The following is a 70,865-nucleotide window of genomic DNA, read 5'->3' on the forward strand; positions in this document are numbered from 1 at the left end:
TTTACAGGCTGTCAGCAACAAGTCCCTTTTTTCTCGTTCTCCAGTTTCTCTACTTTCTCTCTCTACTGCGTGTGTTTCGCTCTCTAAAATAGGCGGAAGGAGGAAGACGGAGCAAGGTTTGGTGGATCCGAGTTTGAGTGGATGAAACTCAGGTATTTTTGGATGTTCGTATTGTTCGATCTGTTTTTTGTTTTATTTCTGGAAAATTTTTCTGTGCAATGTCTGATGTTAGGATTTTTGTTATGATTAATTTTGGTGTTGTAATTTGTGTGTTGTTGGTGATGTTTCATGTTTGTTTATGTTTTGTGGAATTGATGGAATTTTATTTTGATTGATTGAGTGAATGAGAGGTGGATTGAAAAATGAGATCAGTTTGGATTTTATTTTGAAATTTGAAGTGTTTTTAGTGGATTGGCAAGTGAATTAGTGAGAGTTGTGAGTGGATATATTACACATTGATGAAGAATTTTGTTGTTCAAGTGAGGCATCTTTGAGTGTTGCGTTTGAGTTTATATGGTAATGGATTACAGTCGCGAAGAAGACGATTGCGCGTGTTGAGTTGTGAAGGAATTTTAAGTAGGATAGAAGTCGAGAATGAAACTTTTGACTTAAAAGGAACGAAAGTAAGTTTATTTGATGATTAGTTTGTTTAATTGTTTCGAGAATGAAGAACAATTAAAATTGAGGAAATTATACAAGCAGTGGAAGATGTTGGATTTAGCATTGTAGTCATGTAGTGTGTGACTTTAAGGTTACTAAGAAGATAAGAGGATTCTCGGGGACTGAAGATAGAGTAAATTATCCGACGCCTACAGTATGTCATAGGAATCTGTTGTGATTTTGTATGAGGGTTATGTTATCTATTCTCAATTAGCAGTGTGTTTGGGTTGAAGTTACTTGTATTATGAACATGTTTGTGTGACACTGTGACGCCGTGTGTGAAGTAAAAAGTATTATTTAGATGATGGTCAAAAAGGTATTTCGTAATCATTGTAGGTAGTACTCGTAATGGCTTTGACTGAGACTTCATTGTAAGTGATGGAAGTGGCATATTTATGCCCTGCAAGCATAGTTGGCTACTTGGCTACATGCCGATTTGTGGGACTCTGGATAAGATGTGAGTTAGAAGTTTGTTAACTGTATTGTTGTTTTCCTTTGTTAGTGAAACTAGTTTAGGTTATCAGGATGCACCATGATATATGAGTATATGGAATTGCCATTGTTGGTGCTCTTCTATCTAATATCTGTTTGAACTTTACTTTATTATCCATTTAAGTGTTGTGAAAGGATTTGCATTGTAGTAAGATTTAGAAAGGATTTGCATTGTAGCCATTAATGTGGACTGGTGGATTCATTGGTCGTTCTAGAGCTATATAGCCTCATATTCATGTTTTTTTTTCTTCTTAAGTTTGATAAGTGAAACTGTATGTGAACAGCTGTGAAGTTTGGACGTGTATACGGTGTGGAAATGGAAAGTGGAGATGGTAGTAAGATTTCTAAGAGAACAGTTTTGTCACAGTTGGAACTACTCTATTTGATGCTCTTGTCAAAGCAGTGGACACTCCTGAAGTCAAGCAAGAATTATATGCAAAAGGGTATACACACCTCCTGATTCAAATTGGTCGTGGGTCTTACATCCCTGCCAGGGTATTTTGAATGTTGGCCTTGTTGCCACCTGAACTTGTGTGTGATGTTTTAGAGCATGGCATTATTCTTTATGGCGTTAAATTTGGTGATAACGAAAGAAAAAAATACTGCTTTAGTTGGTTTCTCATTGGAGCTTGCATTAATAAACTGCCTGTTGAGCACTTGAGCATCAAACATGATTTCCATCAATAGCAAGTGAGGTGTGAAAGTGCTAACATCTAATTTTTGTAACTTTTAAAATAAAGTAATTGCCTGTTGCACATCATATTTGATTCCATACTGGGGTTTTGCCATTGTATGCTAGGCTTTTTATTGTAGATAAGGATACACTAGTAAATGTAGCCTTAAGATATCTGAGAATTCATGTTGACAAAAATAAGGATAGAATCTTGTTTTGGGTCTAGGTCTGGTCTGCATTAGTGCATTTCAAAATTGTCACTAAATTAATTATAAAAGTTTCAATGGCATCAGTCATACTACTGCTTGAACTCTTTACTTGATGTAGGGTCTGACTTTTGTTTTTCTCTGATTCACATGTAGTCAACTGGTGACGATGGGTCCCTAGCCGTTGAATACTTCACGTTTTCGTCTAGCATTGCAGAAAGCCTTTCATCAGCTTCTCTTGTCATAAGTCATGCAGGTATCTGTATATTTTTGTAAGAAAATTGGATGCTAAATTGTTTTCTTTGATAGTCATTAAATTCTAGGCCAGAAGTAGAGTATGAAATTCCTGCGCATAATTACTATCAAAACTTGAAAGGTTTATGGTTCTCTGCAAGTATATTTTAGGAGACTCTCTACCAGTGACTTGTCCGATGAGTTGGTTAGATTAGTTTCAGCTTGGGTAATTTCAGGTTCCGGTTGAGTGAATCTCAGCTCACCATTTCGTTTAAGTCTTTAGCGGATAATTTCGGGTTTCTGGTGAAACAAATGTTGTCAAAAGCCTAATATTTAGGATTGTGTTTTTGGGCCATCTCATTTTTGACAAGTATAGCTTTAAGCCTTCAAAGATCCTAAAGGTCTCATGGTTCCCTCGGCAATTATTGTATCCCTTTTGATGACCTTTAGGTATCTGGTGTTGGTCATAATTTTGTAAATCTTGCTATTATACAATATCTGATCAATGATTTTTACTATTCCCTGCCTTATGATTGGCCAATTATGTAATTGAATTAGAGTTTAAATGGTTGGGTGTGTAATTCTCCTAATGACTATTTGATAAGTTGTGTTGGGGGAGAAAGTTAAGGTTTGGCTTCGATTTCTATTTATCTTATGATGACTGAATTATGCTTAAGGTGCCTGCTAAATCATGTTTTACTGCATTATTCACCCTGCTCACTTTGAACCTTTCTGTGGCCGCAGTATCTTCACTTGAAAATTAGTTGCTTGGTCTGCTGATTGCTCTTGTTACTAGAGTAATTGTATCAATCGATAAACACCCACACTATGTATTTCTGTCGTAGGCCTCAGCATGCTGTGGGAACTTAGATGTATGTCACATTGCTCCTAGCTGGTCTAAACTTGTAAAGAGATTGATTGTTGAATTTCTTTGAGAAAATATGTGCAATGTGCTGGAACAAAGTAGTGAGTTGTAATGAGATTAATTTCCGTAGGTGAAAGACACCTTAGCTATTATCACTGTCAAGTTAACAAAAGCCACTGAGAGTTGATGTATGTTTTGTTTACCATAGCATGATCTACTAGGACACAATTTTTCCAAGCTAATGCAAATATTACTGGTTGTCTTACAGGATCAGGCAGCATTTTTGAGACATTACGGCAGCATAAGCCTTTAATTGTCGTGGTGAATGAGGATTTGATGGATAATCATCAAGAAGAACTGGCAGAAGAATTAGCAGAGAGGAAACACTTGTTCTGTGCACACCCTCAAACCCTTTATCAGACTATTACTAGTATGGATTTAGAATCTCTTCTTCCATATCCTGCTGGTGATGCTAAACCGGTTGCAAAGCTTATAAACAAGTTTTTAGGTTTCCCAGAAGATTAACAAAAACACATTACTTGATCCTCCAACAATTTAAAATTCGTCAGTGCTTAATCAGATTGAAATCTCTTGATTCTTTTAATAGCACATGTATCGCTTACTTCTGATGCTGATTTTTGTCAAGTAATCCAATCAAAGATGATTGATGATACACCATTTAGTCGTGACTGTCATAAGTGAAGTGAAGAATATATCTTTGGGAATGGAAAAATGCAGCATGAAGTTGATTGACTTCATCTCTGAAACACTCATGCAGAACTTCAAACAGAACTAGAGTCGGCACCATATGGAATCCCACCATAGATGTTTTCATTAGAGGAAAGGTAAGTAAGCTGGAAGCTGCCCTACCCTAACTAGCTGAACTTAGTCCAGATTTAAACATAGAAAAGCAAACAATCATGAGTGGTAAGTTAGAGCTTATGATGGTACATTTCTTTTCTTCTTTCTTTTGTTTCTTTATGGTCACTTTGGGATCAGCTGATGCCACACTTGGACTATGGGACTTGTGTGGAGGAGACGCAGATGATCTCCTACTTCTTCCCCTCCTATAATGATGTGCCATCGGAGAACAGCTCTTACGACGCCTTACAGGAGAATGGCCTCTGCGGCGACGTGGGGAGCTTGACCGGCTTCTTTGCCTGCATAAAGCTTTTAAGGATGTACTCAATGTATTCAAGGTTTCAAGCTAGCCTCATAATTGTATCAGAACTAACTTTGGGACGAAAGTAAAAAGAGATTGATTTCCATCAGCACAATTTTGTTTTTGGGTGGCACCTTCCACTAGATTTCGACCACATTTTTTTTTAATATGATCCAATTCAGCTAGTGTTCTTCATCCTCTAGCCCCAATTCTTTTTTAACTTTTAATCCCTCTCAAACTTTATTTTTTGGGTGTGATTCAATAAATCTTACGTATTCACCAAGTCCAGATAATTCTCATCACCATCACCATCACCATATACCTTTTTACAAGATAGTTGTATGATAAATAGTCCATATAATTCTCATAATTAGTGTATTTCCAAGCTAGTTTTACAAGGTAATCAACATGATAAACAAATAAAAAATGATACTTGTATTTTTGTATAGAAGTGAGATTTGCTTCTATTTTTACCCTTTTCCGTTCTCCTTCTTAACCTATATGACCCTCTTTCTTTTACCTCCTATTCAATAGGTAATAAATCGTAAGTGAGTGTTTTGAGTGATCTTCTCAGAAAAAGATTTTTAAATAGTTAATAAAGATGTTTGTATGAAAAATATGAAGCATAATTTAGAATATTATATTCAATTTTTTGTAAGCAATGTCGATAGACCAATATAACCATTTAAGCATTTTTGCGTATGCAAGGTCTTCTTTAATTCGATTTATTTTCACTTATTTCATTGAATAAAAATTTAAATAAGCTAAAAATTTAAACAAGCTCAACTAAGGTTCAATATGTTTTTACTTCATATAATTTAAGGTAAAGATAGTAAGTTTAAATAAAGGTTAACAAGGGTCGCCCAAAATCAATTTATTACAAATTTTAATGAGTAAAAATTCATGATAATAGATTTAATGGATTGTCGTAAAATTAATTCGTTGGTGGAAAATTATGCGAGATCACAAACGTTATCAATTTTTTGAATACAATTTAATGAATCGGAAGGAAGACACCCTCACGGTTATAAAGGATCGTTAGATTGTTTCTTTAACAAGAGTGTAATTTCCAGCGATGATATAAGCGGGAGATGTTCCGTGGTGCAAGATTTACTTGACAATCGTAGTTTTTATGAAGGAATATCTAATATATTTGTTAAAGTCGAATTTTCTTTGTAGATGATGATTTCTTATTAATGAATTATTTTTACTAGTAAAAAAAAAAAAAAAAAAAAAGTAAATGTCAAAATTTATTTAAAAAAAAACTAAATGTCAACAAAAGAAGGAAAATAAAAAAAGATAAAATATTGCCAGCCAATGAGAGGATTTGTGAAGGAAGCAAGGGAAACAGGAAGGCCCAACAAAATGACATGTCAACTCATAATTGGACATAATACACCGTAACACAAGCTGTTAAAACCACTCCAAATTACGAAACCACCCCTCACCAAACCAAAACAATTAGCTTCAGCAGAATCAGCACCCAGAAATCCCTCCTGAAATGACGAAAATACCCTCACCAAACCGAATCAGCCAGATTAGGACCCAATAAAACCCGAGCCAAATAGGTTCGGATCCTATTCGATTACAGCTAGTTACAGGCTGTCAGCAACAAGTCCGTGCTCCCTCTACCCTTTTTTCTCGTCCTCCAGTTTTGGGTTTTCTCACTCGCTTTCTCTCTCTTCAACCAACTTCTCTGTTTTCTCTCTCTACTCTCTCTCTCTACTTTCTCTCTCTAAAAGAGGCGGAAGGAGGAAGACGGAGCGTGGTTTGGTGGATCCAAGTTTGAGGAGAAGAAACTCAGGTATTTTTGGATGTTCGATCTGATTATGTTTTTGTGTTTTAATTTCTGGAAAATTAGGTTTTCTTTTTGTGCAATGTCTGATGTTAGGGTTTCTGTAATGTTTATTTCTGATCTGTGTTGTTGTATTTGTGTGTTGTTGTTGATGTTTGTTTGTGTTTTGTGGAATTGATGGAATTTTAATTTGATTGTGTGAGTTAATAAGAGGTGGAATTGAAAGACGAGATTAGTTTGAAATTAGGCGAATTTTGTGGAATTTGAAGTGTTTTTAGTGGATTGGTGAGTGCATTTGTGAGAGTTTTGAGCAGTTATTTTATACATTGATGAAGAATTTTGCTGTATAAGTGAGCGAATTCTTGAGTGTTGCATTTGAGTTTACTGTGAGGAATTACAGTCGGTGCGAAGAAGATAATAGCGCGGTACCGCAGTAACAGTTATAGTGAGAGTGATTTGTGGTTGAGTTGTGAAGGAATTTCAAGTAGGATAGAAGTTCAGAATTAAACTTTGGACTTTTAAGGAACGAAAGTAAGTTTATTTGATAATTAGTTTGCTTAATTGTTTCGAGAATGAAGAACAATCAAGACCGAGTAAATTATACAAGCAGGGGAAGATATTGGATTTAGCATTGCAGTGTATGACTTTTAGGCAACTGAGACGAGAGGAGGATTCTCGGGGACTGAAGTCAGAGTAAATTGTTCGAGGTTGATAGTATATCATAGGAATCTGTTGTGACTAAAGACTGAGTAAATTATTAGTTGTGATAGTTATCAATTCTCAATTTACAGAGTGTGTTTTTTATGAACATGTTTGTGTGTTGCCACGTGTGAAGTATGAAGTATTACTTAGATAATGTTCACAAAGGTATTTCGTAATTATTGTAGGTAGTAATGGCTATGACTGAGCCTTCATTGTAAGTGATGGAAGTGGCATATTGATGCCCTGCAAGCTTAGTTGGCTACATGTCGATTTGTGCGACTCTGAATACGATGTGAATTAGAAGTTTGTTAACTGCATTGATGTTTTCCTTTGTTAGTGAAACTTGTTTGGGTTATTAGGATGCACCATGATATATCATATCTGTGTATATGCAATTGCCACTGTTGGTGCTCTTCTACCTGATATTTGTGTGAACTTTACTTTTTTTTTTTCGTTGGAGTGTTGTGAAAGGATTTGCATTGTAGCCATTTATGTGGACTGTTGGATTCATTGGTCATTCTTATTTTCATTCTGTTATTTTCTTTTAAACTACTAGCTTATTTACTTATTCAAAATCTCTATCTGACTTTTGTTTTCAGGTGTATTGATTTGGTTAATCGAAGGGGCCTGATTGATATACCGACAAGTCAATAGAGATTGGGTGCAACATTTTGTCATAAGGCTATTCTGCACCTCATGGTGTAACAGACACTTGAAGCCCCGCTGCTGAAGGGATATTGATCAAATTCTTTGTGGTTACTGTTGCTGAAGGGTTTATGTCACTTGATGCTGCTAGGGTTGCTCAATCTCATATTGAGAAGGGAACTTCGGCTTTATTATAGGCCCACTTATTGTCTCCATGCTGGCGGAGAGCATGCGTGGAATTTGTGCTTCGGGTAATGCCCCTGACCAGTCGAGCCGTCGATGCACTCGGTGTGGTGACAATTTCTCTAGTGGTTCTTTTGGTACTTTTTGGCGTGTTGTGCATAATCTACACATTGTACTTCCGTGCTCGTATTCAGAGATCAGAGCTACGTCGACTCGATTACTTTAACGGACCTTGGATAGTTCGGATCGTTTTTATTTTGTTTGGAATATGCTGGGGGGTTGGTGAAGTTGTCCGATTAAGTTTCTTTAGGCAGGAGGGTAAAGTCTTTCATTCGCTAAGTCTAAGATGGCAGGAAGACATATGCAAACTATACATCCTATCAAATCTAGGGTTCACAGAACCTTGCCTCTTCCTCACTATGAGTTTTCTCCTACGCGCATCCCTAGATTGGAGGGGGTCTGGTATACTAAACCGGAAATGGAACTTCAAGACCATTGGTTATGTTTTGCTTTATTGCCTCCCAGTATTCGTCTTGGATCTCTTTGTTGTCACGGTTGCCCCCAAGTTCCGACATGGAAAGATTAAAGTGCTGAGTAAATTGCCAGAACAATTCATAACAGTATATTGGAAGTTGAATGTACCAGGCCACCCTGCCGTTGCTTGCACTTACCCCTTGTTGTGTACAATAGTCCATGGACTGTTTGCCACCGTCCTAACTACTTATCTGCTATTGCTTGGGAGGCGGATGGTTGTGTCGGTCATCAACAAAGGGTTGCAGAAGAGAGTTTACATACTTATATTTCTTGTTTCAAGTTTCCTCCCTTTGAGGGTTATTTTGCTTGGTTTTTCAGTTTTGGCGAGGCGTGAGCATTTTCTCTTTGAAGCTCTTGCCTTCTCTAGTTTTCTTGTGCTTTTTTCTTTTGTTGTAGTGGGTATATTTATGCTTGTTTACTTACCTGTTGCGGATTCTTTAGCCCTTAATAGGGATCTGGGGTTGCCTGGCACAGAGGGAGGACGGTGCTACACCTCCGAGGACTATGCTGATTCTCTCTCTCTTGTTGCTGCCAACCAGAGCCAAATTGAGACCAGTACGGCCACAAGCCTGGGAAGAAACTCCGATGTCTCAACTAAACGGGGTTCCATTTCATTCCGGACTATGATCAAAGATGAAGCTTCTTCTACAAGTGGCGTATATGAGGAAGAAATGAGCACATTTTCTCCAGGTTTTCGGCCGTTAATTTCATCTCCTGGTTCCCCAGCTTCCCTACAGATGAAACTTCCAGTTTGAGGCAAACTTCATCGGGGGAAACGAAAGGCAGAAGAGAAGCTTTTTTTTCTTAGTTCTCTTGTCTTGATGATGATGTTTAAAAGAGGGGTGCATCTGTAAGGGCAATTTCTGACAATTAATAAGACTGTATCTGTTCATAGAACCAAGGAAAATCTACCCACTTCAGCGTGATAGTCCTGAGTAAAGTTTTGGCATTGTTTTCAGCATTCTTTAATTTTGTCATCATCAATAAGCAAGTGATAATTTTATTTTGTTAATAGTTATGAGAGTGAAGGGGTATTTGCTCCCCTAAAATTAAAGTTAAGTGTACAGGTTGGACGTTCATGGCAGTTTAGTTATCATTATTGCGATTTAATTGTTAATAAAAATACGAAATAAAATGCAAGTCAGATAATCAGAAGCCTTTAGAATCATAAATCCTTTGTTGCACCTTGCACTCAGTTAACCAGTATACAAATTTGTTTATTTCTGACATAGATAAAGAGTAAATAACTCAAAACTCAGAAATCACCAAAAATTACATGTACTGTAAATTTTTTTCTGACGCAACAGCTATGAACAGCTTTTCAAATTAAATACCCTCTACTAATGAAGATTTTCTTTTCATTAGTCATTTTCTTTTCACTTATCACTCGGCACTCTCACAGCACAGCACAACACATTGGATTGACGCTGAACAAGTACTAGCCTTTCAGACGAGTAGACATGGGAATTTGGGGAAGATACAATCAAAGTTCAAACTAACAACGTTCACGATTTATGAAACGTGATACTCTCTCAATTTCCTTCATGATCATCTCCTTTTCCTCTTCAAATTGTTCGTCCTCAGAACCTAAACAAAAGACAAGTGCATTAAAAGTTGGTACTTCAGAAAGAGCCCATAAATTATGTCAATAAAGTTTTTGGCCTGTGAGGAGTACTTCTAACCTTTTCCAACAGAAAGACTGCGTAAAAGATCCAACAACTTTTCACAATTTTTCGCCAATATAATTTTGATATCATGCGTCTTGTTAGGGTTTGCGACAAATACCTGAAGATAGATAAATGAGCTGATCAAGGGCTAAATCTTCACATATAGACAAATAGATCTATGAATTATAACTCCCTAAATGCTCAAAAACAGAGCTCTAAATTCTCAAGACAGAAAACAAATAGAATTTTTCAAAGAAAGTTCGCACCTTGAAAATGTGAAAAGCAGAAAGCTGGATATTTTTGCTCGAATCCTGTTCAAAACCAATATAAAAAGGAAATCAAAATCAGAAAAGAGATTTTGAGCTATATTCAGCAACTTAACAGAAGTACTATGCATTGAGAAGATGATTACATTCTACAGCTCCACTATAAGCATTAATTTACCAAAAAATAGATTTCTGACAAAGATAGGTTCTATTCAAAGATACTTCTAGAATTTATTTATATTTTTTTAATTATTATCGCAAGATTCATTAAAAAAATTGTCCAAATATGTAAAAAAAAAAAAAAAAAAAAAAAGAAGAAGAAGATGAAATCAAACAAGGCACCGTAAGTAAATTGATACCTTCAATAATGTCATGATAACTTTCAGGTAACGTATTTCAAGGATATATTGCTTCATTATGTGCGAATTCGGCGGCTCTAAAAGAAAATCTGAAAGGAGCTACTACACATCAACAGCAAGCTATTAGTGGTGTATCAAACACATAAAATGAACATGTTTTGTAAATTACGTCAACAAACCTTTAGTGATTGTCTTCTAGTCACATAGTTTGAGGATGTCAAAAGCTTTTCATACATTTCAAAGAACTGGAAACAATAGACATTGATTAGAACCAATATAATGCAGGCAATAATCCTTTGTACACGTATGCGCGAGGGGGTCGATGAAAGGTTTTTTGTTTTAAAAGCTCTACTATTGTTTAAAAAAAAAAAAGAAGTTAATACGGAGTTGAATACATTGAGAAAAGATTACAAACTAAAGCTTTAACAAATCTAATTTGCCCCAAATTAATGTTAAGAAACGAAAATGCCTGACACAACACACATAAAAAACCAAAAAGAATAATATGATAGTTTACTAATCTTTTACATAAAAATGCAACAACAAAACTTGTTTGAAACATGCAAGCTTTTGCATTTTGCTAGACGGACTCTTACTAGGGAATTGGATTCTAGCACTTGTAATAAAATGTCATAGTATGTCATCTAGGCCTGGGAGTAATAGGAACATGATTGTACCTCATTATAATGAGATGTCAGATATTCAGCAACTTCTTTACTGTGTTTCGTAAGCAGATCCTGTAAAAAAATTTGCAGGTTTACAAAAAGATATAGATTCTAACAACATATGCAAACAGATGCCATTGAAACACTGACCTTGAATGTGGCAAATGCATCTGAAGCAACATCAAAGTTGGGAAGTTCTATATACTTGAAGAACAACTCAAAGCTGGTAGACTCCAATATATATCTGAAAGAATACTATAAAAAAGATATTTTAGAAAAAAAATACCTTTGAAACATACAGTGCGTGTAATAAATTTCCAGTGAAATAATTTTCTAGAAAAATAAAAATAAAAATTCAAGGCTCTCTAAATCTATGCCCAAATCCCAACAACCCCACCCTCCACCCCCCCTACCCCCTTAAAAAAAAAAGACAAGGAATGAGAATAGGAAGAAAATAAACACTGAGAGAAAAGGCAGTACAGAATATGAAATTATGTAATGCGAAAAAACTAGAATAACAAGAGTAGTAGCATCTGTAAAAAAAATTGCATATTATCCTCACAGAAACACACATCACATTTGAAGTCTCCTATCTATCAAGGTTCTCTATTATGATCAATAACTTGGTGGGTTTGCCAAAATTTAACTCCATTTCCAAGAACTAATGGTACCCTCACTTGATTAAAGCACCTGAATAAGAGCAATATGATTCACAGACATATGATAGAGATGAGAAGAAGAGATAGAAAAGAATAATTTATAGCACAAGAATCTTCCCAAGGTTTGACTCTTACTCATCTTGACATTATTATCTAACCAAGAAGAAACCTAGAATACAAATATTCATGGTCCAAAAAAGAAGCGCAAGTCCTAAAAAACACATCTCATCCGGTCATCCATTGTGCTAAATCACTTAAGAGCCAAACAATCCTTTTTATTAGGTCTGCAGACTAACTCCCAACCTCCCACCCTAGTAATAGACCCTCTTTTCTTACCCCACCCGACCAAGGAAATTACACATAAGTCTTCACAAGCTCAAAGCAGCACCATGGGGAATTTAAAAGAGACAAAGAAAATTACAAGGGGAAACACACATAAATAGATATAGATAATGTCACAACATTATCTCCCAAAGACAACGTTACATCACTTTTCAGAATACCCCAATGTTATGTCAAATGCTCAACACTTCAAGATACATATGAGCATGTAAAAATTAACCATATGAATTCCCCAAACTCTTAGCGACTCGACACACCCAAGGTCCTAAGCCTTCCCCGAGAAAGAAATTGCTTATATCTCAAAGGACCAAGAAATGGATTAAAAAGTAAAGGTGAAAGGGTATCGCCATATCTCAAACACCTCCGAAAACCCCAAACCAGTGAACCACCTCCAAGAAAATACATTCATTAACCAACCAATGAAATGCATCCCCTAATCCACTTCCTTCACCTAGATTCAAAGCCTTTTAATTCCACGATCCCATCATACGCTTTCTAAAGTCCAAATTCAAAATGTTGTTCTAAGACCCTTATTCTATTGTCATTAACCACATTACTCATGAATATGTGATGCTCCACAAATGTTCTCTAGGCCTCCAATATCATTGAAGAAAGAACTACCCTTAATTATAGAAAGAGCCTTTCTTGGGAATTGAGAGGCATATACATGTTGCCTATTCCAGAAACAGTGATGCTAATAAGTCTACTGTTGCCTATTCCGGCAGTCACTCATGACCATTGGCCACTATTGCTTAAGGCATCAGCAAAAGCTGACAGTGCTTCCTCTTAATTGTCGCCCGCTTAGCTACTCTATAAATACTACATGCAAGCCTCTTGAGTCATGCCCTTCTCAATTTTATTTTATTTAAGGCCAACGTGACTTATTATTAATGTTAGCCCATACATGTACAGCAGCCAACATGATATAGTCTCATATAATCAATCAATAACCTAAACCGGTTAGCTTAATTCAACTAGAGTTTATGTATAATTCCTTATTTCCTTCACTCTCTGGAATTCTATTGCATGCTGCTACTCTTTCTTCACAAGGGCCTTTTACCTTGATTGCCTCCAAAATCAATGAAGAAAGAACATCCCCTAACCTAATAGAAGAAATATTTCTTGAGAATTGAAATTGAAACATGATACTGTCTTATAGATTCAGAATAATAGTGGTAAATGAGCACAAAATGCTAACCACCTCTTCACATAACCTCCCAGGACCTAATGTGTTGATCACTCCCTATCTTAAACCTGACCAACAGGGAAAAGACACATGATGCCAAAGATATAAACTTTCACAGACACGCATGCATTAGCCCCAAGAAACCTGACCATATCAACACAACCCATATTTGCTCTCAACAAAATGTTAAACAGGAAAGCACCATAACCTCTTAAAACCCAATTCCTATTTCCTATCATTGCATTCCAACAACACACCATTCCCAAATCCTTCGCCTTATAAGCACTAGCTACTGAGGTCTTAAGTGGGAAAAAGTAGAGACATTGCTTTGACCAGAATTAGCTCCATCAATTCAGAAGACTACGTGTAAAAGACCAAAAATAAAATAAAATAAAATGGTGCACTCAACAAAAACTCTGGAAAAGCTTTAAAAAAGGTATGCAAACTAATCAATGAGCTGTTTAAAAGCCAAACAACATGAACGTCTTACTTTGCAAGAGTTTGAAATTTGATACATTCCCTCAACATAGTCCCACAAGTCAAGGCAGCATCTTTGTTATCATAGCTGCTCAAGAAAGGAAACACAAATTCATCCATATAAGACAAAGAACGTTAAAAAAATAAAAATCACTTTAGATAATAACCACAAAGGTGTTAAAATAATGAATGTAGCACAAACAATCCACATCAAACCCATGGCAGATAAGCACTAGTCAAAAAATACATAGATTTTTAATGGGTTTGCCAAATTGATCCTTCACTTTCAAGTAAGCCAAACCATAAGGAAGATTTCCACTTGCATCAAACCTAATTATTCATCAACTTGAGACAGGAAAAGGATAGTAGCAAGACATCCCAGCAGTCTCAAATTAAAAAAAAAATACGGAGTAATAAAATAAAAACAAAAAAAAGAAAGGAAAAATGGAAAGAAGCAAACAAAAAAAAAAAATGCACAATATCGATACACTTCAAAAAATATACTCCGTATATATAAACTCAAAAAAAAAAAAAAAAAAATGATCGTATTTTTGGCCAAAAAAAAGTTAAAAGAAAGCACATACAAAAGCATCTTATATTAAAGGGCTTGACTTTAAATTGTACCCCGTAAAAACTATGATCATACAGAGAAACAGAACAAAGAGGATACCGCCAAGTAACAATCTATGGATAAATCATAACAATCTATGGATAAATCTAGTAGAACTACTGAAAAATGATTCTGTTTTTTCTCAGAAATGAATAAGGTAAAGAGTGCAAACGTGTGCAATAGTCAAAAAAGAAGCCTAGGCGCCTAACTAATCAAGTCATATACAGAGGGAGAATGGGGGATTTAGACAGTTTCCCTTTCAAAAATACCCACACGGCCTCACCAGCCCAAACAAGAAACTTTTTTTTTAAAGTAAGAGAAAAATGGGAGCAGAAAAACCCAATTAAGCACACAAGGGGATATAAGTAAAATAAATAAAGCCCCAACTAAGCTTACCAGACAACAAGGAAGTCAAGCAGCTCCAAATGATTTTCAATGTATTCGATACAGCAATATGTGTCGTCCACTTGTTGCTTCAACAGTACAGACCAACATGAGACTAAATCTTTTCTCGCCTGCCCACATTTAAAATGGTAAATGAGAAACCGAGTGAGGATGTACTTTGATAAAAATTAAGTATATCTATGACTTACTTGCCAACCAAACACATGTAGCTTGTGAACTAGAAGAGGGATAACATCTTCGTTACATATTTCAACAGTGAGCTGCAGAATCTGATCTGTGTTTGGCTCAGATTCGCTATCTCCACAAAGCATCAGCCTCATTGTTGACAAGTTTCTTCCTACTTCTTCTAATGCCTGCATTATAATAAATATAAACTTTGGTAAGAGTGGTGAAAGACAGCTTGAAAAAAAATTATTAAAAAAAAAAAAGAAAGAAAAAAGAAGTGGAGGGATATGCATTGTCACAAAAAAAAATTATCTTTATCAAAATTCCATATGATGATTGTAGAGAACACAAGTATGATCTTGAGAAAAGTAAGTATGAGCAAAGGAAATCATAAGTAAGATCAAGGCATGTGAATCACAAAATTATAAAGTAAAAACTAAAAGATAAGTGTGATATTTAGTAGTCTACTAGTTGCACCATCCTATATAGTGATCTCATCTATACAGTGTACACCAGACTCTAACATTGATGATGAAGGCTCACATGTCAATACTATTCTAAGATTATGTATATAATGTAATCCATCTCCAAGCATGTGCTTCAACCCTCTAAACAACATTCACTCTGCTTAGAGGGTCTGATTCACTTTTAAACATTGCTGAACCAAAAAATGTGAGGCTCACACTATTGAAAAGCAAGACGAATGGGGCCAAAGAATATTTTGGATGATCTAGACAACTAGGGTTCCACAACCCACCTCCGCACCCCCCCCCCCTTCCAAAAAGAAATTAAGTATCATGTCCTACTACATTAAACATGCTCCTAAAAAAGATGATGGCAATTGTCGACCAACAATTAAAAAACTCTACTTGGATTTCTTAGTCCTTTTCTAGATATTCTACAGTCTCTTAAATGACAAGCATCTAGAGTTTCCTCACATTCCAAAGTCTTCTTCAAATGAATGAAAGGTTGCTCAGAATGCTCAATTATAGTCCCAACACGACAACATTGGTGAGGAAAAATACAGGCAAGAGGAACAAACATATAAGTCTCACATTGTCTTGTAATAAGATGAAATAACAACCGAAGTCCAGTCAAGCTACAAGCTTGCAATAAGACCATCACTAGCCCCAGATACAATTGCCTACAACATTTACACAAATCATGATATAATAGACAAAGGCAAGCAGAAAGTTGCTTTCCCCACCTGCAGTAGGCTACATAAAGTTGTCAAATCAGGTGTTCAGTAAAGGCTGTGTTCGAGTGATTTTGAGTCATGTCGAATCAATTAGCTAATTTTTCATGTCGTGAGACTCGTGTAATCTCAGGTCGGGTCACTTATTGACAGCTCTAGCTAAACGAATACCAAGTTTACTGACAAACCCGTAAACAATGTCAGCTGCTACTAAGAATTGACTTAAAACAGAAGCCACTACATTGAGCATTCAACCAGAGATCTAAAAATAAAAAATCCCACCTTGCAGATAATCATGAATTAAGATAAATACCCAACATCAACTATCTTACCCACATTACATTCCATACACTAATAACAAATTGACATTGATTCAACCTACAAAATTATAACACAATGAAATCAATTCAATCTAAAAATCCAACAAATGTTCCAACAATGCATCAAAATCAACAAACCCACATGTAAATACATCACAATAAACAACCAAAACTAACATCAAACTAAAATTAATACCAAAATTGGAGCAACAAAATCATATGTTTTGAAAAATTAAGATTAACCCATAAGAAATAAGGGATCAAAATAGTAAAAAATAACCTTTTCAAGAGCTTTAACTTCGACAACGGTGGGAGTGTCAAGGGCCAAGAGGCTGTCCTTGGTAGACCTGAGAACCTCTTGCGGTGTTTTAGAGCGAGGTTTGAAGAAAAATGACATTTTTGGTTGTTGTTGAAATGTGATTGTTTTCTCTCTCCTCTGTGTGAATCGCCGGCGGTGAGAGTTTAACAGTTAGTTTTTTTTTCCAGGAGAAATGTCAAATTTTGGACTAGGGAGAGGTGACAAATGAAATTATCTTTTGTTGCGTTTCAATGGGATTTGCTAAGTAATAATGATTACAATCTTTTTCTTTTCTTTTTTATTATTATTTTTTTTTTTTAAAGTAAGATTAATAATCATTAGGAAATCGAAATTTGTAATATAACATGGATGTTATTTTATGGGAATTGGAAGGATTGATAGTTTAACCGCTTGAAGCTTTATGGGTTATACTCTAGTCATATTGATTAGAAACGAGCCACTCTTGAATGGATGGATTTGAATAAAGATATTTTGTTAGGTTAAACATTAAAATTTGATCCAAATAGGCACATATTGTTATTCAAATATGAGTAATCTAACAATATGTAAAGAAAATGGTGTTTAAGGGTAGTTAAGTAAATTTCTAATTTATTCCCCATATAATTCCCAATTCATACCAAACAAAGGACGGAAAAAACTTGCGTGGACCTAGTCCACAATAAAATTATTGTAGACCTGAAGTTTATACGTACGAAATCGGCGTTATATTGAACATAGTGACCCTTATGTCAAACATAGCGACCCTAATTTTAACATAGTGACCTTTATTATTCATATTGATCAATATATAAAAAAAATCATTTGGAAAAAAAAAAAAAAAAAAAAAAAAAAAAAAAAAAAAAAAACTCTTATAGCCTTTATAATACCATGATTTTTATTTCAGCATAATAACCTTTGTTTTAACATAGGACTTTTTTTATATTAATAAAACAACCATAGTGTGTACAGTGTTAGTATTCCACGTACAATAAATTAGTGTGAATTCATTTACGAATTTGTAATGAAGGACAACAAATTTTTTTTATCTTTATCCTGCCTACTAATCCTCTATCTTTATCCAGCCTTTTTATCCTCCTTATTCCTGCCCTTCATACCAAACGTTCGTATACAATGTAGTATAGAACTGTAAATGCAAGAAGACTCAAATAATACCAAGCTAAGTTTGGCTAGAAGAAATGACAATTTGTGGCATAGGATTCCCTTAACTCTCACTCCCAAATTTGTCTAACCCGCTAATTCGGGGCCGGATTGACCCCTAAATCGTTCCAGCCCAGTAGGGCTCATCATCATACCTTAAAAAAACCCAAGGATTTTAGTTTCTTTTAGGTATTTAAAACTATTAATAGTGCTATCATTTAATATTATTAGTTTAAGTCATGTGCAATGCACGGTTGTTAATCTTGTTATTAAATTTTCTAAAGAGTTGTTTTGAATTTTATAAAAAATTATACTATACCCGTAATACTAATTCAAAAATAAATATAAATTAAATTTTATACTTTTACCAATGTCAAGATTTTTGACACTTAAACTTGATTTAAAAAAAAAGGTCTTTGAGGTTTTATTTTAGAAAAATTAAATTTATGACTTTTAAGAGTAGAAAATAAAGTGTATATATGTGTGTCTTAACAAAATGATTTCATTTTTAATTGAATTAAACACTATTGCAAATGTAACAAAATTGGAAGAAAAAAAAGTTGATAGTATTATCGAAAACTAAGATAATACATATTTAATACGGAGTAATGTTTACCTAATATATGCACAATTTTTTACAAAAAAAAAAAAAAATACTTAATATAAAATACTACATATATGTAATAATATATTAGTTGAGTTTATATGCAGAATTATTATTGTTAAGAATTGAAAGATATTTTGGATTCATAAGGAGCCAACAGTTTCTCCAGTTCTTGTAGCGCTACTGCCATCTTACCAGTCTCGGAATGTATATTGGATATGCATGGAGCCATGACACCGAGACAATCCTGGAAAATGTTTAGCTCGCGTGAATCATTAATTACACACCAAAAACATTTTCTATTACATGAAACAAATTATACAAAATCATTTACGTAAGATAAATTAACAAATTACGTGAAATTATAATATTATAATCTCACGTAATTTGTTAATTTATCTTACGTAAATGAGTTTGTATAATTTGTTTCATGTAATATAAAATGTTTTTGGTGTATAATGATCCATGCGAGCGGAACATTTTTCAGGATGTAAAATTGCGTTTTGGGTGAAAATTATGAAAAGGACAAAAATGTCAAAAAACTAAAATTTTTAATAAAGTCTTTTTTGGGCCATGGTTTGACCCACCAGGCACAAGGCCAAGTCCGCCCTATTACAGACTATACAATAGAATTCGATTTGAGTGTATTGAGCTAAAAGTTGTACAATTGATACTATATACACAGAAACATGAATCATAATGAGTGTAACGTTCGAAAGACATATATATTTTCTATTTAGACCTCTGTTGAGAAGTCATAAGGAGCCAACAGTTTCTCCAGTTCTTGTAGCGCTACTGCCATCTTACCAGTCTCGGAATGTATATTGGATATGCATGGAGCCATGACACCGAGACAATCCTGGAAAATGTTCAGCTCGCGTGAATCATTAATTACACACCAAAAACATTTTCTATTACATGAAACAAATTATACAAAATATTATAAAATAATTTCCTTAAAGAATCTGCGAAAAATAAGAAAGTGAAATGGGCGGGAAAATTTTAATCAAAAGATGACATGTGTCATTTCTGGTTTCGCCTTTTAGTATAAAGTTAGTTATTGATTTTTTTTTTTTTTTTTTTTTTTTTTTTTATTTTTAGTAGTATTTGGAAACAAAAGGAATTGTATGGGAATACTATTTTGCCATGACACATATGGTATGACCAGTGGCGGACTTGGGCTTAGACCTGGTGGGTCAAGTGACTCACCAGGCCCAAAAATTTTTTTAAGTTATTTTAAAATAAAAAAAAAAATAAAATTAAAATCGGTTTTCCCCAAAAAACCAAACACGAATTCAGTTCAAGACTTCAAGCCCTAGCCTTCTTCTCTTCGCGACTTCGCCTCATCTCCATTCTTCAGTTCGCCTCTTCGCTTCGTCCCAGCCAGGCAGCCACCGTTCTCTTCGCCTAATCGCCTGGTGGTCGGACGTCGGTGGTCGTGGACTCCGTCCTCTTCGTGGCTTCTCGCATAGTCGCATAATCCAACATTCGAATCTCTACTACTTCTTCCCTCTCACTTTCTCTCTCCTTACATTTCAGCAGCTATGGTGCAAGGCTGGAAATGGAGCAGGAGAAGGTCTCACTTACCTCTTATTTCTCTTATCTTTATGCTTTTAATTACTGTTACTGTTCTTTTCAACGAGTTCAGAATTCACGAGTATCAACCCCAAGATCATAACCCTCATCTTCAAAATACCCAGAATTCATCTCCAGGTTTGTTGTGTATAATCACTAATTTTCTTCAATTTCTTGCTTTTTTAGTGGTGAATTTTTGTGGGTTTGTTGAAATTCTGTGTTTTGAGTGATGGGTTTGTTGAATTTGTTAAAATGGTGGCTGAATTTTGGTGGGTTTCTTGTGTTTTGTAGTGTTGGATAACTTGTGTTTGTGTTTATGTTTTGCCCTAAAGGTGAATTTTTCTGAATTGGGTGTTGCAGTTGCGTTGGATGGATTCACTACATGTAGCTCTACTGTAGAGTACAATGGAGGAGAAGTGGGGTGGTTGTATTTTGTACTGTTTGAATATTTGGATGTATTTTTTAGTACTATTATTTGGTTGTTTGGTAAAATTTTTTTTTTTACATATTTGATTATCGATTGTGACTCACCAGTCGGAAAATCCTGGGTCCGCCACTGGGTATGACCACATTTGTTTATACTCGTAAGAGTTACTCTATATTAAGTTAGTCCATATGCCACGCACAATAAAAAATAAAAAATAAATTGTTTGAGAATACTAAAGACAAAATTCTACATATATGATAAAATAAAATATGAAATATCACACCAACTTGATAGTCTTCATTTTAAATGTTAGTCTTCATTACAGACTTTGCAGTGTATAAGTTGATATTTCATATAACATAAAAATATGAAATATTAGCTTATACTCTGTAATTGGAAAGGGTAATATTAGAATTTATCATAAGAAGATAGACAGAATATGTTATTAAAAAATTAATTTATACACTAGATTGATTCATTATCGATGACATATTATGTTAGATATTTACTCCCTGCGTTTTTAAATACTTGTTCTATTTTTTATTTTCTACCATTTTTAAATACCTGTTCCATTTCCTTATTTGGAAAGTTTTTACAATATTTAATTCATTTTTTTCAACTAGTGAACCCAACATAAATCATACTTTATTAATTTCATATTTTCTCTCCTCTAATTCTCTCAACTACTTTTGCTTTTTTATAAATTTTTATTCTTCTACCTACGCCACTACCTCTATATTTTATTACTTTCTTCAATTTCTCCTAAAATTCCGCGCATGGAGAAATGGAACAAATATTTAAAAACAGATGGAGTATTTATTTATTTTTTAAATAAGAAGAGTAATAGCATATCAATAATTTCCTAAATTAATATTCCCAAAAAGATTTATTAAAGAAAATAATAATAATTATTAGGCAAAAGATAACGAGCGCCCCCAGGGCGTTAGATAAAAGAACTATTTTGGAAATATCATAGTGAAATTAACATTAAATTACACCGATGGAATCGTGAGTTCGTCATGCATTCCGAATTTAATACTATTGTAAGTAATATGTTAATCCCTTATCTAACGCCCTGGGGCGCTTGTTACCAAGATCCAATTTATTAAATAGCTAATGTGTATTTTAATATTTATTCACTCATTTTATTAAATTAATCAAACTCCTAACGAATGAACGCGTGTACTGGTAATATACTCGTACAAATTACAACAAATTCAAAGTTACGAGCTTGTACTCCCTTCGTTCTATAATTAATGACACACTTTGATTTTCAGTTGTTCATATATCAACAAGTTCTGTCAAAAAAAAAAAAAAAAATACAAGTTAGACTAAATTTTTTACTAATGCATTAAAATAAATGTTATTATGATTATGTAAAATATTTTTTGTTTCTTTGATAGACATGTAAAATATTATTAGATAGGTATTAAAATAGTTTTTTTATTAAATCAATTCTATTTATACAGAGTAACTTTAATTAACATATAATTTTATACTGTATCAGTAATCAAATCAACACATTAACAAATATGCCAAACTTGACCAAATTAATTAATTTTTTTTTCCGGAACAAATCAATTCATTAATAAAAAACAATTAGATACATGCATTATGTATGCCGAGGAATGATTCATTGAGTCAGAAAACCGATGAATAGGACAAGTATTGCATTTATTTAGGAACGGAGAAATACATAAACATAATTATAAGAATAATCAGAAAACCTCCTCCCTCTCTCTCTTTTTCTCTCTCACTCTCTCAGTCTACCATTGAAGCGCGCACTCCACGTTCTCCATTGAAGCGACTTCTGGCATTTCTCCATTGAAGCATTTTCGGAGGTAATTTGTTGTTTCTCTTTGTAATCATCGAATATCAATTTCACAATCTAGGGTTTACCGTTGACATTATTCTCAGTATAGTGGTTATTCTAAAGTCGATTATTGAACTTTTGGTTATAATTATCAAGGTTATGAAAGATCATTTTGTTGGTAGAGAAGAATATCATGTGATTTTTTGAGTCTAATTTGATACTTGAATCAAATTTGCATTTAATGTTAGGTTGGAACTGTGAAATTGGAGCATTTTTCCCTGAAATTATGTGATTTTTCGAATCAAATTTGGTTGATAATGTGTTGCAGAAGCCTTTTAATGTTGCGGTGGAACTATGAATTGGACCTTTTCTCCGTTGGCTCAGGGTCGGGCCTGACCGAACCCATGCAAGGAGCTTCAATGAGTTCAGTCTATCTAATTCTTTGAATGGTCGGGTCGGAAAATCTTAATTTTAATTTTCATTTCTTCGTTGCTCATTCCCGCTAGGCCGGAGTGTTTGGCCTTTTCTTCTCCGCGCACTCTCACACTTGGCTGTTTTTTTAACCTGTGATATTGGTGTTATGTAATTGTTAAATTTTGATTTACTTATACTAATTTTTTTTTTAAATCTTTTCTACTGTTTGTATTCAATTCTTGGCACATTGAAATAACTGTAAAATTCATCTGGGGTTATATGTGGTTGGAATATTAATGGGAGAACTTTTGGGGTGTTTGGTTAGCTGTATGAAAAGTTAAATTCCCTGTAATTGTTTTCAAATTACTGTTTTTTCGTATAAGTAAGCTTTCTGACGGACCACTTTGTTAAATTGTAAAGACGCTAGGGAGAAATGGACGCCTACTATGAACCATCACCATTTTTCTGGGTTGAAGAAAGTAAGGGGCAAGCTTCTACTCCAAGACCAAGAAAGAAGGTGAAAAGGAAGAAGGAATACGTGGGTTGGGGTTCAAGTGAGTTGATTGCATTTCTTGAATCAATGGGCAAGGATTGCACCAAAACGCTTTCCCAATATGATGTCACCAATATAATTAATCTTTATATTAATGATAACAAGCTTGTTCACCCAGACAATAAAAGGAGAGTTTTGTGTGATGAAAAGCTGTTTTCTCTCTTTGAAAAGAAGACCATCTTCCGAAATAAGATACATGATTTATTGGAATCACACTTCGCCGAGAATCAAGAAGATTCAGATGACGATAATCTTGGCAGCTCTGATGAAATTGATGAAAATGGTTATTCTGTCCCTAAAAAGCTGAAAATTTTGAGCTCAGATAAGACAACTCGGTCTAAGAAAAAGGCTCCAGAAGTCTCGAAAAGCTGCTTAGCAGCTATCAATTCTGATAATATCAAGCTCTTGTATCTGAGAAGGAGTTTGGTTCAAGAGCTGCTCAACAACCCAGAAACATTTGAAACTAAAGTAGTTGGGAGTTTTGTTCGGGTAAAATCTGACCCACATGACATTTTCCAAAAAAACTCTCATCAGCTTCAACTTGTCACAGGTATCAGTCTTTGTACATGCATTTAGAATTAAGATTCATTCAATTCACACCTCTGTTTTGCTGATTAATTTAACTCCTGCCTGAATTTTCCTACTTATATTAGAAAGATTCACTTATTAACTTACAGGTGTCAAGGAAGGTACTCCAGCTGGTGAAACAAAGCCCTCTATGCTTCTGCAAATTTTAGGCATGACAGATGTCATTAGCATATCTGAACTTTCAGATGACATTTTTCCAGAGGTAAATTTGGTCTTCAGTATATAAACTGATTAGGACTTTAACCAATTATATATATATTTTTTGCAAGTTGATAATTTACACTGTATTGTAAGTTTATGCACTTGAAATACTTTTCCACTTTTACTTGTCCTGTCCGGTGCAAATCACTAGTCTGGTGTTAAGGATTAATTCATTTTAATTGATTCTGCACATGGTAGGTGAGTATCAGGTGACGAGCAACTCTAAGTATCAATAATCGTCACTGCAAAAGAATTCTCTAAAGTATTGAGTGTAATGTTGGAAAATTGTCTCAACCTATCTTCTTACTGTTTGCATGTTTCCTTTTGTGTAATTATCTCATGTCTTAGATTAATTCTTATACAGGTAGCTTTAAATGTTCGCTACCTGGAACAAAGCTGATACAAAAACCCTTTATTGTCTACTCAGCTGATACTTTCTGTACTGTAGGAAGAAATTGAGGAATTGCGTAGTAGAGTTAAAGATGGTTTACTGAAGCAGCCTACCATTGTAAGTTGTTGAGATTTTGTTTGTTCTTGATTGTATTTCATTTCCCATTGTCTTCTTATAAGTTTCCTATTTTTCATGGCTTTGCTGTAGTAGGATTTTCATTCATCTTTACTTTCACGATTTTTTGAACATGAACAGGGTGAACTTGAACAAAAAGTAGTTGTTCTGCACGAGGACATAACTAAACATGTATGTATACTTTTCTCTCATTGCATTTGATATTATTATCTATAACTTTGCTGCTTGACTGTTAGCTGTGATATATTGTCTATGTTGACTATGTAGGCTTGTACTCTTGTAATTTTAAATTTTGTTTGCAAGCTGTCTAGCTCTCTGTTGGTCCGTTTGCAATTTTTTTTTCAAGAAGCAATTGTGCATCTATTCACAAGCTACTTTATGTCTTCTCAATCTTAGTTATTTTACTTGTCTGATGCCATTTTTAATTTTTCATATCTCCTTAACTTCTTTTGATCTCATCCCAAGATGGGGCATAATTATGCAAGGAGTCTATCACTTATCTGGTGGTGCTTTTGAATTTGAAAACTTTCCTTGATTATGAGAGACATATGGTCACATATCCCAAAAACGGAAGAGAGAGAAATGCATCAAAGGCACAGACTACCTGTCGCTGGTTAAAGTTTACTGGAGTTTTTTTTAGCTCGTACTTGTTAAAACTTTCAGCTTTAACCTTTTGATAAAATTTTATTTTAACATGTTAAACTGCAGATATTCAAGACTAATATGAATGATTGGTGACCTTCCTGTTTTCTAAAAAACACCAGAACAATAATTATTTGTTAGTTATTCACGACTAATATGAACGATAATTACTAATTATACAGTAATATATTTGTAAAGAAACTGGTGTGGGATATGATAATGAGACCTAATGTCAAACACCATGTTACGTAGACTGAATGGTATGAAAGTATGAATCCAATTTGGGTATGTACTGAATATTCAGAATCTTGCCTTTTTCCCAAATGCCCAAGTTGACCTGAAGAGTGGATACAAGGTATAACTAAGTTACTGGACTTCCAACTCTGCCCTACCCCCACCCCCTTCTCTCTTTTATCCCCCTTATCTGCTCTCAATGTTCCTTTTTTATTTTTATTTTTTATTTTTTTTTATTTCTTTCTTTTTACTTTTTATTTTTTAATTTGTTTTAACCTGTTAGTCCTAATCTGATATTATACCATTCAAAGCTTGCATGTATTTAAGTCAATCGTTTGATGAAACAGCTGCTTGATAGTTTCATAACTTGCTGACACATTTGAGAGGTCTAGTTAAACTAAATGATGCAGACTCTGTTTGGTTTGACAGAAAACATTTTTAATAGGAAAGGTTTTTATGGAAACCGTTTTTTCAAAGGAATATACAATTGTAAAATTAGCTCTTCATTGTTTGGTTCCTTACAAGAAAAGTTAGAGAAAAATGGAAATGGAAGGGAGAGAGATGGGTGGAGATAAAAAGGGAGGTAAGGAGTAGAGAGTGAAGTGAGGCTTCCCTTCCTCAACAAAGGTAAATGTTTTCTACACTTGGCAGAGTTTTTCTTCACCTTTGGGATTTTTTTTTTTCTATTCCATTAGAAACCAATTTAAGGAAAAATGGGAAAATAACTTTCCTGGATAATGATTCCTCCCATCCAATCTCTCTTATATTAGATATTTCTCAAAATGTGTACTCCCATCAAGATGGCTACAAATTTCATGATATATGTTCCTGTAAATTATTTTGTGAGAGCCCAAAATGCATAGTTTCAGCAGGATATTCTAGAAGAATGTGTAAGGCTTTATGCCTTGAAGAGAACCCAGTTTTCCAATAATCTTTCTTGCCAAGGTTCATATTTGAGGATCCTTTATGTTCCGTTGCTTCAAACAATTTGTCTTTGGAGTTTAAGAAGATTCACCAAAATGCCCTCTTTTTTTTTCTCTTTTTTTGAAATATAATTATAATTTGAATGGATTGGAAATGAGTTTAGGGCATGAGAGAAATTTAAGTGTATTCTCACAGTCTCACTTGTTAGATTTATGACATTTTCCAAGTAGGAGATAGGGACATTATTTTCTAGATACGTGTATTCTTACTAGTCTGATTTATGACATTCTTGCAACTTAAAAGTGATGCCATTCTTTTGACGTAAAGAGATAAGTGAATTTGGTAAATGTAGTTATATTAATTTTTGCTCCTTCATGTAATATAGTCATTACTCGGTTGCTGCTATCTACTCTCTTGAAGTGCTTTTCCTAGTTATTATGCTGTTAACTTGATTGAAGCACACACACCTTGATCTGAGTTTTTTACTAACTCATTATAATTTGAGCTATGGAAAAATTTGGATCTGCCATGATATTGCAAAGCTTAATTTAGAGTATTTATTGTTTGCTGATTTCTTCATATGTGATAAGTCACGCACTGTAAATCCCTCTCTAGCTATTCTACATATTGTTTATAACTTTAAATTGCTCCCTAAAATCATAGTTTCAGCATCCATATCCTTAGTTGAGTATGTAGTGACTTGTCATATGAGTTTGATACTTCACATGCTGAACGAATACTATAGTAGTCAAATGGAGAGTAAGAACTTGAAGTTTTTGAATCATTGTCTCAGAAGGTTCTGTAGTATTTGTGAGGTGCCTTTTTCTTATCATGTCGAGTGTGAACCTGTTAGGAATGCATAAAGCTTCTGCTTCTTTTTTTTCTTTTCATTTTTTCATTTTTTTTTTTAAGATTTAGACAGTAGGGACAATGTGGTTGGTTAATCTTATTGTGATATGTATATATTTGGCAATAAAATATTTAACATGATATATTTGAGTCTTTTCTTGATCACAGTGGCTTGCAAGAGAACTTGTACTTCTCAAGAATCTTATAGATCGTGCAAATGAGAAGGGATGGCGTCACAGATATCCTTTACTACTGTTTTGCTAACTTTCACTACTGGTTATAATGTAAAAGTAACATGGATGCTAGTCCTGATGTATTGGTTTTGAATCTTTGTCTTGGGATACCATTTCTATTGGTTTTCCACAAGCAGGATTAAATTCGGTACATGGCGGAACAAATCTGTGCTCCTCTGTTGTCTTATGTGCTCACACTTGAATAATTATGATGCTCCTGCTTATCCTTTACTAGTTTTACAGTGAGAGAGTACTTGGACAGAAGGAAGCTACTTCAGTCACCTGATGAACAATCACGCCTGCTCAGTGAGATTCCAAAGGTGATGGCAGAAGAAGTTAAAACAGAATTAGTTTCTGAACCTGCTCCTGATGATTCGCCTAAAGCTGCTGACTGGGACTGGGAACCTTTTAATTTCTCATCAACTAAAAAAGATGTGACGAAGTCAGAAGTCTTAATTAATCAGAATGGTCAAGGTATGCACTTTTACTTTAACTTTTGTGTCTGTTCAGAATAGGGTATGTCTCAGGTTCTCTCATTTGGAGCACCACTTACCTGCACTTGCAGTGCATTTGGGATCATTAATAACTCATTAACTTGGTATGGCTTCTGCAATGATCATTCTGAAACTTTAGAAGCTTTAGTAATTAATAGTCAATATAATTTTGAATTTTGGTTACATGGGTTTTAAATTTTCTACCCTGCTTATAGCTAGCCCCAAGAATTCGTAATTTGGTTTTTGGGGCTGTTAATATAAGGATATCTGAAATTAAATTGTTAGTAGAATCTCTTATTAACGTTTTTTGGGTAGTGGTGAAAAATTGATAGCTTGATATCATCTTGAGTGTAGAAATTGAAGTTTTAAAACCTTCTTACATGTATATCTTAAAAAAAAGTTCTTACTGTTGGGGTTTGTTACTGTACATTATTTGCACCTGGCAAGTGTTGTTTAAGGGTTTTGGTCATGTCTTACTATACATGGTATATATTGGTACCTAGTGGCCATTGATTATTGTAATTAAATTATTGTTATATATATTTCTTACATCAAATTCTGTCAGACTGCCCTTACAGTTTTGAAGTTGATTCAATGTACTCAAGATTATAAGACTAAAGACTGACAGGAGAAAATTGGAATAGTCACAAAGTAACACATAAAGTAGCATCCTGGTACTGTAATTTGAGATGTGTCCTACTCTAGGTGGGATAGAGCCTAGAGGGTGTTCTGTTCTTAATTTAGCAGACACTCAATTCTTGTCTTGGGTAAAATTTTCAATTTAATCAGCATGTCTAATACAAAGTACTCTGTATATTTTTGGTGTATGATCGAGGAAAATAATTATTAAGGTGATTAATATGTTCACTACTTGGTAATTTATATGGTGATGTCTTGCATCATATTATAAGCACTAGTATTAGAGTAAAATAATGGAATTGGGCATGCTTTTATGAGGGAGCGTGATAAATTAATTGACTCTATGCTATAGTTTAGTCCCTGGATTAGGTGTTGAAGTTAGTCTGTAGATATATGTCAAGGTGGGGCAATTACTTGGTGATTCCTTGGTTTTGAAGCTTGCCATTTCAACTGTTCAAATACTTAGTGTTAACTCTACACCGGAACAGGTTCCCTCTTCCATATCGTTTTTATAATTTTTAATAGATACAGAGTACTACAGTGCTACATTTATCTCGCTATTTCCTCCTCCCTTTTTAGTAACAACTAAACTGATTTATGACAGCATTTCCCATTGAGCTTCAAATTATATTATTTCTAGTTTCTGAGATGTTCAATTTGATTGCTAAAAGTTAAAAAATTGACTAGGTTAGCTTGTGTTATTTACTTCTCTTCATTATAGTCTTTCTCTCTCTCTCAAGGTCAATGGCTGAACTTCACGCACACCATGATGACCAAGATAATTTATAATATTCAGTGCAGCCATCATTGGCTAGCAATGCAAGGAAGATTGACCCTTTATTATAGCCAATCTCCTTTATTGGGAGGGCCAAGTTTCTTTCAATATACGAATTGCCAATTTATTTTTTTTTCATTTGTTTTGATTTTTGAATATTTCAAAATATATTTGTCAATTACACTTAACTATATCAAGACATGTTCTTGATGAAATTATCCAGTATACCAATCAACTCTTATCATGTATCTCTTGTCTCATACTCTCATTAACTGAGTACTTGTATTGTTCTGAAATAGGTCCAAGTGTATGTAATTAACACTTTGCTTTCTATTATTTTTTGTTTTCCATCTATGGGATATGCTTGTAAATTCTAATGTTGAAGCATTTGCTAAATCTACCAGGTCCCTGCTTTATTTTTTGAATCCTGTATGACATGTTATGTAGTGATGAAATCTTTCCTTGTCAATCCTGGTTCATGAGCAGTATTTTACTTAATTACTCTTGAAGCAATCATCAGTGCAGGTAGCATGTTTGCCGGTTATTTCTTTACCGCTGTTAACGAAGTTCCATCACTTTTTGCAGCAGCAGCTGTGGCAGCTGAAATCAGCACAAGAAGCAATGGTGATGCACATACTTATAGCCTTGAAGAAAGAAGCCAGCTTGGAACTGGCTCTTTGGCATCAGTAAATAACTTATCTGCGCAATCCTTAGAACCGAAGGAAAGAGAAGCTCCTAAAGTAGAAGCAGTTAATGTCAAAGGCAATGGTTACACAGAGTTCTTAAACTTAAATCACCTAGGCATCCCTAACAATGGGACAAAGCAAGAAAGCAATGGCCATGTACAGCTCCCGAGCTCAAAAGAATTGAAAACGATTCAACCAGTGGTAATTGATTTGAGTGATAGTGATGAAGAGCAAGAAAATCCTAGTGTTGGGACCCAAATTCCAAGACCACGAGAAAATCCTGGTGTTGGTGCCCGAATTCCAAGACCACAAGAAAATTCTGGTGTTGGTGCTCGAATACCAAGACCACAAGAAAATCCTGGTGTTGGTACCCAAATTCCAAGACTTCAAGAAAATCCTGGTGTTGGGACTGACATTCCAAAACCTCATGCGGAGCAGTCATTGTGGCATTACTTGGATCCTCTGGGAAGAGTCCAGGGACCATTCTCCTTGATATCCTTAAAGCGGTGGAGTGATGCTAACTATTTCCGACCTGATTTTAGAGTTTGGGCAAGTGGTCAGGGCCCTCAGCAAGCGGTTCTGTTGACCCTTGTTCTTCGGCATATTTTCCCAAATTGATTCAGGATTGTGTACATAAAATGCTGTCACAGAGCAATTTTTTTCAACTGTAACTTTATGTAAAGATTGCACTAGTTTTTAGGTCTAGCCTTTCTGTATGAACCTCAGTTTTAATAGTGTTTTTGAGATGAACATTTTTTAGGCTGATGGGTCTTCTTCAGTTCATGTTACATCTCATAGTACTAGACTATCAACTCTTGATATGAAATAAATGGTTGGTTCTTTTTTCTCTCACAGGTCACAGCTAACCTTGTTCCAGTGTTACATAATTTGCGAATCCTCCTACAAACTGATGAATCGAAAAAGGGTGATACTTAAAAGAGGTACTTTGTAGCCAAAATAAGTTGGTGAATTGTGGTTTTATAGTAGCAAGTTTAACAATGCCTTGTACTATCAGATATTTTTGGCTCATATAGTCATATTATGTGTTAAATATCAGATTCTTTTTAATAAAACCTCAGCCCAAGGCTGAGATATCAGCTTACAAACCTAAAACAAAGGTTATTTATACTTGCTCTTTGGTTGTGCTGTATTATTTTGTTGTAAAACATCAAATGTCTACTATGCTTAATGGTGATTGTTATCCATTTAGAGCACTAATATCGTTTTTTTAACATTGTTTCGTGTAGTAGGACACTAGGATTATGAATCATATTAGCTAGAATGCTTGGAAATGATATTCTGAACTTTGTGTAAAAAGAAAAGTTAAGGATGAATGTCTCATTGTAGTATGAACCTGCTCAATTAATATATAGAAAATTGCACTCTTTACATAATTGATCAATTTCTATTGCCAATGTCTAATTACAAAAGAGTTCAACCAAAATTTTATTGGTTGTGCGATGTTTTGGAGTTGGTAAACAAAATTAATTGGGTGCAACCTGTGTTCGATTAATTCTTTCAAGCTTTACGCATTGTGAAATAGTTTTTTGAATTACAACGTACACATCAGAAAAATCAACATCTTTACAACGTATATTTACAAATATGTTGATTTTTCAGATAAATACTCATGGTTTCCTCCAAAAAAAAAATCTCATTATATTAAATTGGACAAAATGAAAAAAATAAAAATTAAAGAAAAAAAAAAATCATATTATAAAATTAAAACATCATAACACTTGAGAAAAGCAGAGGGAGTATTAATTACGAGTAGTGTAATATAGAAACGGAATGTTGTAGAAGGGCTGACGGGATAAAACTCCCCCAATAATCCATGCTCTTTTTGCTTTTCAAATTCAAGAATTTGAATCACAATCCCTCTTATAGCCAAACAAGCAGCAGTCCTGTTGGCCGCGTAAATCAAAAGCTACAAAGTTAACTAATCATGTCTTGTTACCCCTTTTGAATAAGACCCTTCAATTCAAAACATTTGAATTTAACAAGTCTTAAGGGATGACATCTTCATTAGGACTTTAACGACACAGTTGGAATATCACAAGAGGTTTCCCTCACGAAAAGGAGATTTGACAAGAAAATTCTACATAACACGGCTAAACATATTATTGTACCAAAAAACCTAATGGAGAACTAAACTGGCCAAAATAATTCGGCCTCAAGCAAAGAATATCGCCAACACCATAGGTAAATTCAACTTCAAAAAACATAATTAGAATGATTATGTGACAGATTGTTCATAACAATAATACCAAATTGACATTATGTAATTAAAAAGATAATGCAACAGATTGTTCATAACAATAATACCATAACGACATTACAATTGACATAGTTTTGACACACGAAAAACAAAAACAACACACAGAGACAACCACCACGATCCAGCTGGTTGCTGACTCGCTTCCAGCCAATCACTTATTCCAGAATATAGAAATTAACTGAAATAAACCTTACATCCTAATACGATTATACGAGTACTTAGTAATTAGTATGACATTGAATGAAACTGGATATTAGATATCACTCTTCTTCCGACTCGGACTCAGCACTCTGGAGCCACTCCACAAAAGGCTTGACAAACTTCCAAATAGATGAGCTCTTGTTGTTGCCAGTTGATCCCTTCTCGTACCACTCGACAATGGCTTCTTCCTCCAGCAAGTCAGCATCATAAAGAAACTTCAGAGCCACTGCTACCTCCTTGACAGCATCGGGACTAGCTTTTCCACAGAAAGACTCGATGGCATGCAACAGGATTGGCTGTGAACTTTCAGCATAAGCTAGAGCAGCACCGATGTAGTTCTTTTTCTTATTGACCTCCTTTGCAAATCCCTTCTGCAAACCGTCAAAGAGAGCCTCAAATACAGCATCCACTACCTCTTGAGGGGTGCCTGAGCACGAGGTTAAGTGGGTTTTCAACTGATTTGCAGTTGGACCTTGCTTCAGGTATTCCTTCAAATCCTTAATAAGAGTCTCTTGTGGGTCAGCAGAGAGACTGCCATTTTGTGCTTTGACCTCAGGCTCTGGTTTGCGAGGTGGGGACTTCTTCCGAGGAGGAGATTTCTCTTCAGTTGAGAGCATCACCATGTCAGCTGTCACAGCACTAAGCTGCTCTGTTATCCTCTTCTGAGCTGCCTCCATAGATGTGTCAGTCAGCCATTGAACATTGTCGCCATCGTCATCATCCTCATCATCAACATCTACCAAAGGTTCATTATCACCAGCCTGGCTCCCAGTAGGAGAATGGTCTTCATCAGAACCCTGGGTCTTCTTCTTGGTTGACTTAGATGCACCTTCTTTTGAGGACTTCTTCTGCTTCGCTGCCTTATCGGCAGCTTCACCATTCTTGAGGCGTTCCTTCTCAGCCCTCCTCAAGGCCTTCTTGTCCTTTGATTTCTTCACTTCAGGTGGGTTTTTAAGAATAAAGGTCGTGAGCTTGTCTCTCATATCCACATCAGACACAAATCCACAAGCAGCACATTTAAGCTGCAACATCTGAGTCTTGGTTATCAGAATCTCAGTCTCAGGGTTGCCACACCCATAGCACTGAACATATTTCTTGATAAAATTCTCGAGAAGTCCAGCAAGTTTTGCTGTGTCATGAGCTCCATTAACAAGGGAAACCCCTGTCTTTTCGTCAAATTTGGATTGAGCTCCGAGCTCACAACCAAAGTACTTTGTTGTGTAGGCAGCAGGCCGAGCCAAGGCTTTCGCTATGTCAACCATGTTGACAATGTTGGTTTTAATGCCATTACCACGACCTTCAATCTTTGTGACCATCCTAGGCATCTTATACCTGTAGAAGGCATCATCACGGTTTCCAGCACCAATGTTCTGAAGTGCCATCTTGCCTTATGAAGTGATTAGAGTTTGTTAGGAGGCAATGAGAGGAAGCGCTGATATCTGAAGGAAAGAAGGCTGCATATAAGTGCAACCCCAACAATTAAGAGAATAACCCTCAATATTCCCAATATGCATACAACTCAATTTTCCGGAGGTATGACTATCCTTTTTTCTAGACGTAGGGCAATATTCTCCAAGCAAGCCGATTGATGACAAAAAGAGAGAGGCTCGTTCAGACATAAAAAAAGCTTCAAACTCCACTTTTACGAACTGCGGCTACAGCACGGCTATTGCCAATCCTACAAACAAGAACACTAAAATAAATAAGTCATAAACAAAAAAGAACTCAATCATTCAGCAACCAATATCACCCCCATCCATCAAACTGAAATAGAAAAAACAACATGTAGACAGGTAGACATGAAACCTTACAGCTCAAATACGATACGGTAAGAGTTAAGGCTTCTTACAAGAATAAACCATCCACAAAGAAAGCATATTGACAGCAGAATCAGTATTGGCCGTAGAAAAATAACAACCTTAAACAATAAAGGTTCATATAACTATCAATTAAGGTTGTTCATAAACCCTCATCAAACGCAGTAGGTTCGGCAACTCGTATACACGAAACCAATGAATCATTCACCAAGGAACATTCAAAATAGCAGTAAAATAATTTGTTTCCATTTTTATAATGTTATCGAACACATTAGGGTAAAAAGTAAAGCTAAGAAAACTATTGACAACCACCAATTATGGAAAAACATCAACTTGGCCAAAAAGAATCTTAAAAAAGACAAATAAACATTCAGCCGCAACCTAATTTCATTACAGATCTTAAAATTAATCAATAGATGCTCAAAACACCAAAATAACTTAACATCAATTTCATTAATGCTCAAAAAATCTGACGTTATAAATTAATTAACACAACAACAAAAAAAAAATAATCCTCCGTAAAAATAACAAATAGGTCAACCCTAATTCATACTCCTATCAACAAATCCAAACACGACGAACACATATATCAAAAAAAATCATCAATTAATCCAACAAAAACATCAAAAATCAATGCGTGAACAATTCAGGTCAAAGAATCTCGCATCGGAATCAATTTTAATCGAAAATCGAACAACAAAACCAATAATACAGCACGAAATCGACGAAAATCAAACATATCAACAGATCTAAAATCAAACTCATTACATCAGAAGAAAAATAACAATAAAAAATGAAGAAATTACTGTATGATTGAGAGACAGAGGAAGACGAATACCTGGGAATCGAGGAAAAGGTGAAGAGAGAGAGAGGTGCAGGAAAGAGAGAAGAGAGAGAAAAAAGAGGAGAGAGATTGAGTCGGCAGTAATGTTGCGGCGGTACATTAGAAGGGCAACATGTTTGGTCATATTTATATCCACAAATCACACATTTTAATCCTACTAATATTGTGATTATTATTGTTTAATTTTAGGAAGTGGACAAAGGAAAAATATTGTGATTTTGAGAATTCTAACCCTAGTTGGTTTTGTCTAGAGCTTTGTAGAGTTTTGTAAAGTTCATCCCATCCACTTTTTTTTTTTTTTTTTTTTTGTTTTTTTATTTTTTTTCAAAAAAAAATCTATTATAATTTACAAAAATTGTTAAAAATAATTTGAAAATTGGTGATGGGTTTATAATGGCCTTATATTATATAACTTCACTTTCGAGATGGGTAGGTTGTAACTCAACATTTGCCTAAAGTTAAGACAAATTTGCCATAACTAAGGAACTGCCTTAAACTTGCTTTTGGAAATTTCAAGATCAAACCCTACTGAAAGGGGACTTTTTCGTCCAAAAGTGAATAGAAGCGAACCTTGAATTAAACATTTAAAATTAATGTCCAATGCCTTTTTTTTTTCCAAAAATCGCGCCACTCCGAATTTTGAGCCCAATAGTGTTGCTGCAACCCACCATGATTTTAAGCTAAGTTATGTTCGATCATCTCTCACACGATCAAATACAAAACCTAACAATCCTATCAACACTTTTAGTTTTAGAAAATCTTGTCATCACTTGTTTCTTGCAACCCACTATACAACTTGATCTGTTCTTTCGGTCATCCTATCTAGGCGTAACTTGACTATCACTCAAATCAATCCAACTTGAGTTGACTCGAACGTCATTTCTTCCCCTAACTAATCAATGTTTTGTTACAAAATAACTCTTTACCAACTAATTCGTGGTTGGTATATTTTTTTATTCATTTATATGTCACTTAACTCGATTTATATTTTTTTCCCATCTCTTTAAAATTTTTGTATGGATTATTGGTGGTAGTGACTATTGTACTAGTACATGAGTTTTTAGGTGGTGGCAATGAAGTTTAGATTTGTTGTGGATACTTTTGTGATAATCAACCGACATGCATTGGTAAACAAGGAAATTTTGTGTCGTTGTATACAACATGACACTAATTAGTTTATCGTGAAACCTAGTGAAGAAGGAGAATATTTCAAGAATAGAAGTATAAAACACAAGGGCAAATTATATTTTTATAAAGCTTATCAAGTAAAGACAACTTTAATAAGGATTAAACATATTTTTAAAGACCGCATATTTTTTTTTTTACAAACTTATGTCTATGTTAATCAATTTCCATCCACATGTAGCACACACATATTGGAGAATGTATGAGGTATAGAGAGCTACTATTATCCTAGAAACCTAGGTGCTTTCACTCACCTAGATGTAATATAAGTTTATTCCTTTCCTGTTTAAAAGAAAAAAAATCAAACAAATTGAATTTTAAAGTGCATTCAAAGAAATAAGACTCCACCAACAAATTAAATTTCATTCATATGTTTCTCATTGAAATGAGTAAAAGCATACAAAGTGACAAAGGAAAATCAATCTTAACATTTGGTTGGTTTAGATTTGTCCTACATTTTATGATTCATCAAAGAAGTCGAAAACATGTAGTGATTTGATTGTGTGTAACCCATAGTGATTTGATTCAAACTATATACTCCGTATGTATTATTATTATTTGAATTAAACCCTCAAATGTATAGATTAAACCTTATAACACTTGATTATAACTTAGTAAAGTAATTTTGATACCAAGGACATGTGAACATATTTAGCAACTGGAAACAAATAATACCACCATCCGGAAATAATAATCATGAATTTTAGAAATAGTAAAATCCTTGAATTTTTAAAGGTTGAGGCAATGTGAATACTGAGTATTACAATTCTAAATGGAGAAACTATTTTGTATGTTTTTAAAACTCACACTTCTTCAGTCTTTCAGGCTCACACTAAAAGTTCCTTCAGTCTTTCAGGCTCACTCTAACACAGTTCCTTCAGTCTTACTTGCACGTTCAGAACTGCCAGTGACTTTAGATCCCTAAACATCTGACACAACAGAAGTTACCAGCCAAAAGAAGAAATTATCATACCGAAGTTAACACATCGGACACCGCGTCTAAAGCGTGGTTAAGATCACATCCTTAAGACATTTTCTCAGCTCAGATGATTATGGACTAGTAACAGATACATATGTCATGTTACAACAATCTAAATTATGCTCTTTTGTAATATCGAGCATCAATACTAACATCTTGCATCTACAAATCAAATTTCACAACTAATAAATCAGATAAAAGTTCAACCTTGACCACCTGTAAGATTGAATTTGAAGCCAACTGCAATACACTATGTAAAATGGCACACCCTTGCTTGGACATCTGTACCCCAGAAAAAGTATAATCTTGTCACAAATGCAAAATATAATAGGTTCAAAACTTCTATTTATCTATCAACCACCAAAGCTACATGAAGTACTTAAAAAGCAAAGGAAAGAGATGACCAATATATGTTTCAGGTTACCAGAAACATAATGCACAACTAATACTCCCACCAATGACCATACATGAAGTACCGAGTATTAACTCGTTCTATAGTTTTTCAATGTCTCGTGAAGCTCCAATACAGCAGCAGAGATATGATCAAACACATACAAGGACAGCCAGTTATGATTGTAAGACATGACCACAATACACAAAAAATTAGAAGAGAAACAATATACCCCAACTCCACAATAAAAGCTGAAAACTTAAAAAGATGTTTCTCCACTAACTGAGGCATGAAGAAAATTGTTTCCAGTATAGCAGCAATTCCTTGCTAAAATAAGTGCACTTAACAATAAAAATGAGCAAAATGACTTAAGAAAACAATCACCCTTTAAAATGACAATCTTCATGATACTCCATAATCAGTCACAAGATCACACCATAATGTACATGGAAATAATGATATAGATACAAAAGTTTCTCCAAATCACAAGCCAGTGAAAAAAAGAAGGACAAAAATATGATCAAATAAGGAATTGTTACTTCACACCTTTGGTTATTAATTCAGCAATGCAACTCAACTTTACTTCCTGAATTGCTTCACAAAAGTCATATAACCCTATATGGAGGAAAAATATTATATGCAAACTCAAAAATTAATCACATACATCAACAGGTTGCACAAAATGTAACAGCAAATTAGATCAGATAAGAGTACTTCTGCAGTCCCTTAGATGAAGCTCTGCCCGATATCATCTGATTACTACTTGTGTAGAAGCCTACAATACTGGTGGGAAAGTAGGCATGAACTCCTTGGAATTAAGAAGAGGAACTTCCTGGAACCAGCAATGATTAAGGGCCTCTTTCGCTGTTATCCTCTTCTCAGGGTCATATGTTAATATCCTGCTCAACAAGTCAAGCCCTGAGTTAGACAGTGTTGGAGAGCCAATAAAAGATGCACGGGGAAACTTTTTATGCAATAGATTATATGGTTGGTGAACAAAGTTGACCTTAACCCCAGGCAACTTTGAGTAGCCTTCCCAAATATTGTCATTAGGTGTGCCCAACAAATTGAATATCTTAGCAATCTGCTCAAACTCAGTTTTTCCCTCAAATAATGGTTGGCCAGTCAGTAGTTCAGCCATTATGCAACCCACTGCCCACATATCCACAGCTGTTGAGTATTCTTTGGCTCCCAACAGAAGCTCGGGAGCCCTGTACCAAAGCGTTACCACCAGAGAAGTATAAGGTTTCAATGCCCTACCATAATGGCACGACATTCCAAAATCACAAATTTTTACCTCTCCCATATTATTAAACAAAATATTTGCTGTCTTCAAATCTCTATGAAACACCCAGTTATCATGAAGATATTTAACACCCTCCAAAAGTTGAAGCATCAAGCACTTCACTTCACTCTGAATAAATGGCCGCCTCCTTGCCTTCATTAATGCCCTAAGATCATGTTCCACATAGTCCATCACCATATAAACATTGTCAAACCCATCAACACTATCATCCACCACTACTTTTTGAACATTCACAATCAAAGGATGGTTCAATGACATAAGAATTTTAATCTCCCTCAAATAACAAAAAGGAAATCCCTCACTTCCACTCCCCAACTTCATCTTCTTTAAGGCAACTATCTCTCCACTCTTCTTATCCCTTGCTTTATACACAACCCCATAACTACCCTCATTAATCTTACCAAAAAATCAAAGAAATTTTGTCAACAACTATCAATTTAAGCCTTTATTTTAAAAACAACTACCTTTTAATTTTTTTTTTTAAAACAACTACCACAAACTTGTAAAAAGTTATAGTAGCACTACCACTCTTAAATTTTTGACAAGAATCTCCGGTGAGTGGGTCCCACTTTCTACCTTTCCTCCAATTTTTGCTTCTCTCTCCTCTCGACATATCTGCTAATGTTCGTTTTCCAATTGAACAAAATTTCCTAATTTTTTTCCTCCAAATTTCTTCCTTTTTTCACCAATTGAGCAAGAGGAACAATTTCTGGAACATTACATCAGGTAATTTGAGAATTTTATATGCTAATTAGGGTTCTTAATAACTCGAAATTGGGGAAATTAGGGTTTCACAATTTTTTGCTTTTTGGGTAAATTGAATGGATTTATCGACATTAGGGTTTATTAATTGGTTGTTATCCATGTATTTGCAGGATTATTGCGAATTGAATCATGTCCAATTCATCCTATGAATCAGCTCGTCCTTTTCCTGGCAAGTGCTATTGTGGAATCCCCCCCCAAAGTGGAGACTTCTTGGACCAGTACCAATCCTGGAAGAAGGTTTGTTGCCTGTAAGTTTTACGATGCCTATATTGGTAGGCGTGGATGCAAGTTTTTTGAGTGGATTGATGTAGAGATTGTGGAATGGCAAAGGGTCATTACCAACCAGCTTGTGTTGGAAAAGAAGTTGATGAAGGCAGAAGTTGCTAATATGAAGCAAGAGGTTTGTTTGCTGCAAGATCAAAAACCAAGATTGGTCGAGCAAAATGAAAAATTCAGCAAGAAATTGAAGGGTTCATCCTTGGAATTGAAGAGAAGGGAAGGTAGTTGGGTCTTGAATAAAAAAGGGGTAATTAGGTAATTTCGTATGGTCAAATTGGAGGGAAAGGTAGAAAGTGGGACCCACTCGGCGGAGATTCTTGCCGAAAATTTAAGAGTGGTAGTGCTACACTAACTTTTTACAAGTTTGTGGTAGTTGTTTTAAAAATAAATTTAAAAGGTAGTTGTTTTCAAAACAGAGGCTTAGATTGGTAGTTGTTGATAAAATTTCCAAAAATCAACAATCAATTTTCTTCCCTATAAAAAAAAAATCAACCATCCGTAGAAATTATTCTCCTCTTATGATAAAGTTCCCGTCTAAAAAAAAACTATGATAAAGTTATAGCCGCCCCTCTCTTTTCTCTTCTCTCTCCCCTCTCCTCTTTCCTCTCTCTTTTAGGGTTTTAGTTTTCTAGACTATTTCCAAGCTTTTCTCTTTGATTTAATATTTTAATTCAGTTATTTGTTATTTGTATTGTTTTGATTCGTTTTGTTCTCTTCATTTGTGAGAGTCTCTTCCAATTTTTTGGGTTTTATCCAAATTTTTGGGATTTTGATTCTCATCTATGCGTGATAATTTTATTTGTAGGGTCTAATAATAATTGAAAAGGTGACTTGAATCCATATGGGTTTAAGGTTTGTCATCAATTCTACGATCAAAACATCAGTGCGGATTGCGAAGGTCTCTATTTGAAAAGATGCGAAGACATCGAAAATCACTGCTCACGTCAAGTTTGATGCGGTGGAGTGTAAGCTATGCTAGATTTACAAAATAGTTAGGATATTGATGGTAAAAGTTATGTTATTTTCTCTAAATTTGTGATTTACAAATCTATTATTATTAATGTAGATTTTTTATGACTATTTATTAATGATAATAATATTCTTCTTCCTGTAAAAAAAAATGATAAAGTTTCATATTTTTAAAAACTTTCTAAATAGTAAATTTTACTCGTATGGTCGTATGATATACAATATAAATATCTTTTTAATGATATATCTGCTTATTTTTCTATAAGTAGTTGTTAAGAGACTTATTGATCTGGGAGAAAAACATTGCATTACATTGAAGTTCTTTAGATTTGGAATAATAAGAGAAAATTATAGTGAATTAAAAATTTCCTTAGATGCTTTTGAAAAAAAAAATTACATAAATATATGGAGGAAAATTTTTTAACCAGATTTTGACACGTGTCACTTTTTATTAACCTTTAGTATTTTTATTTTTTTTATTTGAGGGAAACGCAACAAACAGATTTATTAATCAAGGGACGAAGCGTCTGATAATACATATAGGAAGAAATTTCACTAGGACAATGATTAACTCAATTTGTTCCACCCCATATGGTACTACTCTAGCGAGATGATGGGCAACATTGTTTCCGTCTCTTTTAACACGGCACCAAGAGAAGGTTTTAAAAGCACTACTCAATAACAAGATATCTTCGATCACACCATCAAGATTAGAGAAAGACCGCTGCCTTCTAGAGTCGATTGATGAGAATTTGGCAATCCGATTCTAGAATGACCTCCTCGAAATCATACCGCCTAGCTAGCTTCACAACCATCCCTATCAGCTATCGCCTTGGCCTCAACAATCTCAACTGGCCACCTCGCTTGGACTCTACGCACAGCTAAAAATAAGACCTCGCCCCTGCAGTTGCGCGCTACTACACCCAAGCCAATCCAGCCTTCCTCCCCCAAAAACGCATCTGCATTGAGATTCACAAGATGAGCTGAGGGAGGCAGCCATCTAGAGGGGCTGCTCTTACTTTTCCTCTAGGCAACTCCATATATTTTCTTGTTGTAAGCCCCGTACTCATTAGCTAGTCTTAGCATCCTCTCAAGCAGCACAACATTCGGTGTGACCTTAGCTTGCCCCCAATAAATACCTTGTTATTCAGATTATCCATGCAAGATAAGCCAAGTGTGCATCCTTCCCTTTCCATCTTTTAAGTAACTCACAAAAACTCCCGCTTGCATCTTGCAAAAGTACAATACAACCACTCTCCTCCCATAGCTCATGGACTCGGATGCAATCGAAAATGGCATGAGCACTCTTCTTATCTTCCAATCCACACCACGGGCAGACAACCTCTTTTAGCATATGTCGCTGCTTCAGCAGGTCTTTTTTTTTTTTCTTCTTTTTTTTTAAAAAAAAAAAATTAAAAAACCATGGATCGGTGAAATAATAATAATAATAATAATAATAATAATTATTATTATTATTATTTTTGTCTTGTTGATTACAATAGGTCAAGTTGTTTTTAGCTTAGGCGCGGTTCACTTGACCTTATTTTTGCTGAACTGAAATTATTTTTGCTAAACTAAAATTAATTTTATTAAACTAAAATTATTTTTACTGATTCTTTATTACATAACTCCCTAAGTTACTGAATTTTAATGATTTTTTTTTTTGTAATGAATTGAACTTATTTTTTTAAGGTCAATACTTGCCTTTCACTTGTATGACTTATTGTAGGGGGTGTTTTATTCATTTAATTTCAACTTAAAAATAAAGCGTATTAGTTTTAAATTAAACTTGAGTGACCTTACTAATTCTTAACAAAATTTATGTAATTTATTTTTCCCATACTTGAGCAATTTTGTAAGGGTAAGATTATCGTGAGTCTAAGTGTGAGTTTGGAGTGAGTCTCGAGGGATGTTTTTTATGTCAAACTTTAAATAGTTTAAAGGTGAGTTATTGATTGTTAAACTCCTTATCAAACTCTTGTCTGAGGATATATGCATGTGAATTAAAAGTGATCAACATTGGCCCGGTTTGGTAGCTCGGCCTGAAAATAAGGCGGGTTTAGGCAAGCCTAAAAATGCAGTTTTAGTTAAGAACCCGAGCCCAGCCCAAAAAAATCCGAAAAGCCTAATTTGGCCTGACAAGGGTGCTATTTTTTATTTTGCGGGTTTGGACACGAGATATGATTTTAAGGCTCGACTCGGCCCGATTTTTTGATCACCTCTAACGTGAATAACTGAAAACGGTAAAAGGACACATGCTGTTCTTCAATGAGCCCAACTACATGGTAACATATCATCAATTTCATGAATTATACACTTCAACAATGACAACTTTCATTTTTTTTAGGAAGGTAAGGATGAAGTATATAGGTATTGATATAGATTATCACAAACTTTCATATGTGGCTGCCCACAATAATCACTTCCACAACCTCCAAATCCTAATCCTCAAGACTCCCTCATCCTCTTCAGCAACCCTTCCTCCTTTCAACCCTAAACTCCACCACCTCCGTCGTCGTCTTTGCCTTCTTTGTCGCAGAAATCGCCGACCTCCGTTGTCGTCTTCGTCTTCTTTCTCGCGGAAATTGCCAGCTAAACCAACCCAGAAATCGCTGACCTCTGTCGTCGTCTTCGTCTTCTTTTTTGCATAAATCGCCGGCCAAACCAACCCAAAAATAAAATGGCTAAATGATTTTACCTTTAAACTCTTTCTTTCAATTAGTTTTGTTACTTCTTCTAACAAGCTGATCCCACCGGTATCGTTGCTATCGACGACTGCAAAGAGATGTCTAGTTGTTATACATGTGTTTTACTTTGTAAACTATATGAGAGTAATTTGTATGGATTTGGATGAATTTGATTTCGATTACAAACAAAATCATTTAGCCATTCGAAAATTAAACAAACCAAAAAATCGCCGGCGAATTGAAATTCACTTTCGTATTTTAGTTAGCGTTTCTTCTTCATCTTCTTTGTCATTTTGTTGGGATCCTGGGTTGGTTTGGTGGGATTGGAGTTAGGGTTTCTTCTTCGCTGTCTTCTTCGGCGTCATTGGAGTAGCTTAGAAGGAGATTCATTGAAGAAAAAAGAAGATGAAGAAAAGGGGTTACTTGGTCGGGAGTTACTCGGTCGGTCAGGAGTTACTTGGTCAAGGGTTACTAGGTTTAAGGGTGCTTATGAGACGAGACAACTCACGGGCCACTCAAGCTCGACTCGGTCAAAACTCGACTCGAGCTTGAGGTTGACTCGAAATGTTAATGAGTCGAGTCGAGTAGCTCAATACTCGACTTGAAAACTCGTGAGAAACACGAATTCCTTTATTTATTATTATATTTAATGAAAATAAAAATATTTTGGTTCAAAAACTTTATTTTACAATAATTATTAATATGTATATAACATTTATATACTTATATCATCACAAGTATATTATTTATAATACAAAAATAAAGAGAAGGAACAAATGTTACACTAAATAAGGGGTCTACTAAAACCGAATCAATTAGTAAGCTACTCGAGATCGACTCGGTCAAAGCTCGGTCAAAACTCGACTCGATTAAGCTTGACTCGTATCATAAGCACCCCTAATAACTAGGTCGATCAGGGGTTACTAGGTCGGGCAGGGGTTACTCGGTCAGTCAGGGGTTACTTGTGTGTTAGCTGACCACACGGTATGACTAACTATACACAAAAGTTGCTGATAGATTAAACTTATGTAAAATTTAGGTCACGGGCGTATTAAACATTGAATTTTAGTACTTAATAATATTTCCAAAAATAAACAAATGATAAACATAATAAACCCTAAGTTGAACGAAAGATGGCAAGTACTCCGTATTAAAGAAGCAAATAGTACAGTGTACATTTACTGTTTTACCCTAGATGTATGAAGTGGCCAAAACTCAAAAGTTTGGACCGTGAAGGGATCCAACATGACCTAATAACAAGTAAAAAGTTTAAACCAAAAACTTCGAGGGTTTTCCATTACATAATTGATATAGAGAGAGAGGGAAGGCAACACAACATATAGAACACAATTCAGCACTCTTCACACTCTCTATAAACCAAGCCCTCTGTTTCTCCTCTCAATTTTCTGCATCTCTCTCTAATCAGCAATCATGCACGCACCAGTTGTCGTTCTCAGTAAGCATTCTCTCTCCTCCTTAGATTTTCTCTCTCTTCCGGTTGATTTCTTCGTTGTTCACTTTACAATGTCCGTTAAACCTAAATTTACTACCAGGTTTTTATTAATTTATGTATATATTTTTAATTTGTATGTTTAAATTAGTTCGATGTTGCTGAAAAATGTGTGATTTGAATTTGTTTTGAATTAGGGTTTTGTTTAGGGTTTTTGTAAAAGAAGCGGTTTTGTTAGATTATTAGAAGATCTGATCTCATTTGTTTAATTCTGTGGATGTATTACGATTGTTACTATGAATGTTATTTTGTAGCACTGTAGTTTATTTTGGTTAATTATATAGTTTATGGGAAGGGAAGCGGTTTATATGCATTTACAGTAACGCTATGCAACTTTGTTGTTAATTAATTAATTAATGATTATATGAGCTTAATTGGTGCGATACTGCTTGAGGTAGTTACTGAAAGATGGGAACTTTTCGTATTGGGTTTTAAAATTGGTTTCAAGATCTTGTAGATGGTTTATTATATATGGTGTAATGTGGATTTGGGTTTTGTTTTTAGTTATGTGGGTATCGGGTGTATTGAATTCGGCTATTGATTTTTATTTCAGTTGCATGATATGGTGGATTGGTGGGTTCTTCAACTGAACTTTTGTAATTGGAATTTGTGAAATTGCTTTTGATTTCACTGGTTGGAAGTGTAGCTAAGTAGGATTTGCAAACATTAATCATACACAATTATAGTTGTTCTTCCAAGGTTAAGCTTAGTTTTTAAGATTGCTTTGGACCGATGATATTGGATGGAAATACTAAAGCCTGTGTGCTTAGACGTTTGCTTGCTATATTATGGGATGGTGCTGTTAGCTTTGACAATGCTAGAGCTTGAAAGCTGTAGTAATTCGTACAGGCGTATCCCTCTGAAAAAGGAAAAAATACAAGTCATATAATATTTATAAGGCTATAACCATTGCCCAATAGATATAAATAAAAAACAGTGATAAAGAGACTTGATTGTTAGGTTTGAGCGTTAGTGAATTATGGTTTTTTACTTGGTTGTTAATGTTTGGGTCTTTATCTTCCTTTTGTTGATTTATTTTCATTCGACCATAAATTGCAGAGGATTCCACAAAACGTGAAAGTGGTACCAAGGTCCATCATGCTAACATTCGAGCAGCAAAGGTAACAATCAGACTCTGTTTTCTGGTTATTGTTTTGTCTCCTTGATCCTCCACCACAAGAATTTTCGTTTTGTATTATTATGTTAGTCCTTGTCCCTAGCCTTCTGAATATTCTCAGTTGTCTGAATTTGTATCGTAAATCATTAATCTTAATGGTATGTGTGTCAAAGTGAAACACATACTTACTGCCCTATTAAGTCATGCGAGCTTTGCACTTATAATAAGAAACACTGTGATATATGTGACTAATATCTGTAGTAATAACAACGTAGTTCCTCTTAGTCTTGTGTCGGGTATAAAAGTAATTTCTTTTGACTGTTCTAACTTCGTGTTATAAGTTTTTGTAGGATCTGTCAGCAATGCAGCCCTTTTTTTTTTTTTTTTTTTTTTCGCTTCTTAAGTTTCTTGATTGTTTTGTTTGAAGGGTTTGAGTCGTTATACCTCTGATGTCTTGTTTAAAAAAAAATGATTCATGGCTTCTCAAGATATGTGTTATGTGTATTGTGACAGGCTGTTGCTGAAGTAATTCGAACGACACTGGGTCCACGTTCGATGTTAAAAATGCTCCTTGATGCTGCTGGAGGTGATATATCTTTCCCGCTTTAGTATGGGTGGAAAAGTGGATTTTTTTATCAATTAGATTACTGTCATAGTTGTTTGATTCAAATGTTGTTTCTTTATATTACCATTGCTAGCTTTGAATCTTAAGATGTATGCATAATCTTGACAGATTGAAGATGTTGAGATGTTATTGACTGCAAATATTAAGAATTTGTCTCAGTAAATGCCTTTTATTTTCATTAACCCAAAAATAATCATCTTTATTACTCTTGGGGAGGAGCGGATGAGGAAGGAGAAGAATTGCTTGGTGTCTGGATCTGCATGAGTGCATTCTTTATGTAATTAGTTCATATTTATTTCTTGTATCTTAATAGATAAATCATCAACTAGGTCATCTGTGACCCTTTATTATGTTGAAAGAAAGGTTGGAAAGTTGAATCATTTGTTGGTGTGTTTGTGTTGTTGCACCTTTGTTGTTGTTGGTGGTGGTGGTGAAGGGAGAGCATTGATATTAGAAAATTTGGTAGTGTATAGATCCTGGCATGATTCAGTAACATCCTTTTTTCTTCTGTAGTTGATTGACTCACCTTTTTGCCTTTGTATTAAGTTGCTCTTCATGCTATGTTGGTGATTGCAGGCATAGTTGTGACAAACGATGGGAACGCCATTTTACGAGAATTAGATCTTGCACACCCAGCTGCCAAGGCATGTACTCTATCTTTCATCTTTTCACCCAATTAAATAAAGGTAGAAAGTTAATGTAATGTACATTCCAGAGGACACACTTGATTCTCATTGTGTGCTGGTTGAGTCTAGGGATTAGCCATATAATGAATTGCACTAGTTTACCATTTCTTCCCCTTGTGAATTTGGTTTATTCTTATCTGGCATCTTGTGAAATTTATAATTTTCTCATGACGCTTTATTAATTTCTATCCACTAATGTATTTTCCATTGCAATAATAGTCAATGATCGAACTTAGCCGAACACAAGATGAAGAGGTAGGAGACGGAACAACTTCTGTTATTGTTCTTGGTAAGAAAAGATTCCTCCTCTCACTTTATCACTGGATTTGATTTTGGGGTATTATGGGCATACCAATGAAAGTAGTGGTTCTTATGTTCTGCTTGTGGGTTAAAGAAGTATAAGCAGAGAAGAATATTTAGTAGTCCTTCAATTGTACTTGTTGTAAAGCAAGTAGAAGTTTGAAAGATCTGAGTTTGCATATGATGTATCTACTCAGTAGATTCTACCCTGTGCTTCCCTATAAACTTTGTAATGTCTTTACCAGATTCACTTGTATTCATCAATGTTTAATTAACAATTTGGTCACAATTCTGCCTCTGCCCCTTTCCTGGTATTCCATGCATTCCTTATAGTTATGAAAAATTGATCAATTCTTGGTTGAAATTTGTGTTACAGCTGGAGAGATGCTTCATGTAGCTGAAGATTTTATTGATAAGAATTTTCATCCTACTGTTATTTGCCGAGGTATTAATTTTGCTGGTACTCTCATATATGCATTTTCTGATACAAGATTTTGTTTTGGAGCATTGAACTTAACTCTGAATATGGATGTTTCTTAGCCTATACCAAAGCTCTGGAAGATGCAATTACAGTTATTGACAAGGTCGCAATGACAATTGATGTGAAGGATCGTATGTTCCTATAACTCGTGATTTTGTGTCATTTTACATATTCTTTTGTTCTTTAACCTTTTCAATTGGTTATGATGCTTTATGCTATCTAAACGCTTGCATTGATGCAGGTGCTACTATGTTGGGACTAGTCAAAAGCTGTATCGGCACAAAGTTCACCAGCCAGTTTGGTGATCTGATTGCGGTGAGTTCTCTCCTCTCCTCTTTACCATGTTTGTTTTTTTTTTTGTTTCCTGGATTGTGGCAAAACAGCTGGTTTGTCTTAGCTGTTGCAAACAACATTCAAAGTTTCCTGATAACTCATGTCTCAACGATTATTATGGTGCGTGTGCCTGTGCGTGGACATTAGACACCTAGGTTCTTGTACTTGTGTGTAGAGTGTTAGTGGGGCCAATTTTGCTTTTCAATCATACTACCTCAGTTCAAAGATTTTTATGCTTTCCATTTTAGTTTGTGCCTGAAAGTTTCTTACACTTTACGTATTCTCTTAATACTTTTTTCAATATTTTCTTGCACTCACTCACCTTTTTATACTTTCTCTCCTACTATATCCACCTTTTTCTTACACTAACCAACCACATCAATACTTTCTCACCAATTACATTAATTTGTGTGCAAATAGTAACCATAAATAACTTTTGGGATCAGAGGTAATATTATATTGTCTCCGAGTGCCAATAGTCCATAATTTTCTTCCTACTATGAGATACATTGTTGGATAGCCAATTCTGCCTTTTTTCGGAGGGGTATGTTTGTAGCTTTCATAGCTGTTACTGGCAAGGTTATCAGGATTGGGATCCCACTTTGGATCGGTGAGAGGAGTAGGATCGAATCAAAAATCGGATCGTAGAATCATAAGATTCTACAAAATTGATAATAATAGTAATAAAAGGGTTGTTACATAATTAGATAACATTTTTTAAGCCATAAAAATGGTAAAATTTATAGTTTTAGTTGTTGGATAGTAATTTTATTAGCTTAGAGAAAAGTTTGATTACATTAGGCTCATTTTAATAAGTAAAAAGTAAGATCGTACGATCTTGACCGATCCTGCACGATTCTGTCCGATCCTGATCGATTCTGTACAAACTAATAATAGTTTAAATGAAAAACAGGATCGTCCGATCCCACCCGATCCTGTACGATCCTGTGCGATCATGAGCGATCCTACAACGATTCTGCTTACTCTGCGATTCTGCATCCGATCCGAATCGTTTGGCTAAAATGGGATTGTAGGATCGCACGATCCTACGATCCGGATCGCGATTTTGACAACGATGGTTACTGGCAAATGTGCTTATCTGATCTATATAGGAGTCTTTCTGTTTTTCTTGTTACTGTAAGTTATTGTCATCCAATCATCCATGAATTGAATATTAGTACACTGTATATTCTCATAACTTCATAGTATACCTGTTTGACTTGGAATGGAGTTAGCCTCCTATAATGGATGACCTCCTCGGTTCAAGGATGGTGTGTGGACAATGTGTTGGGAAGGTTTGTGTATGTGGAGTAGCTGTTTATTCAGCTGCAAAATCAGTATAATAGCAGGGATTCTGACTTGGTGTAGGAGTTTGTGAATTCATTGTTTTCTGTATGTGGTTCTTTTTTTTGGGTGTTTTGAGATCAATCTCCTGCAGCATGATGTCATTGTGTGGTTTCTGCTCTTGGTGAGCATTAAATACTTAATTAGGTATTAATTAGGTATTAGCATGTGTCTGCCTTGTGGTAGATGAAGCAATGAATAGAATAAATAATTGTTTTTATAGAGTTTTCCATTATTATGTCTTTAGAGGGGCGTACTTGCTCTTAAACATATATTCTGTTCTATATTCTTCTATTGTCAATTTGACATTTGTACAAACTTAGACCATTAGTTATCTCTTCATTTCTTATGGTTTTACACAATGGGGTTTGACACAAATATCAACTCTAATGTAGTCGATGGTGTGATTGTGGCTTTTTTAGGAAAAAAAGAAAAGAAATCATCCTTTTGAGTTTTGTGCTGCTTAGGGTGTCTTGGGCAATGGTTATTTTATAATCCACCTAAAAAAGGAGTGGGTAAAGAAATTTTGGATAACCATAAATCTTCATAAACGTATACTTCCTCTGCTCCATAAATCTTGCTAACATGTAGTGTTTCAAGCTCTCTTAAGACACAAATTAATTTATATATATATATATATATATAAGTGCATTTTCGAAAAAGTTATTTTTTTTAAAGTATATACTGAGACAAATCTAACAAGATCCCACACAACTAAATTGGAGTGTGTGATTAGTGTATAAGTTCAAATGTTGCAATGTTTATGGAATGTAGAAAGTAGTTTGTAGTGATTTGTAAGAAGGTTTGAGGATTGGTTGATCTGGTGAAGAAGTTGACACTGGAACTATAAAAGTAGTTTTTGTTTATTTGGTTTGGATTCTTTAAAATAAGAAGGGTCTCACGTCCATGTGGCATTCATACCTCATAGGGATCTCATTCAATCATCCTTTTACAAGTTTTTTCTTTATTGATGTTGATGAACAAAATTCATGGTTTACGAAGTGCACGTGTCATTGTTTATTTCACAATTGTTTAGTTTCTATAGTTGAACGAATAAAGGACAAACCTCTAGATACTCTAGGTATTGTTTTATTTTTATTTTTATTTTTTAATTTTTAAACTGTGCCTTACATGTCTTGTAGGATTTAGCAATTGAGGCCACAACAATAGTTGGTGTGGACCTTGGCCAAGGTCTGCGAGAGGTGGACATTAAGAAGTATATTAAAGTTGAGAAAGTGCCTGGAGGCCAATTGGAAGATTCCCAGGTGCTTAAAGGAGTGATGTTCAATAAGGATGTGGTTGCTCCTGGAAAAATGAGGCGGAAGATCCTTAACCCACGCGTCATTCTTCTTGATAGTCCTCTTGAATACAAGAAAGGTGAAAATCAAACAAATGCTGAGATAATGAAAGATGAAGACTGGGAAGTCTTGCTAAAAATGGAAGAAGAGTACATTCAGAATTTGTGTGGACAGATACTATTGCATAAACCAGATGTAGTGATCACTGAAAAAGGGCTAAGTGACTTGGCATGCCATTACTTAAGCAAGGCTGGTGTTACCGCAATTAGGAGAGTGAGAAAGACAGATAATAACAGAATTGCCAAGGCATGTGGGGCTGTCATTGTTAACAGGCCAGATGAATTGCAGGAGTCGGATGTAGGTACTGGTGCTGGGCTTTTTGAGGTCAAGAAAATTGGTGATGAGTTCTTCACATTTATTGTCGACTGCAAAGATCCAAAAGCTTGTACTGTGTTATTAAGAGGTGCTAGCAAAGATCTGTTAAACGAGGTGGAAAGAAATCTCCAGGTAACGCTATAGACTAAACTACTAAAGGCTTAATTTTGAACTAATTAAGGTATAATAGTAATTGAAATATTCCCTTGTTACAGGACGCAATGTGTGTGGCAAGAAATATCATAAAGAACCCAAAACTTGTTCCTGGAGGTGGTGCTACAGAGCTGACTGTATCAGCAGCCCTGAAGCAAAAGAGCGCATCCATCGAAGGCATAGAAAAGGTGACCCTCTCTTCCTGACTCTACTCCCTCTTTCACTTGAACACATATAAGTCTTAAATTTTATTCTACAGCCTTTTTACTGTGCGCTAAAGAAATTTTTGACATCAAACCTGGTGGCATAGCTGTGCTAATCTGGCAGTAGTTGTAATCTTTCTTACTCCTTATTGTGCAACAGTGGCCATATGAAGCAGCTGCTTTAGCCTTTGAGGCTATACCCCGAACATTGGCCCAGAATTGTGGTGTAAATGTTATAAGGACTATGACTGCCTTGCGGGGAAAGGTCAGAATTCAATAATTTTATAAAAACGTGTCCGGATTATTAGAGATATTTGTGAATGTTGATTTGATCTTTAATTGGGCAGCATGCAAATGGTGAAAATGCTTGGATTGGCATAGATGGAAACACTGGTGAAATTGCAGATATGAAAGAAAAGAAGGTATTTTTGTGTATATGTTGTATCCTCTACCCCCCCCCCCCCCCCCCCTTTTTTTTTCAATGATTGCATGTGCATCACTGCTTTGTTGTCCATCTTAGGAATTTTCTCCCATCTTTGTGTTTATTGTTGGGGTCTTGCATGCAGCATGCTACACCATTGATTTTTTTGAAACCATGTAAATGGTTCTTTTTACCATTTATCACTTTACAGGGAAATATGATTGTCAACATTGATAGAGTTGGGGTTGAGATATCCCCCCCCCCCCCTGTCAGATTAATTGAAGCTTGCGTTAGGATCAGACATTTCTCAACCTACTGCTGAATAAGAGATTTTTTTACAGTTATTTATTCATGCTATTTCATGTATTTATTTTGTCAGATATGGGATTCATACTCAGTAAAGGCTCAGACTTTCAAGACGGCCATAGAAGCAGCCTGCATGCTTCTAAGGATAGATGATATCGTTAGTGGCATCAAGAAGCAGCAGGCTCCTGGAGCACAAGCTCCCTCTAAACCAACTGTTGAGCAGGCTGATGATGCAGACAATGAACAAATGATTCCAGAGTGATTAAGTTAGGATGAAGTGCTGAACTTTATTATCACTTTTGCCCCTGGGATCATGTCACCTGAGTATGGACTTTCTAACCAGAGTGAAATTATTTGATATGATGCTCGGTGGAAGGTTCATCGAACCTCGTGGGTGTAAACTGATCCCTCTTTGTATGTCTTTTGTTTCTTTTCATTTATTTTTGTTGAGTTTTTCGTGTAACTTAGCCATGGAAAGGTAGCCCATTTACTTTTAACTGCTGTATTTTTTGTAGCGGAATTGTTTTCAGAATCAGTCTCTCAGCAAATCTTTTCATTGAATTTGCAAGAGCTTTCTCATACGGATGCCCAATATTGCTTATATGCAGCTTATGAGGCAAAGGTTTTGAATTAGTCAGATGTTTTTAAGAGATGATTTCTGTTTGTAGTCTATAACCAATGTCCTCACTTCTTATTTATCCGGGTTGGAAATTCTATTTACCGTAGTACAGTTTCTTTAATCCAGGCGTCTCCATTGTTGCAAACTTGCAATTGACTAGCAACTTTTCTAAAAGGAATACGTCCTGATTAGAACTGATTAGAACAATGAACGAAGGACATGTGTTGAAAGTTATCTGTCATTGCATGATATCCCCACCTCTTTGAATTCCATTCAAAAAGGCATCAAGCAATAAATCTCAACCTCCTTAATGTTTAAACATGAGTACAAGACCCGTATCTGTTTTTATGGAAATAATATTGATCCATATCATGTGGTTTGAGTTAAAAGTTTTTTTGAAATTTCTTTTAAGGCTCAATTTTTGTACTTTGTTACCCTTTAGATAACAGCGAAGTGATTCCATTCTATCCTATACGTCAATTTTTGGTTGTACTTGTTGAAATGCGATGTTTGCGGAGTCTTCAACACATACATAATGAGAAAATGATGCATATTAATTTTACGGTATAATTATTTTTTACTCCATTCGTTTTTAAATATTTGCTTCATTTCTCCATGTGCGGAATTTTAGAATAAATTGGAGAAAATAATAAAATATGGAGGTAGTGGGGTAGTGGGGTAGATGGAAGAATAAAAAATTGTAAAAAGCAAAAGTAGTTGAAAGAATTGGAAGAGAGAAAATATAAAATTAATAAAATATGATTTATGTTCAGTCCACTAGTTGAGAAAAATGAATTTAAATATTGTAAAAACTTTCCAAATAAGGAAGTGGAGCAAGTATTTAAAAACGGTTAGAAATAAAAGGTGGAACAAGTATTTATAAACGAAGGGAGTAAGGCCCTGTTCTTTTAAGCTGTTCTGCTTTGCTTTGCTCTACTAAGTCCTGCTCTGCTGAAATTTGCGCTGCTCGGCTTAAAAATGATAATTAATAATAGGAATAATAATAATAATAATAATTAATATTTAATAATAATAATAATAATAGTTAATATTTAATATTTAATAATAGTAATATTTAATAATAATAATTAACATTTAATAACAATAATAATAATAATAATGATAATAATAATAATAATAACAATAACAATAATAATAACAACAATAATAACAATAATAATAATAATAATAATAATAATAATGCCTCTACTCTACTCTGCCCAGAAGCTCAAAAGAACAGGGCCTAATATTTAGCTAAATCTTGAGTGGTTCATGTAAACTAATTCCTTATATTCTTATTTGCGTTGGTTTTAAAAAAATATTTCTTTTGTACCGTCCATGTAGGATGGTGGACGCTTTTTTTATTTTTTTTTATTTATTTATTATTATTATTATTATTTATAAAAAATAAATAAATTTATTAGAGACTAAGAATTGCCAATAACAATAACAGTCATCTGAACTAAACCACAAACGTAACTAGCGGTACAATGAGCGGTTTATTTCATAAAACCACTATTGTTATTAACGGTTTTCATTTAACATTTTTTCACATATAATTGCTCAAACAGTACTATTTGAAGTCTTTTCGAACTTTATAATGCTCCAATCCTTTAGAACCTCTAATCCGTTAGAGGTTTTATATATGGAACCGTTAGAGGTTTTATCTGGATTAAAACCGTTTTAAAAATTAAAAAATAAAATAAACAAAGCTATTTTTATTTTTTTATTTTGAACAAAAGAATAATAATATGTGGACATATGCACGGAATTAGTTTTTAAACCGAAGTATATAAAAAATTAATTTATTTTTTTAACATTATTTGTGGAAATCGATATTGCTCCTAATCTTAGATGAATACATTAATGTTAAGAGAAATATAAATACCATGAATACATACATATTAAAAACATGATACTTGTTTTAGAAATAATTTATGTCCTTCTTAGCTAGACACTTTCTCTATTTTATACGCGTATTAATCGCCACATTAAAATTCCGATACATTATTGTTTGTGACTTTAAAAGGCTATATAAAAGGGAGAAAGTATTGGGTGCGGACAGTTGCACGCAAATTTGGTGCGGCTGGCTTGGCTGATATATTTTACTTATTGGCTGATATGTTTTATTTGTTGGCTGATATGTTTCATTTGTTGGCTGATATGATTTTTGTGTTGGCTAATATATTTTTTTGTTGGCTGATATGTTTCTTTAGTTAGCTGATATCTTTATTTTGTTGGTTGATATGTATATTTTAATTGTTGGCTAATATGTTTCATTGTATTGGCTGATGTGTTTATTTTGTTGGCTTACCTGTTGCTTTTGTTTGCCGATTTCATCCCTTTGTTGGCTGATATGCTTCATTTGTTAACTGATATGTTCCTTCTGTTGACTGATATGTTCCATTTGTTGGCTGATAAGTTTCTTGTGTTGATTAATACGTTTTTATTAATATCTCATATGTCCCTAATATTGACTGATATCATACATCAATTGGCTGATATGCTTTAATTGTTGGCTTATATGATACTACTATAGTTTTATTCCTTCTCTCTCCTCTTTCCCCCCTCTTCCTCTCTTTCTTTCTCACGCCAACGCCCAACAAGGCAACAACCCACACCTTAACCTCACTCACCCTAACCCACGACCCTAACCCACCAGCCACCACCCTAACCTCACGCAACAAGCCACCACCCTAACCTCACGCCACCATCAACCCCTTCAATACTCTATTTATCGTCAAATTGAAACACCGATTCGACGATCTGGCTTTCGAACAATGAAATTAACAGTCCAGCCACCCCTCGCCACGCCGTTTTTTTCCACCGCCCTTCAAGCCTACGCCAGGTCGCCACCCACAAATCCTCAACCACCCATTCGCACGCACTGCAAATCGAACCCATTGTCTTTCCTCGCTGAATCCGACGTCACCCACCCACCACCACCTTCATCTTAAGTCGAAGACCCACCACCACCACCTCTGCCTTAAGCCGCCGCCGCCGCGCCATTAGCACCACCAATTTTAAGTTATTTTGCTTTGTTTCGATTTAGGGTTATTTCCAACGCCGCTGCCGCGCGAACTGTTGGGTGCGAACGTCCGCACCCAATAGTTTGTGTATAAAAGGGTAGTATTGGTTAGATTTGAATATGTATACAATTAGGATGGATTTATTCATTATTTAAAAAAGACATCCTAATATTTTGAAAACCAACAACGAGGTGCTTGCCGCAGTCCATACAGAGATTTCTAAAGACGGCAAACCATGCCAGATTGAGAACCACGAAACCCGGGAGGAGGCTTCATATAAACCTCCTCATCAAGATCGCCATTTAGAAAAGCATTGTGGACATCCATTTGGTGTAATTCCCAATTTTTCGCAGCAGCAACAAGAATCGCACGAACAATAACCATTTTAGCAATGGGAGCAAATGTCTCGTTATAATCAATACCCTCAACCTGATGGTTACCAAAAATCACGAGATGAGCCTTCAATTTTTCAATCGAGCCATCTGAGTTAAGCTTAACCTTGTAAATCCATCGGCATCCAAGAGCTTTCTTACCCAGAGGTAATTTTTTCATCACCCATGTACCATTATTTTCCAAGGCGGATATTTCGTTTTGCATCGCCTATCTCCACCCCTCATCTTGATAGCCTCCTTGAAATTACGTGGCTCAACCACCGTGTCGACAGCTGCAATAAATACACGGTGTCGCATAGAAAATTTATCACAATTCACAAAATGTGCTAGAGGATAGGGAGTACCTGAGGAGCATGGAGTAGACGATGAACGTTGAGAGATAGATGGACCGGGGAGAGAAAAATATGTGCCACATAATCACGGTGCCAGCCAGAGGATGCCTTGGACGTTGACCACGTCCCAACTCAAGAGTAGAAGAGCTCGGATCATCCCCTGTGCTGCTGCCCGTACCGCTAGCAGGAGCTGCGGCAGTAGATACAACAGGTGAGCTGCGTCAGCACTGGTCGCTACAGGGGTGTCGCGGACCAGGCTGTCACCAACATCGAGAAGCGGGGTAGCAGCAGGTGGGGTAGCAGCAGACGAGGTAGCAGGGGTAGCAGCAGATGTAGAGGTAGCAGTAGGACTCGAGTTAGGGGTGTCAAGCAAGGTGCGGTCACTGCTGTCTCGTGAACCCAGCTCAGTAGAGGTTTCACCAACCTCAAGCACATGCTCAAGATCATCCAAGAAATCAAAGTCAATCCCACCATTAACATTAGATACTCCTTCGACACTTACATGAGAATGTGTCGAGTCACTAAGCTATTAGTCACAAATGGGAATTCATTTTCATGAAATTTAACATCACAAGAGACAAAAATATCACCCATTTCTAAGTCATACAACCTCCTACCCTTCTTACTATGAGGATAACCCACAAACACACACTTTCGACTTCGAGGAACAAATTTGTCACCCTTAGATTTTTTATTATGAGCAAAATAGAGACACCTAAACACCCGTAATTCATCAAAATTATGTTGTTTGCCAAAAATAATTTCATATGGGGTTTTATTAGCTAGCAAGCGGGATGTAATTAATCAAAAAAATCGCCCCAAGGACACAGTCTCCCCAAAAAGTAATTGGCAAATTGCCTTGGAACATCAAAGCACGACTAACATTTAGGATATATTGGTGTTTACGCTCTACCCGACCATTTTGTTGAGGTGCACCAATACAAGAAGTTTGAAAAACAATGCCATGTTCATTAAAATAGGGTAGCATGGATTTGAACTCCGTACCATTATCACTCCGTACACATTTCACAGTGACATCAAATTGACATTTTATCATAGAAAGATAGAACAAAAAAACGAATAAACTTCAGTTTTTTCATTCAATAAATAAACCCAAACACCTCTAGAATAGTCATCAACAATAGTAAAAAAATACTGAGCACCACAAGTAGAAGGTGTCTTATACGAACCCCATAAATCACAATGTATCATTTCAAAAATACGACTAGCTCTACTATCACTATCAGGGAAACTATCCCGTGATTGTTTAGCTTGAGGACAAATTTCACAAGCTTGATTCAAAAATTTACTACTAGAACTAGCACTAATAGCAGGCACTAACTTGACAATTGTGCCCGACGGATGTCCCATACGGCGATACCACAACTCAAATGTAGAAACCTCTGAATTCGTCACCGCACATATTGTAGGAATTCACCGGAAGTAGTAGAGTCCATCTATCCGTTCACCGACTCCAATCAGGCAAATAAAGAGTCAGTGAATCGGACAAAACAATGTGAATCATCAATCATTTTTGACACCGATATTAAGTTGCAATTTAATTTTGGTACAAATAAAAAAATTTCAAGAATAATTCCATCCGCCAAACACACTCGACCCTCCTTTGTAGCCATAGCATGGGCACCATCCGGAAGACCTACGGGGCATGGATATATAGAGTGCATATCCATCAAACAAGAGTCGTCACCGGTAACATGATGAGAGGCGCCGTTGTCGACTATCCAAGACAAGGAAAAACACTCACTGGTCATCTTATCGTGTTGCCTATTATTAACCATATTCAACAACATACGAACATGCTCAGGTTGGAGCTCAGACAAAGCCGAAAGAGTGTCCGGGGAAGGCACGGAAGAGGCAACACCAAGAAGGCTGCCCACGACATGAGCTCTGACCGTGGGCTTGCTGTGATCCACAGCAGCAGCCGCAACAGAAGACGAGGCAGAAGCAGCGACAGTAGCAGGTGGTCTGCTACCAGGCACCGAGGCAGCCTAACCAGAAAACGCGGCACCCCCCTTTTTACCATAATTTTCCAGCCACCATGCGGATAGCCGTGGAGTATAAAACAACCAGAGTTTTCATGACCGGTACGTTTGCAATGAGAGCAGAAGAGCCGCGATTTATCCACACGAGGCGTCGACTGAGCAGCCTTTCGATCAGGGGGAAGAGCGAACACGTGGGCTTCATCCTTTGCCGTTTGAGCCTTGACCTTAGCAATACCCCGAGATCTTTCTTTTTGAAGAAATGCTTGAAATGCTCGGTCAAGAGTAGTGGGAGGTTGTTGAGAAAGCAAATTAGTTCGTACCATAGCGTAGCGATCATCATCAACACCAATTTAAAATTGATGCAATTTTTCTTCCTCCTTATCTAACTCATACTTGGCAGTCACGTTACAAGTGCAGAGGCCGCACTCGCACCCATGGGGAGGTTTGTGGCGATTAAGATCATCAAACAGCTCCATCAGAGTATTGTAATAGTCCTTGATGCTCATGGTGGTCGATTGCTTATAACTGGTGATAGCCGCACGTAATCGTTGCAAGAGAGGGCCATTAGCTTCGCAGAAACGCTTCTTCAAGAACACCCAAAGTTTCTTTGCTTCCTCAAAATAGGGCATAGAGGTTGCTAATTTCGGTTCAATAGCTTTCAAAATCCAAGAAACCAACATCGAATTCACGGTTTCCCTGTCTAACATCTTCTTTTTCTCAGTTGGTTTGGAGATGGTGCCATCAACAAACCCGAATTTTCGTCTAGATTTCAACGACAAAGTAATCGCCCTAGACCATGTCAAATAATTATCACCCTTCAAGATCACGTGAGTAATCAAATTGCCGGGTTGATTGCCAGAACCAAGATAAAAAGGGGAAGCGAGATCAATTTTATCATCCGCCATTATCGATCAAGCAGTATGGTAGAGAAATTTAGGGGAAAAAAAATTAGTGCGTTAGAGTGTAGAATTGTGTTTAGGGTTTAGAGTATAGAGGCTTCGATACCATGTCAAGAATTAATTTTCCATAGTTGTATTAGAGTATGAACAGGTGTATATATATATACAACCTAAAAGAGATTAGGGCTTTATAACATTGGCCCCATAAGCTATACACTACATAAAGCTTAACATAAAAACATCATTTAGACAACATAAATGAGATTAAAGTTGGTAAATGATAACCTTCTCATGTGAAGCCGAAGGTTGCGTCCCGATCTATCTTATATTATGAGTACTATAGACTGTCCCTCCACCATATCAATCTTTTTCCTTCCATAATTTCCAAAGTTTCTCTATAAATGCATTTATTTTTATATTTTTTCACATCTAATATGCAAATTAAATACTCCATTAAGCAAATCTCCATTTAGTCTTATACGGAGTACTCCTTATGTTCCTATTTGACTTTACACGGTCTCTCTGATATGCCTTAAAACGTATATAACTCCATTTTTCTACGCATAAAAATTATTCAAATTTGATATTAATAAAATATACAATGAGACGAATCCAATAAGACTACACATGACTAATATTATCTCTTATTGATTAATGGAAATTCTTGGTCAAAGTTTTTAAGTTTGGCCCATTTATTTGCAATGGGGCAAAAAAATGAGGATAGAGGGAGTATTTCGTAATACATTTGTTCTGATTACTTCAAATAGAGATAAAAGTTGATCAAGTTGATCAAATACAATTAAACTCAATTCAAATAAGTGCGCGTAATTAAGTTTAAAAAAGTAAAAATTAAGTGAATAAAACACACATAAAATAAAAACTGGAGTAAATTTATACATAGACTTTGGGTATAATGTGAGCAATACACCTAGAAAGGAAAGTGACAGCCAAAATGGTGAGGCCAGTTTCTTCAAACAAACACAAAACAATAAGGCACATGAACTCATGTTCGTGAGATATCATCCACAAATAAGACATAGGCTGCCAGCTTAGTTCCTACAAAGCATAATATTAATGCAATAATTACATTCTTTATTTTTGAATTTTATGGTACGGCCAAAACTTCAGGTCTTCTATTTAGATAAAGATTAATCAACATAATCTACATACTGGAAAAAGTATACGAGTATATAATTAATTTAATCAAACTAGATAATGTCAATTTACGTCAAAAAATAAAGAATCAAATGCCATTTGCATTTAAGTTAGGTTACAACTAAATCATCTGTAACGTGTGAGGCTAAGATCGAGTGAGCATTTTTTTTAATTTTATTTCGACTTTATTATACTCATACTTAGGTTGTGTTTTGTTCACCTTATGTTCACTCGTTTAATAAAGTATGCTCAAGTTCAATTTATAATTAATATAAGTTCTAACAAAGTCTGATAAGTTCAATAAATTTAGATTAGTTCAAAAATCAAAAAACCAGGTATATATGTGTATAAGTGTATTGCATTCCCCTTTCAAAAACATATGTTTCTTTTGTTTTAATTCTTCAACTTAATTTACTTTTTTTTCATGTCTGAATTCTAATAAAGTGATTAAGTTCAAATAACATAGGATAAGAGTTAATAAATTTAGATAATGAATTCCAACAATATTTATCAGGATCACCAGCTAAGATAATTGTGTTCTTATTTAAATAAGACAATATATAATTTTTTTTTTTTTCTTTTTTTTGGGCGGTTAATTTAGTCTACTTTATTGTTAATCAGGAAAAAAAAAAAAAGAATATTCAACCTTCCAAAATGAAACACATGAAGATGAGGGTGATGAACACATGGATAACGATTTGCTAGGGGCTCTCCTGTCTCCACGGCATGTACCCCTTCCCTCTTTCCAAAAGCCTAAACCTTTATTCACATTCTTTAAACACTCCACATACACGAGTAAGATGAAGCATTTTGAAATTTAAACATTATACAATTTTTTTTTTTTATTATTTTTGTTTATAGTGATTATTTCATGAAATAATACACATTTTTGATTTTGTTAGACCTATCTCAATTTGTACTTTTTGAATATCAAATTTTTATGATTTTACTGATAATTTTATCTTTGGACCAGATTAAATACTTCCTCCATTTTTTTTCTTCTAGATGTGGCATTTTACTTTACAAGTTTACCAACGTATAATCTTATTTAAATTTACCAAAAATTGTCTGAAATTATTTTTCTTAAACAAAGTGAAAATACAGTGAACATGAACCAGAAAATTAAAACAATTGACCACCCTAATTACTTCAGTCCGTCTTGCTTGTGTGTGGTTGGGCACACCGTGTGACCACTTATAAAATAAAAAAAGTCTTTTATAACACTCACCGAGTAACCCCTATAAATACTGGTTGAGTAACCCCTATAACATTGACCGATAACCCTATAACACTGACGAAGTAACTCCTTTAACACTGATCAAGTAACCATTTACACTAACGAAGTAACCCTATAATTAATGACTTGCCACACCACCCTTTACACTAACGAAGTAACCTCAATAATGATTGACCAGACGGTGTGGCCAGCCACATATAAGAATTTATGTTACTACTATGGAGTATGTATATTGCAAAATTATTTTTGCTCACTATTATACTTCGATAGTATATATACTAAACTTTGCTACAAATAGCAACATTTGGACCAAACCTTGTCCCAAGACTTCAAACCAAAGCTTTTACTTTACTACATACCTTTTGTAAATATTCTACTTATTTATTTATTTTTATTGTCCATTAATCAATTTTCAATTTCTCTTAATATTTTAAATTAAATTTTCAATTTTCCCTTCATTCTTGTCACATTATTGTTATCAATAATAATGCAACCTACATTATATTATTATAATGCGACCAGTCAATTTGTTATTAGTCATTGAAAATTTAAGCTCTAATTAGGATCAGATTAGCTAGTTTCTACAATTTTTGTATAATAAATAAGTTTGGACCATCTTTATCTCAAATACGTATATTCTTAGCTTTGCCCTACGTGAAATTGCTTTCTTTGTACGCATATAGATTTATATATATATATATATATATATATATATATATATATATATATATATATATATATATATATATATATATATATATATCCATGGTTTTATATTTCTAGTTTTAAATATATTTTTGACTTGACCCATCTTAGGTATGAAACGATCAATTTTCTTAAAGAATAATCTAGTAACAACGTATTAAACTTATTCATTCAAAAGTCCAAATATCATACAAGAAATAAATATATGTACATATTTATAATATATAAAGCAAAAAAATTCATAAGCTAATAAGGTAGAAGAACAAGTGAACAACAATAAAGTATAGACGCTCACCGACCAATATTGGTGATAAGGAATGGAGGATATGTTTTTTTAGGTAAAAATATAATCTTCTGGAACTATTGTAATGTTTGACAAGAAAAAAAAAAAAAAAAAAAAAAAAAAAAAAAAAAAAAAAAAAAAAAAGATAAAATCAGTGATTATTGTTCAAAAGATCCTATTCTACCAGTATTTATAAATATTACATTGATTTTAAATTCAATGTCAATGTGATTCATTATAAAGGATTTAGATTATGATTGAACAATTCAACAACGATTATTGTTGAATAATTGGAATCAAACATTTGAAGATTGAAGTCGTTGTTGTATGTTGCATTTAAATTCTGCCAGTAAAAGTTACTTTATATCCCTTTATGTTTTGCAAAAGTGTTAAACTAAAACCGATTTAATACACAGTCCGCTCTTTTATGATATGCAATTTAAGAAAATTTTAAAATTAAGAATGGGTATAAAACAAAGTAAGAGGGAAAATGTAAAAAAGATAGATTTGTGTAAGAAAAAATTGAACAAATTTATGAGAGAATGTGTGAAAATGTATAATTATTGCATATGGAAAGGGTAAGATAGTAAAAGGGATAAACGAAAAATAGAATAATAAGACAAAGTGATGAGTAGAATAAAAAGAACGGACTAAAATGAGTTACTTTTCTTTTTAACACTAATTTTTAATTAAGGTTGACTTTCATTAAGTTATAGTAAGGTTAAAGTTATCCATATATACTACAAAAATTATCACTTTTCTAGCATAAATTTTAACCTTAAGTATTAGATTAATCATATTAGCCTTCAAAGCATGTATTTATTAAAAATTACACATTAAAATACAATTAAACTCATTACAAATTAAAATTTGCCTAGAAATTAAAGTTACTATCAAAATTGTGTTTTTTTTTTTGACAAAGACCAGCAAAATTGTTAAGTTACCTTCTAATCAATCGTTTTACAATAAAATTAACGTTAGTTCGCCTTGTACTAGACTTAATGTTATTTTAACTAATTAAAATTACTTGTATAATGAGTCTGAGTTACTTTTACGGTTTTACCCGTACAAATTTATCCTTAACTTAGTGATGAATTTATAGGATAAAAAATTTTCATGTCCCATCTAATAAATTAACTCATCCTATTTCCCTCAAAAAAAAAAAAAAAAATCAACTCATCCTATATTCTCCAATTCATACCAAAAAAAAAAAGAAATAAAAGCATGCTAAGCCTCCCCATAATCCAACAATTTCACAAGCATCATGTTCTAAACCTTGAATTACATGTTCTCTCCAATTTTTATACGGAGTACCCCGCATTCTTCATTAGCTCTGCACAAACAAACAAGATTACTGTTCCCGAAATTTTCTCTCTCCAATCTCTAAAGGACAGCTTGTCTTCTATTTCTTGATTAAATACCACATCTCTATTTTGCGTTACCTGGAATTTTTTTTCCTAAATCATCAATGATTTAGTTGTGAATTTTACTTTTGAATTTCCTAAAATTTCTTCTTTTACTGTCATAATTGCTGGATTGGATTTGTTTTTCATTGGGGGTTGCTTCAATATCACTCCAACTTTTCTGGGTGTTCTGAATTCTGCTGATTGATCAGAGGTATGTTTAAATTTTCAGTTTTCCCCCTCCCCTCCCTTCAAAATTCAATCTTTTTGCCTTTTCTATTTATGGGTTTTTGGTTAATTCAGAAAATCATTTCTGGGGTTTTCTGATAAAGTTTCTATCTTCATTCTCCCTCCAAAACTCAAATCTTAATTAATTTGCTAATTTGTATTTATATTCTTGTTTATGGGTAATTTCATGTATTATTAGAATGTTTGGATTTATGTTAATAGTTTACTTGAAAAAAAATATAAAGCAAGTAGAAGTTGACTTGTGATCGTCATCTAAGATTTTGTAGATGTTGGTATGATTTGATTTAGTGTATTCTTAAATTAATATGGTTGTTGATGATAAAAAGCTCATGTACTTTAAGCAAGTTGCATATGATTACCTTTACCTGCTAGAACTTTTTGGAGCATTCTGTATGTTATTTAAAGTAATATAAATAAAAATTGATTAATTTTGAAGTAATTTTGTAGCCTTGGATTTGGAGCCCATGTCTCAATATTATGTAATCGGCTTTTGTTTATTATAAAGTTGCCATCATGATCAAAACTATAATCTAATCAGTTTTATGGTATGTTTAATTCATTTAGAATTTATGATTACTTTCAATTTGAATTACCTGAGCTGATTATGCATTGGTTTCTGGCTGTGTTTGACCATGAATGTGTTGCATGATGAACAAGTTACATTTGTTTTGCATTGGTAATTGTGTTTTCCTGTTCGTTGGTTGAGCCTTGTATTCTGATGTATGTTCTCAGGAGGACTCTCAAATATAGGAACAGGGTTGTGGTAGGAAAGTGATCCTATACATACTATAGCTACTTGGGCATGGAGCCACATAGTAATGATGTGAACCACAATGATGAAGAGAATGATGTGGAAAACCTTGGTGAATCGGATGGCAGGGAAGAAGAGAAATGGTCAACCTTGTCGGAGAGGAACATGTCGATGAGGATGCCACTTCTGAGAAAAAGGACAAATACTACCTCGCAGATTGCTGTTATCGGTGCCAATGCCTGTCCCATTGAGAGTCTTGACTATGAGTAAGTAGATTTTTTTTACATACTATAGTTACTAAGGTATATACATTTAAGATACATAGTACTCAGACAACCTTTTCAATACCTAACAAATCAAATCTTTCAGTGGCTAGTGAAATGTATTGCTTGTTTTATTGCTTCTCCCCTCTCTATTTCTTGGTGTTACATGGCTAGTCATTCATGGTGAATTGATGAGCAGAGTTTTTGAGGTTTATGGATGACATTTAACGGACTGTTAATTCTTTTATCCTATGCTACTTGGACATGGATGGTAATTCACCAGACTGTTGGTTTCTTATACAGTCCAGCGTTCAGATTAGTACTTGCTTTCGGTTGCTGCTATATAGTTTCCTTATTTTCCATTGTTATCTGGCATTTCAGGATGATTGAAAATGAATTGTTTAAGCAAGATTGGAGAGGAAGAAAAAAGGTTCAAATATTTCAGTATGTGTTCCTAAAGTGGGGATTGGCTCTCCTCATTGGTCTTACTACTGGACTTATTGGCTTCTTCAACAACATTGCAGTTGAAAATATATCTGGTTTCAAATTGTTGCTCACTAACAAACTCATGCTTCAGGGAAGGTAAGTTTCATTAATACATGTGCTAAATATGTATGTAGTCTAATATTGAATAACAATGTTCCAGTTTGTTTAATACCTCATCTTTCTTGTGCTAAAATTGTTACCATTATTAAGAATGCTACATCTACTAGAGATTGAAAATTTTCCTGTGGTTCTTATAAATTGTTTATTGTTTTATGCATTATGGTTCTAGTACAGTTACTTCAAGGCTTTTCTTGCATTTGCTGGATTGAATATAACGTTTGCTGCTGCTGCCGGATCACTTTGTGCCTTTTTGGCTCCTGCTGCTGCGGGATCTGGTATCCCTGAGGTCAAAGCTTATCTTAACGGTGTTGATGCTCCCTCAATCTTGGCTCCTAGCACACTCTTTGTAAAGGTAAATGACTCCCTCAATATCCTGAGGTTTTTTTTTTTTTTTTTTTTTTTTTTAAAAATTTTTTTTTGGTGTGTGTGTGGGAGGGGAGTGACTGAAGATATCTCATTCTTGTCATGATGTGAAGTCTGATGAATAGAGCAAGAAGCCCATAGCTTAGAGGAGCTAGGCTTCAGTTCCTGTGGCTGTGACCTGGGTTCAAGGCTCATATCCCCCCTCCCACGTGGGTAATACCCCCTTGATATTCCTGTGATAGGAAATCAAGGTGAAGCCCACCCCTTACCCCTGAAAAAAATGAAGTCTGATGAATAGTGATCATGAATTGCTTATTATGCCAACATTCCTTGCTCCAAGAAAGAACGGTTAAATTATTTTTTCCGTAAGGCAATTCATGAGTTGAGTGGTTATTATTCAGTCTCTTTAATGAGGCTAACTAAGGATAATTAAGCATATGCTCTATATTTTATTAAACTGGATTATGATTTATGCATCATTGCTAGAAGAATTTTTAAGTGTATACACGAACAGTCAGGACTCAGGAGGTTTCTTTCATGTGATTATTTATGAACTAATTGCTACATTCCTGAACTTGTAATGTTTTTTCCCATCTGTATAAAGCAAATAAATTTCTAGTTTTCAGTTCTTATGCCTTTACTAGAGAAGAGAATACTAGTAGTTATAACTGTTGATTCACATAATGTTTCATGGTCAGATCTTTGGTTCTGTTCTTGGTGTTTCTGCTGGGTTTGTTGTTGGTAAGGAAGGCCCTATGGTTCATACTGGGGCTTGCATCGCCAATCTACTTGGTCAGGGTGGCTCTCGCAAGTATGGTTTGACCTGGAATTGGCTCAGATATTTCAAGAATGATAGAGACCGGCGAGATTTGATCACCTGTGGTGCTGCAGCTGGAGTGGCTGCTGCTTTTCGTGCTCCTGTTGGTGGTGTACTTTTTGCCCTTGAAGAAGCAGCCTCCTGGTATGCTTACTCTTGGTTACCAGCAAAGCAATTTTTGTACAATTTGAATCTGGAATTTGATGCATCATATAAGGTTTCATGCAAGATAGCTTAGTATAGAACAATGTATATAGAAAGACTTAAAGTAAATAAATATGGAATTAAATGTGATGAAGTATGTCTTCAAGAATGTATCAATGGTCTTTTGGTCTATTATTCCAGAATTTCACAAAATTGGCTGTTTTATATATATTCTATTTACCCATTCATTTCAACATATTTCAGGTGGCGGAGTGCTCTTCTTTGGAGGACATTTTTTACCACAGCTGTAGTTGCCATAGTTTTGAGAAGCTTAATCCAATATTGTTGGAATGGGAAATGTGGTCTGTTTGGTCAGGGTGGGCTAATCATGTATGATGTCAGTAAAGAGGTCTCAAGTTATGGTAGTTATGATATCCTGGCTGTGATAGTTCTTGGACTTATCGGAGGTGTTCTGGGCAGCTTTTATAATTATCTTGTTGACAAGGTCCTCCGCACTTACAGCGTCATTAATGAGTAAGTAATTCTAATTTTCTGTCTATGAACAGGCTTTATTTTAGGAATTAACCATTGTGGTATGTGGTTTTTTAAAATAGTGTAATGTTTTAATGTATTAGTAGGCCTTTATTCATTTTGTAATATAGAAACTGGAAATCCAAAAATTTCCTTTCGAAATTCATGGGGCTCTTAACTTCTAATGATTACTTAAACATGAAGCTCGAGTAATAAAGATGGCAAAACTCATATGATCATTTTAGTCTATTGAGATTTTGAAGGCACGAATATTACATGCACTATCGTTGACAATGCATCTGTCTGTAATCTATTATGAAGTTTTTATACGATAGAAAGTTTCTTTCCACCCCCCCTCCCCCTCTTTTCCTGATTAGAAACCTTAACCCCTGTGTCTAATGCCTTGCAGAAAAGGTCCGTCCTTCAGAGTTTTGCTTGTTATAATTATATCTGTCCTGACAACATGCTGTGCCTTCGGCCTTCCATGGCTCGTAAGTTGCACTCCATGTCCTACAGATACAACGCACGAGTGCCCAACTATTGGTGAAATCGGGCATTACAAAAGCTTTCAATGTCCACCTGGCTCCTACAATGATCTTGCTTCCCTCTTCCTCACCACAAGCGATGATGCTATACGCAATCTTTTCAGCAACACAATCATAAGAGAATTTCAGATGTCTTCACTCTACATATTCTTTGTTACAATTTATTTCCTTGGGATCATCACTTATGGGATTGCAGTACCCGCAGGACTATTCATACCTGTAATTTTAGCCGGAAGTGTTTATGGTCGTATTGTAGGTAGAGTCTTTCACTCTGTGTCAGTGCTTGATACGGGTCTATTCTCTCTACTGGGAGCTGCCTCATTTCTCGGGGGTACAATGAGAATGACAGTCTCTTTATGTGTGATACTGCTTGAGCTTACCAATAATCTATTACTTCTTCCCCTTGTGATGATAGTTCTCCTCATATCTAAATCAGTGGCTGATTGCTTCAACCGTGGTGTATATGACCAAATAGTGAAACTAAAAGGGTTGCCATATTTGGAAGCTCATGCAGAGCCTTATATGAAGCACTTGGTGGCCTGCGACGCTGTTTCTGGTCCATTAGTCACTTTTTCAGGTCTGGAGAAGGTGGAAACTATTGTGCATGCTTTGCAAAGTACAGGGCATAATGGTTTTCCTGTTATTGGTGAACCACCTTTCTCAGAGTCACCCGAGTTGTGTGGATTGGTTCTGAGGTCACATCTGCTTGTTTTGCTGAAGGCAAAGTATTTCTCCAAAGAGAGGAGGCTTTCGGGTAGAGATATCTTAAATAAGTTCTCTCCCTCTGACTTTGCTAAGCCTGGGACCGGTAAAGGGCTCAAGTTGGAGGATATATCTTTAACAGAGGAAGAGATGGATATGTATATTGATCTTCATCCAATAACTAATGCTTCTCCATATACTGTGCTTGAGACTATGTCGTTGGCCAAAGCTATGATTCTCTTCAGGCAACTTGGACTGAGACATATGTGCGTCGTACCAAAGAGTCAAGGGGTAAGTGTTTTTCTTAATGAGTGCCGAACACCTTCCCCCCCCCCCCCCCTCCTTCTCTCAACTTCTATTTTGAACTTCATCGCTTGGAAAAATTGGTTGGTCCACTTGGCTTGTGTGATTAGCTCGCATTGTTGGCAGTTCGTACAAGCTGCTTGAGTCAGCTATTAGTATTGTCTCAACTTATTGAACTTGTATTGTCAACCTACATTACATAAATTATTGAACTCTGCTGACTCCTTTTCTTAATGCAGAGACCTCCAATCGTTGGAATTTTAACGCGACATGACTTCATGTCTGAGCATATACTTGGACTCTACCCCCATATGAGGCAGCACAAGTAAAATTATCCATGGAGATCTCAATGTCCGGTGGATATTCTGGCTTCTCATTTATTCAGCTATTCTTTTTTCCCATTTCCCCCCCTATTTGTCGAAGCATGTGAAGTGTCGCGACATTTGAAGTTGGTTTGGAATTAAGAGACATATCAAGTGTCCGCCTGGAATTTAGGAGGACTGCGTTTTCAAGCAAGGATGACGGTTGATTGGTGTCTCACACTCCTATGACGTGAATATTCATCATAATTTCTATTACTT

At 35.0% G+C, this 70,865-nt stretch overlaps 7 protein-coding genes and 1 pseudogene across 11 annotated transcripts in view; 5 read left to right on the top strand and 3 right to left on the bottom strand.

The window, feature by feature from the left end:
* The first annotated feature begins 1,439 nt into the window (after nt 1–1,439).
* On the top strand, nt 1,440–4,407 carry LOC110736670 (annotated as a pseudogene).
* A 1,514-nt stretch (nt 4,408–5,921) lies between these two features.
* LOC110736671 lies at nt 5,922–9,205 on the top strand. Its single transcript, XM_021916961.1, has 2 exons — nt 5,922–6,096; nt 7,389–9,205. The coding sequence occupies exon 2, from the start codon at nt 7,689–7,691 to the stop codon at nt 8,904–8,906; it is 1,218 nt and encodes a 405-aa protein (XP_021772653.1). The 5' UTR covers nt 5,922–6,096; nt 7,389–7,688; the 3' UTR covers nt 8,907–9,205.
* Nucleotides 9,206–9,297: 92 nt separating this feature from the next.
* On the bottom strand, nt 9,298–17,040 carry LOC110736672 (calcium-binding protein 39-like). Its single transcript, XM_021916962.1, has 11 exons — nt 16,748–17,040; nt 14,976–15,140; nt 14,779–14,897; nt 13,786–13,860; nt 11,259–11,352; nt 11,121–11,180; nt 10,623–10,688; nt 10,444–10,542; nt 10,085–10,129; nt 9,834–9,936; nt 9,298–9,738 (listed from the first exon to the last, which is right to left on the bottom strand). The coding sequence occupies exons 1-11, from the start codon at nt 16,862–16,864 to the stop codon at nt 9,647–9,649; spliced, it is 1,035 nt and encodes a 344-aa protein (XP_021772654.1). The 5' UTR covers nt 16,865–17,040; the 3' UTR covers nt 9,298–9,646.
* Nucleotides 17,041–22,155: 5,115 nt separating this feature from the next.
* On the top strand, nt 22,156–30,954 carry LOC110736673 (uncharacterized protein At5g08430-like). 3 transcript variants are annotated; one of them, XM_021916964.1, is made up of 9 exons: nt 22,158–22,370; nt 22,671–22,791; nt 23,177–23,859; nt 23,987–24,099; nt 24,547–24,606; nt 24,745–24,795; nt 27,442–27,512; nt 27,748–27,980; nt 30,000–30,954. In XM_021916964.1, the coding sequence occupies exons 3-9, from the start codon at nt 23,190–23,192 to the stop codon at nt 30,716–30,718; spliced, it is 1,917 nt and encodes a 638-aa protein (XP_021772656.1). In that variant the 5' UTR covers nt 22,158–22,370; nt 22,671–22,791; nt 23,177–23,189; the 3' UTR covers nt 30,719–30,954. The 3 variants fall into 3 exon arrangements, with proteins under 3 accessions (XP_021772657.1, XP_021772656.1, XP_021772655.1); XM_021916965.1 differs by lacking the exon at nt 22,671–22,791 and having other exon boundaries at nt 22,156–22,370; nt 30,003–30,954; XM_021916963.1 differs by lacking the exon at nt 22,671–22,791 and having other exon boundaries at nt 22,159–22,370.
* A 1,401-nt stretch (nt 30,955–32,355) lies between these two features.
* LOC110736675 (eukaryotic translation initiation factor 5-like) lies at nt 32,356–35,387 on the bottom strand. 2 transcript variants are annotated; one of them, XM_021916966.1, is made up of 2 exons: nt 35,235–35,387; nt 32,356–34,257 (listed from the first exon to the last, which is right to left on the bottom strand). In XM_021916966.1, exon 2 carries the CDS (start codon nt 33,959–33,961, stop codon nt 32,639–32,641), a length of 1,323 nt encoding a protein of 440 aa, XP_021772658.1. In that variant the 5' UTR covers nt 33,962–34,257; nt 35,235–35,387; the 3' UTR covers nt 32,356–32,638. The 2 variants fall into 2 exon arrangements, with proteins under 2 accessions (XP_021772658.1, XP_021772659.1); XM_021916967.1 differs by having other exon boundaries at nt 32,356–34,272; nt 35,235–35,365.
* Nucleotides 35,388–38,570: 3,183 nt separating this feature from the next.
* Nucleotides 38,571–39,509, bottom strand: LOC110735862 (cyclin-dependent kinase G-2-like; the record flags this gene model as incomplete). Its single annotated transcript, XM_021916041.1, has 1 exon — nt 38,571–39,509. A coding segment is annotated over one exon (939 nt), but the record flags the coding sequence as incomplete, so codon positions are not given.
* Nucleotides 39,510–45,074: 5,565 nt separating this feature from the next.
* Nucleotides 45,075–53,669, top strand: LOC110736676 (T-complex protein 1 subunit gamma). The gene is made up of 13 exons (XM_021916968.1): nt 45,075–45,257; nt 46,371–46,432; nt 46,942–47,014; nt 47,630–47,697; nt 47,959–48,028; nt 48,416–48,484; nt 48,580–48,651; nt 48,762–48,835; nt 51,340–52,002; nt 52,086–52,211; nt 52,387–52,491; nt 52,574–52,648; nt 53,027–53,669. The coding sequence occupies exons 1-13, from the start codon at nt 45,233–45,235 to the stop codon at nt 53,213–53,215; spliced, it is 1,671 nt and encodes a 556-aa protein (XP_021772660.1). The 5' UTR covers nt 45,075–45,232; the 3' UTR covers nt 53,216–53,669.
* An 11,091-nt stretch (nt 53,670–64,760) lies between these two features.
* The window catches only part of LOC110736678 (chloride channel protein CLC-c-like), a 6,402-nt gene continuing 297 nt past the window's right edge, over nt 64,761–70,865 (top strand). Inside the window, exons 1-8 of one of the 2 annotated variants that reach the window (XM_021916970.1) lie at nt 64,761–65,224; nt 65,992–66,276; nt 66,655–66,855; nt 67,054–67,231; nt 67,941–68,203; nt 68,468–68,737; nt 69,144–70,272; nt 70,524–70,865. The exon at nt 70,524–70,865 is cut by the window's right edge and continues 297 nt beyond it. In XM_021916970.1, coding sequence (XP_021772662.1) covers nt 66,062–66,276; nt 66,655–66,855; nt 67,054–67,231; nt 67,941–68,203; nt 68,468–68,737; nt 69,144–70,272; nt 70,524–70,613 — 2,346 coding nt within the window. In that variant the 5' untranslated portion in view covers nt 64,761–65,224; nt 65,992–66,061 and the 3' untranslated portion in view covers nt 70,614–70,865. Of the gene's footprint in view, nt 65,225–65,690; nt 65,805–65,991; nt 66,277–66,654; nt 66,856–67,053; nt 67,232–67,940; nt 68,204–68,467; nt 68,738–69,143; nt 70,273–70,523 lie in introns of those variants that run through there. The other variant, XM_021916971.1, reaches the window with a different exon arrangement.

This window comes from Chenopodium quinoa, unplaced genomic scaffold, assembly GCF_001683475.1.
Source record: "Chenopodium quinoa cultivar QQ74 unplaced genomic scaffold, ASM168347v1, whole genome shotgun sequence".
In the NCBI taxonomy this organism is placed as follows: Eukaryota; Viridiplantae; Streptophyta; class Magnoliopsida; order Caryophyllales; family Amaranthaceae; genus Chenopodium; species Chenopodium quinoa.

Excerpts from the sequence above, each read along its gene's own strand:
- LOC110736671 (XM_021916961.1), top strand. The coding sequence starts at position 7,689 with ATGCCCCTGACCAGTCGAGCCGTCGATGCACTCGGTGTGGTGACAATT.
- LOC110736672 (XM_021916962.1), bottom strand. The coding sequence starts at position 16,864 with ATGTCATTTTTCTTCAAACCTCGCTCTAAAACACCGCAAGAGGTTCTC. Across the intron at positions 15,141-16,747 it reads AAGTTAAAGCTCTTGAAAAG|GCATTAGAAGAAGTAGGAAG; the intron begins GTTATTTTTTAC and ends ATTATAATGCAG. Across the intron at positions 11,353-13,785 it reads AAATTTCAAACTCTTGCAAA|ATATATATTGGAGTCTACCA; the intron begins GTAAGACGTTCA and ends GTATTCTTTCAG.
- LOC110736673 (XM_021916964.1), top strand. The coding sequence starts at position 23,190 with ATGGACGCCTACTATGAACCATCACCATTTTTCTGGGTTGAAGAAAGT. Across the intron at positions 23,860-23,986 it reads TCAGCTTCAACTTGTCACAG|GTGTCAAGGAAGGTACTCCA; the intron begins GTATCAGTCTTT and ends ATTAACTTACAG. Across the intron at positions 27,513-27,747 it reads GAGAAGGGATGGCGTCACAG|AGTGAGAGAGTACTTGGACA; the intron begins ATATCCTTTACT and ends TACTAGTTTTAC.
- LOC110736675 (XM_021916966.1), bottom strand. The coding sequence starts at position 33,961 with ATGGCACTTCAGAACATTGGTGCTGGAAACCGTGATGATGCCTTCTAC.
- LOC110736676 (XM_021916968.1), top strand. The coding sequence starts at position 45,233 with ATGCACGCACCAGTTGTCGTTCTCA. Across the intron at positions 45,258-46,370 it reads CGCACCAGTTGTCGTTCTCA|AGGATTCCACAAAACGTGAA; the intron begins GTAAGCATTCTC and ends CATAAATTGCAG. Across the intron at positions 52,492-52,573 it reads TGACTGCCTTGCGGGGAAAG|CATGCAAATGGTGAAAATGC; the intron begins GTCAGAATTCAA and ends TTAATTGGGCAG.